Genomic DNA, 72,089 nt, shown 5'->3' with positions numbered 1-72,089 from the left:
AATGTCGTACCTGTTACTTCTTCAGATCGCAGAATGACAGAATATGTCAACATCTTGTGCTTGACCGGACTTGAAATCAGGCGTCTTGGGGTTGATCGGTGAATGTAGTTGGGAGCCGGTAGTGTTTTAGGGTTGAAGGGAATGAAGTGTAGCTTATAAAGTAAGATAGAGGATTGGTATGGTTGATATTGGGGTTAATTTAGGTGAAATTACCAGTTTGCCCATGTCAACGTTTACTATTTAGACGGTCAACTAACGGTCAGTTATAATAAGGACTTGATTGATTCCAATTGACAGCCACACGGACTGGAATGGCCTTTTTTCAAATAGGGGTTGTATATGAGAACGGGTGTAAACCACTTGGACAAAAATTATACTTTACTCTAAATTTTATTTGCTACTTCGTGGGCCATTTTATCCCTTCCTTCTAGAGATGGGCATAAAACCCGGTTCCAACCCGATTCCAGTGGACCCGGCCCGGACCCGGTTCCGGTTCCTACCCGATGCTCAGTGGAACCGGTCCCAGGTTTAAAAAACCCGACGGGTACTACCCGGTTCCCATTTTTTCTAAAAAAAGTCAACCATACCCGGTTCCTATCCGTACCCGGTTTATACCCGTACCCGGTTCCTCCCCGTACCCGGTTCCTATGTATACCCGGTATGTTACCGTTGTAACCGATTCGTATATGGATATGACCGTTGTACCTGGTTCCTAGATATATGCTAACTCATTAAATGCAAATATGACCGTTGGAACCGGTTCCGTTATGACCGTTGGAACCGGTTATGCTATAAATATCACACTTTTTTTAATTTTTTTCACAACTCATCTTCTTCTTGTATCTATTTCTTCACCTTCTTTACTACATATTTCTAATGGCTTCCAAGAACTCTAAAAGCACAAACTCCCCATCCGTCAATAATGTTCCAAAAGGTTCAAATGCTCCATTTGTGGTGGGAACATTATCGCATAACCGCAATATGGATGTTTGGTGCAATTGGGATTTAGTCGAGATGAGCGATGGTTCGCAAAAGGCTCAATGCAAGCATTGTGGCTCCTTGTTAGGCAAGGATTCTAATTCTACTTTAACGAAGCATGCGAAAAAGTATTGCAAAGCTCTCAAAGATTTGACACCCGGTCAAGTCCAACTTTCAAAAGATGGGAACATTTTCCGCTACGAACAAAAGATAACTCGGGATAGGATGGCGAAGTTGGTCATCAAAAAAGCGTTGCCTTTTGGACACTTTGACGACCCCGATCTCACTAAGCTAATTAGGGAGACTCTTCAACCTAGCTACAAACATGTAAGTCGTCGAACTTTAAAACGTCATTGTTTAACTTTATGGGAAAATGCAAGAAAAGATTTAATTGCATTTTTTCAAAATTTAAAGACTTGTGTAAATTTAACTAGTGATGTGTGGTCGGCTCCACACGGTTTACCCGAATCATACATTTGTGTCACCGCTCATTGGGTTGATCCCAATACATGGCAAATGATGAAAAGCACCATCGCATTTGAAGAGTTTCCTTCTCCTCATTCGGGAGAAAATATTTATAAAATTATGAATGCCACAATTATAAAATATTGTTTAGAGGATAAAATATTTTCAATATCTTTCGATAACGCCTCAAACAACTCAAGTGCGATCCAAAAACTAAAGTTGAAGTACAAACCAATTTGTGATGGTGCTTTTTTTCACACAAGATGTGTTGCTCATATTATTAATTTAGTTGTGCAAGACGGTTTAAAAAATAAATTTGTAGCGGATTTTATTATAGCTTTTAGAACTATGCTTCAAGATGTTTTTAAAAGTGGTAAAGAAAGATTATCAAGATTATAAAAAACTTTGTAAAGAAGTTAACCAAAAATTAATTGGTCCTAATTGGGATATCCCAACTCGTTGGAATTCAACTTGTCATATGTTTGAAATGGCTTTAAAACAAATGGGCACTTTAAAAGCATTTCATACAACTTTAAGTGATGACTACCAAGTCGACCCTTTTCCCGACACGGCTTGGAATAACATTCAAACACTAAGTGAATTTTTAAAAGTTTTCAAAAAATCAACAACTTTAATTTCCGGTGTTTATTATCCAACTAGTTCTCGAGTTATTTCCGAATTATATTTGATAACAACTAATTTTAAAAAGTTTGAAAACTCAAGTGATATGTTGAGGAACATGTTGTCACCAATGATCAATAAATTTAAAAAATATTTTTTGGACTTACCACCCGTATTTTTATGTGCCGCCGCTTTAAACCCAATTTTAAACGTAGCGGGTGTTAATGCGTTAGTTGATGAAATTTACGACAAGTTGGATATGCACGAGGAGGATCCAACATTGAAAGCTAAAACTAAAAAACTTTTCGAAGAATCTTTGAATAAACTTTATGATCATTATTTAAAAAAATATGGGGAAAAAATCAAACCATTTTTAATGGAGCTTCATCATCGGCCTCTAAAGATCAAACAATTGCCGACCCCATCATAACCATGTTGAACGTCGTTAGAGACGAAACGGCGAAACAACAAAGGGGTAACGAACCATCTAGTGAACTCGGCCGATATAAACTAAGGGATGATGCACTTACTATGACGGCCGAGGAGTATAATAATTTTGACATTTTGGCATGGTGGAAGTCTAAAGAATCGGAATTCCCGATTTTAGCCACCATGGCTCGTGATTTACTAACGGTCCAAGCTTCCACGGTAGCTTCGGAAAGTGTTTTTTCTCTTAGTGGTAGGGTATTGTCGATTAGAAGAACAAGATTAACCCCGGAGTCGCTAGAGATGGCAATTTGCCTAAAAGACCATTTGGACGGCGTTGATCGTGTTCAACATAAGTCGAGTCTCGAAGACGAGGTGGAGTTGGAGCACAAGATTATTGAAGAAGAGGAGGAAGAGGAAGACGAGGTAGAGACCAATGATTCCGAAGACGATTGTAACGAAGTACCCGCACCAAAGCGTAGCGGAAGTGAAAGTGTCGCACCGTCCTCAAGCAAACGACCAAAAAAATAAATTATTGTAACCGATTCTGATCAGTCCCGAAGGAACCGATTCTGATCAGACCCACGGAACCGGTTCTGTTAAACGATTTTGATTACCGAAAGAACCGACTTTTTGTACTACTTAAACGATTATATATGCGATTTTTTTTCCCACAAACGGGATATTATTTCACAAACATATTGTTACATAACACTTAAAACATAACACTTAAAACAAACATAACACTTAAAACATAACACATCAAACACTTCAAACATCACACATAAAACATAAGACATCAAACATAGCTAAAAAAAAAAAAGAAATCCACCAAACTACATATTAGAAGAACCCGATCCTTCGCCCTTTTCTTCCTTTTTTGCCTTTGTGACCGGGCAATGTTTGTCGGTATGCTTCTTGAGGGTGGAGTTTGCCGCCGCCTTCATGAACTTACCACAATTCTTGCAACGAGCCATCTCATGGTTATCCGACATCAAACACAAATCAAAATTTTTCCAAATAGCCGGGTTACGCTTGGTTTCTAATATCAAAACCACTCCTTCTTCCGATGCCATAGTGTTCTTCCGGGTTTGATTGTTTGAATGTAAATGGGAAAGAAGAGTGATTGAAGATGAAAATTGGAAATGTGTTGAGAGTTTGATGAAATAATCGATTTTTATAATTCAAAACCGGTTATAACGGTCAAAATTTAAAAAAAAAACAGCTTTTTCAGACGGAACCGGTTACAACAGTATCCGTCAGCCACTTTTTCTGAATTACGCAGAGGAACCGGTTCTGGTCAAATGTTGGTAGTTTTTATATTTTTTAATTTTTTAATTTTTTTTTTGTTATGGAGGGCTTGCCATAGTCATAGTGGGCTTTTGTAATAGGACGGTTTGGTTAATGTAGTCAGCCGCGTATTTTTTGAGCTTTGTCTCGGTTTTGACTAGATCTAGTATCTTTTTTTTTTCGAAAGTTAAATTTCATTCACAAACACCACCTAGCCAACAGGACTAGATCTATATCTAGGGCCTTTGGTTGTTTTGTAGGCTCCCAAAGCTTGTTTTCGGAAGTCGAGTTTTGTAATTCCATACATAGGATATGCCTCCCGAAATGTTGTACTTGTTTGTTTTATTTAACAATCATTAACATGTTAAACAACCCCTTATAACTTGTAGTATATGTTTAACAAACTACAAAAGAAAATCACAAATCTTTAAGGAAAATGAAGTACACGCGTGACGGGTTAGCGCATGTTTCTAAAAACTTGAACTTAAACAAAATACTAAAATCAATCTAACAAAAACTCCTTACATTATTCTACCTCATCAAATCTTCAATCTTGAATCAGCCATGTCTTTTGTACAAGTTCTTATGCACAAAATACAACGCTAACAATTTCTTTTTCCTAGTCCCCCTTCTTCAAACAAAAGGAATCTTGAAATTCTCCAACCAAAAGTAGTTAAAAATCATGGATACCTTATTTCACTTTTGTACATTCATCCCATTGTCAAACCTCAAGAATGGAGTAGTTAGTTAGTAGGTCCACTCTTGAGGTAGAAGCACAGCCGGGTTGTTCACCGACGACTCCATAACCACGTCGTGGACGTTACCTCGCCGCGGCTGCTGGGCAGCTAAAATCACGCCTTTGCTTCGATGGCGATCCATGAACAATTCTACAAATTAATGATTCATTTAATGAAACACAAAAAAGGACAAACCTAATACATAAGGGTCCAGGTCACCCGTTATTTACCCTGTCTTTCTGATTCCATGACTAGAACTAGAAATGCAAGGTGACGAAAGAAGTAAAGTGAGATCGAAGTAGAAGTACCATAATGTGAGATGAACCCGCCATTGATGTAAGTTTGATTTTGAGGTGGTGCGACGGGGATAAATGATTTAGCGGATGATTGAATTATTCCAGCTAGATTAGAAGGCGAACCTGCTGTCATAAAAACTTATTAATTAGGCCTTTGGGTACACTTTAACTTATCTTAACTCCACCTAAGTAGCACATCAACCTTTCTTCCCCATTTCAATTTACATCACTCCTAGGAAATGGTTTAATCTTTTTAACTTCATGTAACCATATTTTTAGTGGTTTTTGGCTTAAAAAATAAAAGAATAATTAATTCAGTCTCTTTAAATACGGTTAACATGTTAGCATACAACCCAGTTAATGTCCCTTAACAAAAGGACGGGGCCGTTTGCAATCTCGGTTAACATGACATGTCACCGTTAACACCCCAAATGTTATAGTACACCCCATGGCCTGAAAGGAACACGAGTAAGACAATTATACCTTGTCGAATTCGAGATTCAGCTGGGTTGTCACAGTATCTGCGGGGCAAAAACACACCAGTACCCGCACATTCCCTCTTCACATACATATCACCATCATCACAACGGCCACTAGATCGATCCAGAACAACTGATTTACATTGAATTGGGCCATGTTGGTGACGTTGATTTTGAACTTGTGGACAGAAATGCTGCTGCCAAGAAGAACGATGAGGACGATTAAAAGCGTGTGGTACTCCGGTCACATCTTTGTTGCTCATCTTCATCTTCATTCTTGCAACTTGGCTCGCCGCAGCGTAGATCATATTCCAAGCATCTTCGTCACCTTTTGCAAACACTGGTGGCATAAGTGGTTGAATATGACTACAACCCGACGGGCCAAGAGTAGGTTCCTAAAATGCAACAAAAATAACATGAAACACCTAAGTATCAGATGATCTAATGCATTGTTTCACTAAATGTCGAGTTAAGAAAAAGAAAAAAAAACCTTGAAGGTTTTCGGTTTATCGTCGGTGGAGGTGAACTCGTATGGGAAATCATCAGGGAAATTGAAAAGGTTTTCTTTATCCATTTGGAAGGAGAGAAAAGGATGCAGGGGAAGAAGAAGAAGAATGTAGATATAATAAAGAGTGAAAGTGAGTCGAATCTTGAGTACATAAGCTTTTTAAATACTAATAAATATTTCAAAGAAAGAAAACACGAGTAACAAAGTTTCTAACACCACGCGTAGTCACTGGCGGAGCTTAGAGTAAAGTGGGGGCTGCAAACCCCACCCCCCCCCCCCTCCCTCCGAATGTTTCGGTTAGAAGTGTAAAATTTCGGGTAGAGTAAAGAGACATTTTTCTAAAATGAGTGTAGTGGGGATGTGAGCATTATGTTAAAAAGGAGAATGCATGTAACAGGGCAAGAAAACAAGAATGCATGTGATTGGCCAAAGAATTGGAAGTTGGGTGCAGATTAAAGAACGATGGAAACCAAATTTGCCTCAACAACGCCCAGGGGCGGTCATATGGGCGTTTGGGGGCGTGCTTTTATGGAAAAACGCCCAAAATTAGTACCACTATGGGTGGTCTAAACAAATGATACCCGGAACAATTTTATAATTGTACTAAACTAGTAGATGCCCCGCCCGCGTTGCGGGGCGATGGCCGAATAATTCTCAACCAATTAAAAAAATACTATTATAATTTTGCTAGGAATAAAAAAACGATGATAAGACCGTAATTTTGGGCTTAGGGCAAAGCTATAATTTTTCTGGACTAATGAGCCAGTGTTAGGCGGCTCCTTCACACGAAAAAAAATTAAATCGAGTAAACCAATTAAAAAAAACCTTTATAGTTTTGGTAAAAAACTAAAACGATGGGGAAAACGTAATTTTTAACTGAGGGCCAAATCCTAAATTTAATTCGGGGATAAATCGTAAACTAAATGGACCAACGGGGGAGTGCCAGGAAGCTGCCGGCATGACTGTAATTTTACACTTGGGGCAAACTTGTAATGTCACCAGGAAAACAAACAAAAACGATGGGGAAAATGCAAATTTAAGTTGAGGGTAATATCGTAACCTGGCTTTGAGAAAAAAAAAAACTAATTGCAAAATTATAAATTTATACGGGGCAAAATCGTAATTTGGAACTGAGAGTAAAATTGGAATTTTTGGCTGGGAGCAAAAGCGTAAATTTATTTTTAAGTGGGGGTAAAAACATAATTTTCAACTGATGGGAAAATCGTATTTTTAAGGGAAAAAACAATTGCAAAACTGTAAATTGAAACGGGGTAAAATCATAATTTTTAACCGGGGGCAAAATTGAAATATTTAGCTGGGAGTAAAAACGTAAAATTATTTTTAAGCAAGGGCAAAAACATATTTTATAACTGATGTGAAAATCGTAATTTTAAAAAGGGATAAAATCATAAATTTGTTGGGCCAATAGGGAAGTGCCAGGCAGCTGCCTGGCACTATTAAAGTCGCCGCCCATTCTGCCCAATGAAGGGCCGGCACTATTGCTTGTCGGTGCCGACCTTGTGTTTTGTAGTAGTGGAGAATAAAAAAATGGGTCCGTTGGAAACTAAAGTTAAAGAGTTAAAAGGGTGACATTTTTTGACTGGTAATTACGAAAATTATTGTTATATTAAGCTTGTTTAATACGCAAGGTGTGTTTGGATTAATTAGTTTAACCTGTTTGGTTAAATCTATGGACATGCTAACCCGCTGAACCCATTTCTTACAACCCTATCAACCTAATTATCATGTTTAAAGCTTGATTTCTACATGTCAATCTATCAAATTGTTATAGATGGGTCATGTATGACTTACATTTTAAATGTGTGAGTTACAAAAAAAAATTGTTGACACAAATAAAAAATAAAATATGGGGTGTGCCCACTTTAATATTTCAATCAGCGAACCCATCAACCCACAAATCAAAAACTAGTTACACCCCAACTCAAAATAGGAAAGCCCCATAATTACAAACATATTTTATTTGTTTATATTCTTTACAGATATTTGAAAGCGTTATGTATAATAAAAAGAATTAAAGATATATCTATGTTATTAGTTTAAAAACTATTTAGTTAACTGCTAGTTGTTACAAGTTAAGTAATAAAAAATTGTTTGCTTTTGAAGTTTCTCAAAATATTAAATATATATTGATATTTTAGTCCAAGCAACATGACAATGGAGAGTGTCCAACCTTAATTGCCATGTGGCATAGACATGCGTGCTTACACATACACGAGGTACTAAAGTAATCCCATGATTTTTGGCTTCAAACACAAGTGACTGGAACTATAAAATTATTTATGTTAATTAATGTATTCATTGTTTATTGAAAGTGCAACTTAAAGTGTATAGTAACAATGCATTTCATAGGGATATTATATTTTCAAGTTTGTAAACACATTACACTTGTATACGATACACAACAAACACATATAAAACTTAAGGTTGTAACTTATAAGTCAACTTTCTTTCGATACTTAACATACCCTCGTTCGACATTTGGCCATGAGGAATATGCAAACTCAGATCGGACCTAAATTAAAGAAATAAATATGAGGGCACACCGTTGATAACGATATCTAGTGGTTTGAGAAACATGCAACATTAGGACCAAACCAAAAGCAACATGTTTTAAGTGTTGGTGATGTATTGACTTAGACTACACTTAAATCAAGAAGAAGATTTTGAGGCCAAGTTGCTTTAGCAACAACATTGATAACACACGTACGGTGGGCTTCGACGCTAGAACATGACACAACATGGACCGACGTGCCTCATGACACCCTGCCTAGTCGACAACAATGTAGGGAATGAGATGATAAACTAAGGTGATCAAAGATTGAGCCCATGGGTTAGTAAACCTTGTGGGTACGTACTAAGTATATATTTGAGCGTAAGGAAGTGTGTTTTTTATCTCCATTATTAGAGGGCCTTATTTTTGTTGGTTTTTATTGTTTAAAAGGTGATGCACATAGAATAATGAAAAACGACGTGTAGTATGTATTGTTAATTAATTAAACATATAAATACAATAAACCAAATCTTCTAATTATAATTAATATAATTACAATAAAAAATATTAACTGATATACTCTAATACTCTCGTATAAAAAGTTTAAAACCTCATTAGCCATTACTATAGTAATCAACTAATCACCATGGGTGGAAATCCTATTGTAGGCATTAACCCCAATGAGATGGATGATTGTTGCTATTTTTTTAGAATGACAATTCACGCACTCTTTAATTCTACTATTAAGTGATACATTTTTTTCACTGTAGAGATTGAACTCTTACTATTTGAAAATGCAATATCTAGTCCAACACCTTGATACCAATATTAGATTAAAGACCCTTTGGTGGTTATTGCTAGCTACTTAGATGATAGTTATTTTGTAGGTAGTTATTCCTAACATCACCCATAATTAACGGGTGGTTTGGATCATAATACAAAACAGACACAGTCCCAATACTCATTTACTGGCTTGATGTGAATAATGTGATTGTGAAGCACGCATCCTAACGCATCATTTCAACATTGTTGGCCAAATCTTATTTGGTGTTCTTTTGTTAATTTACAACCTTTCTTATAACATATTGAAAATATATTGTTTATAATATTTAAGACAAAAGAAAAATATTTTTTATTTCATTTAATCTTCGGTCAAGTCAAAATAATTTTTTAGTACCAACTCAAACTTTAATAAAGGTACTGGTCTATCAATAGTTTATTTAATCTGATTTATTTACAGCATACTACTTAAATTAACCCCTATAATTTTATTTTCACATCCTTAAAGCTAGTTGTAGTCATAAAACCCCTTTGGGAACGTTATGCGACAAGTGGCGCGCCACGTCATGCAAGAATTTCATGGGACGTTATATCACTAGAGCGCGTAGTCATGAAGTCTCTACCTATCATTACCTAATTATTAATTTTCATTTTTATTAATTAATTAAAAAAACACTTAACTATTTTAGATTGGTCAAAATTTTGAAACTCTCCTCCTTCACGCTGCGATCAACATACCACCCCCAACATTTTGAGACCCCATAGCGCCGCCTGTTTTGGTGTGCCCAGGCGCTATGGATGAGATTGGGGTGATATACCGCCCCATTACGCATGATCTAATGTATACGGGCTGTATTAGGTTATACGACCCGTATAGAATGAATTTGTATAGAAATAAATGCATTGGAATCTTTTTTTGTTTTACATGTATACGGACCGTATAACATTATACGAGCCGTATACAATTGTATACGAGCAGTATAATGTTATACGGTCAAATATGTTTATTTTTGTGAGGTTTGATCAGATTTTTGGGTTTTAAGATAGGGCTAAATCTTTCGTAGGGGGGTAAGGATGGTGCCGAGGTCTTAATAGAAAGCGGTTGATAGTCTCGTCTGCTAGGCTTTTCCGTATACGGGCCGTATAATGCTATACAACCCGTATATAAGTTTTTTTCTGTGTAAAACCGAACAACCATTTAATAAATTTTAGTAATTCTTTAGATAGCGTTTTTAGTGTCCGGTGTTTGTTGGGTTGTTTGTAGCTAGGGTTCAGAATGCTTGAATATGGTGATATTAGAACACTGTACACTGCATGTAAACACAGTGGCTTTGTGATGATATCTTACAAATTAGGAACCACATATTCGTGTGTTGCAGTTTGGAAAGATGACTGAATAGAGATCTGAACCAACCAAAATCCACAAATTCCAGCGTCTTGTGATCTTCTTACATCTCAGCATATGCCATCCACCATAAATTTATTTCTTCTACTCAGCCAGATCCACCACAAATTCCACGGGTTTGTGTCCAATGCAAGGATCTTCGAATGCGGTATATGTACGTTAAATTTCATTAAACTATACTGTTATTTGGCCAAAGTGAGGCGCTTTGGGGGGGGGGGGGGTTAATTTTTTAAATCAAGGATGTTCTGATATCGAGTTATACGTTCATTGTAAAAGTTTTCCTAGCTCGCTACCGATGTATGCCGATGTTCGTCCGTTAACTACCGGATTGAGTACTTTCGTGGTCTAATCATATCAACTATTCACTACATGGAGCAGATAACGGTGAACTTTACGTCGGAATTAGATGTGCTAAAAGAGCGGAAATCGGTGGGAATAAGTTGATTAACAGAGGATTCATCGCGTATAAGTTGGTTTATGTGAACCGTTTCTAGCTAGGGTTTGTTGGGTTGTTTGTTGCTAGGGTTCAGAATGCTTGAAGGTTTATTATAAACACCTTGGTGAAAGTTATCATTTTTTGGGTCAAGTGAAGCAATGAATGGAGGAATATATTTTACTTATTTTATGTTTAATATATGAAGCATATTATATAAGTTTTTAGATGGTGTTTGTAAGGTTTAATTGCCTTTTGTAACTTTGATTGACATCTATCATTGACATCAATCATTAACATCAAAAAAGGAGAACTAGATTCTTCGAGAACTAGAAAATGAGAAAATACGGAACGAGATTCTTCGAGAACTAGAAAAGGAGAAAAAACGGAACGAGATTCTTCGAGAACTAGAAAATGAGAAAATACGGAACAAGATTCTTCGAGAACTAGCAAAAGGAGAAAATACAGAATGAAATTCTTCGAGAACTAGAAGAGTAGAAAATACAGAACGAGATTCTTCGTAAACTAGCAAAAGGGGAAAATACGGAACGATATTCTTCTAGAACTAGAAAAGGAGATAATACGGAACGAGATTCTTCGAGAACTAGCAAAAGGAGAAAATACGGAACGAGATTCTTCGAGAACTAGCAAAAGGAGAAAACACGAAACCAGATTCTTCCAATCCATCCACACACACCATTTCACCCACACTCTTCACCTTCTTCCACTAAACCATTGAATCCCAACGCTTCTCCTTACATTACTCATCATTTCGTGAATCGAGTTCATTAAGAAGTAATGAGTGCTGAATAATTGCAAGACTGTTTGTCGGAGAACCGTTGTGTATTTGCTTACTGATTATCTAGGGCTAAATTTGTGTATTTGCTTACTGATTGTTGAAAAGATTTGTTGAAATCGAAGAAAAGAGTAAAAAGGATGAAATGAGGCGTGTTATGTTGGAAACTGAGGTTGACAATTTGAAGTAAAACATTTATATTTGCAAGTAAAACATTTAACATCTCATTATCGCAAATGCAATACCTACAAAATTTGATAGGCACTAGTTGTGAATACAGAAACTTAACAAGAGAAGCAACTAAAAAAGCGGTGAACGGTGAGGAACAGATTTAAATGTTGAATTGACCAAAACGCAGTAACGTTGAGGATTTAGAACTACGAACTTTGTTTGAGTTAGTTAATATTACAACAATATGGTGATATTAGGACACTGTACCATGGAATGCATCCTTAAACTTGATAGCAGCTTTTGCATTTGTAACTGTGAATCTCTTCCCTCCAAAACCACCACCAATATGGGTGATGATGAAGGTTCATTTGGGGAGAATGTTCTGGAAATTGAAGGAAAAAGGACTTTGTTATGGTTTGGTAGGTTTTATACAAGGGTTAAAAAGCATACACACTCACATCCCTTTGATCACCATAACCAATAACCTTCACCTTTTCACTGTCACTGCACTCCATCCCAGACTCTCCCATAGTTTCTGTACCCATCTTCCTACGACATGGCGTCTAAATCCTTGAATACCAACGTTTCTCCTTACATTACTCGTCATTTCATGTATTCAAGTTCAATAAGAAGTAATGACTGTTGACTAATTTCCTCATTGGTAGTTGTTACCATAACCATTATCCCTTTGATAGTTGTTACCATATCCATTATCCCCTTGGTAGTTGACACCATTATTTCATTACCTTAAGCTTGATCTTATTTCATCTTCGAGAACTAGAAAAAATGAGAGAATACGGAATGAGATTCTTCGAGAACTACATCTATCCATTATCCCCTAGATTTCATTAGGATATAATTATAATTTCCCTATTATAAGGCCCATCGTTTACCGTGGAATGCATCCTTAAACTTGATAGCAGCAATATGGTGATATTAGAACATTATACACTGCATGTAAACACAGGGGCTTTGTGATGATATGTTACAAATTGGGAACCACATATTCGTGTGTTGTAGTTTGGAAAGATGACTGAATAGAGATCTGAATAACCGATACAACCCACTTGTAACCCAACTAAAATCTCCTTGAGTCTAAATTCTTGCTTAAACGATGTTCTAATATCGAGAATGTTTAATTAGAAAAAAAAAAACTAACCACAATCAACGGTCACAAAACAACATTCAAAGCCACCCAAACGTTGGCTTTCGCCAACTAGTTCGCGTAGGCCTCAATGACACCCCATCTTAAAACCACCAGGGCGGAGTGAGGGACGCTATCCTGCTGATATGGGAGGGGCGCGTCCCACACCAATTGATCTTCTATATACAAGAATGATATGAGATTTGAATAAATTACTATTTACTCATTTAACTTCTTATTATGATACATTATTTCGCGTGAAAGAAGGGTCTTAATTCAAAGTATGGTGCTGCATAATTAATCTATGACGTAACCATGGTTGATTTGGTACACCACGTATGGTCGGTTCGGTATGTACCACCTGAGGGAGATGAAGAAACGGAGGACGAGGAAGACGAAGTTGGCGAGGGTGAAGAAAGCGAAGACGAAAACTAGTGTTTTTTTTTTTTAATTTAATCGGATGTTTTTTTTATTTCTAGTATTGTATTTTTTTTTAATTTAATGAAGTATTTAAGTTAAAAAAAATAATTGTGAAATGATTGAATGGGGGTTATTGGCATAATGCCCCACTACGCCACTCCAACGCTGACTAGGATGCCACGTGTCGGATAATGCCCCATGATGGGGGCATTATACCAACTTACCACTACACATGGTCTTAGAGTGATAAACTTTTGAGGGTTAAAAAGAAAAAAAAAAAGGTTGGTACGGGTTTACCTTAGGCTACAGGGTGCCCTAGGGGCTTTATCACGCCATGTCACATAGGGGGCTTTAAAGCTTCTTCCTTTAACTTGCATGCAATGGTTTAAAGCCCTCTATTAGACCACCCGTAGTGGTTAAGAAAAATAATGCCCCCACCATGGGGCATTATCCGACACGTGTTATCCTAGTCAACATGGGGCGTTATTGCAAAAGTGGTGTAGTGGGAATAATGCATCTTCCAATCATTAAACAAAACCCAAAAAAAAAAAAAACAAAGAAATTGCTCATTGGCTAGTCAAACACTTGATCACTCCCCATTGGCCACCATTTGATCACTTCAGCGTTATATTTAAAACGCTAGCATGCAAATTTTCAAAAAACGCCTTATAACGCCTAGTGTAGTGGGGGAGGGGGGGGGTTGGGGCGTTTTTTTTCAATTTTTTTTAAACAAAACACAAAAAAAAAGATTTGATTGGTTGAAGTTAATGGGCACCACCTTCTTTTCCCTTTATCAGGCGTTAGCATGCTGGGGAGGACTGTATAGCGCCCCCATTTAATTCCCTGTGTGTGGTCCATAATTGATGGCTAACAATAGTCATTACGACCATGAAGAGTAAGTTTAGCCAATTTCCCGCCATTTAAGCTAATTACCATGATTCATGTTTCCACTAACTCAAGTAGAAAATCATGATTAAAATGATATTATTTTGTGTAACGAAATCTATATTTTAAAATAGTTAAATATATATGATTAAATTATGGGTTGGTGATAATAATAATAACGGATTGGTATAGCAATAATTAATGGAAGAAACTTTATTCGAGAAAGAATAAATACGACAACAAGAAACCTTGATGGAATATTTGATCTCCGGCTAGATTTATTTCAATCGCCGGTAATGGGGCCCGGCTACCGGATATTAAATTACATTTACAGGCTTTAAATTTTCCGACGAAATGTATTAAAGTTTTCTGCCGGTCAACGTATTTTGGTCAAAGCTCACAAAGCATCTGCTCAGAGTATCCTATCCATCTTGAAGAGTATGGACAAATAACAAGAATGTCCAAACAGAAAATTGTTATTATTTTTTTAGAACGGCAAACTTAGTTATTTATTAAATCTACTCTTAAATATTACACAAATGTCTATTACAACTTACGAGACTAGAATTCGTATCACCTGGGGTTTAAGTTTTTGGGTGGTGGTAGGATGGGGTGGGGGTGTGGGTGGGTGTTTAGGTTTTGGGTGGTAGTGTAGTGGATTTAGGTTTTTAGATTGTTGGACACTTGTCACTCTATAAAGCCCTCTTACACTTCTTACAATTAGGAGTATTTGTAGAATAACTTAGGGTGAGCGGGGCACTCCCCTAAGAGGGGAGTCCCCTCTCTTACGCACACCCAATCAGGTTATGCTACGTCAACTCCCCTCTTAAACTCCCCTCACACCTCAATTTGATGGCGGCACTCCCCTCTAGGTGACTTGTTTTTTTATTAAAAAAAAAATCATTGGTTGGTTGAATGGGGGTCCACCTTCTCTCCCCTCCACTCTTCGGTGCCTATCTCCCGAATTTGGTCCCTGATTTTGGTCGCCGATTGAATGGCGGCACCACCCCTCTTCGGTGGATTTGGTCCCCGCATGGGGTCACCGAGGGTGCCCCCTCACCCTTAACACAGATATTGTAAGAGCATTCACATCCTAACCATCAAATTATGTGAGGAGGGGTTTTTATATTATAAAGGGTATAAAAAGTGGTTGTGAGTAGAGGAGAGAGAAAATGTTACTGTTCATCTGTATATTTGGGGGGACACTGTTCACCCGTTATAATTTTTTAATATATTTTGAAAGTGGTTGTGAGTGGAAGTTAGAGAAAAATAAAATGATAATATTATTTAATTGAAAGGAGAGAGAAAAAATATTTATTTTTAGTGGAAATATATTGATATAGGAGTTGTTTTTTAGTGGAATGTATGTATAATTTGATGGATTGGATGTGAATGCTCTAAAATACTCCATACCCTATAAATGTTTTCCCTATAAATGAAAACATTTATATTTATAAGTACAGAATGGATAGAAGCACTAATCTTTCGAGAAATTTAACTTCTCTTTGTTGCGGACTGAAATTCTATATTACATAATAAAATAAAGTACTATGATTAGTTTAATCCAAAGAAACTTAAATGTCTCCCGTATAGATGGACAAAACCGGTTTCACTCCGACTCAAACCACCAATTTGTATATTGGTTCCCCTGTCGTCACCCAAATCGATTTCAACCCGACCAAAGAGAAGTTTTTTTAAACTCTGATTTTGGGTACCAGTTTCAACCCGATCCAAACCGACTTGAATAAGGTTCGAATATTTTTCCCCTTAATAAATTTGAATAGGGTTCGAATATTTTTCTCCCGAACCGGTTTATGATCTAAACTTGTATCTCCTCAATTTTGACGAAACCGATTTGGTTTACAGCCCAAACCGGTTTGTATACCTCTACAGTCTCCCAAAGCCCAACTACGTCACTAAAACACCTTTAAAACTTTAAAATTCTTCTAAACCATAGCCTCGTCAGCTAATGAAAATGGGCCTGAGTTATATTTGAAAAGCTCATTATAGTAGTCCAGTCCATTTTAATAAAGTGATTTGATCGATTAGATTTAGAAATAAAATCTGGTAATACACTAATACCTATATTTGAAAGCCCAAATAATGCGTCATTATATGGTTTTAAGCTATTCTCTTTTTTTCCTGACCTTAAATTCACGGTTAATTGATTCATAACCATACTAAAACTACCATAACGATCGGTTATGATTATGATTGGGTGTAACTATTGGCACACCCAAATGCCTATATACACCCCAAAAAGGGTTTTTTTGTCCTATATGCACACCTTGCAGTGTCGAGTTGTTGCTAAAGCGCGGTGTTTTGGTCCGACAAAAGACTGACCGGTGTCTGACGGGTCTGTTGACCGGATTAAAACGCTGAGCTTTGACTGCGTTTTGGTCCTGTCAACCAGACAAAAGACTGACCGGGTGTCTGGTTGACAGGACCAAAACGCGGCCAAAGCTCGGCGTTTTGGTCCGGTCAACAGACCCGTCAGACACCCGTCAGTCTTTGTCTGGTTGATCGGACCAAAACGGCGCGTTTTGGCCACAGCTCGACACTGCAGGGTGTGCATATAGGAAAAAAAAAAAAAAAAAACCTTTTTGGGCTGACTATCTACACACCAAGTGTGCAAATACTCTCCCCCTTATGATTATTCATTAACAAGTCATTTCAGTTATGATCTTGTATCCAAGGGCGTAGCTTTGTGGGGGCAAGAGGAGGCGGCCGACCCCTCGAACTTTTCGCTCAGTAGTGGAGAATATGTAGTTTTCGTACAGAAAATTTTGGGTATATACGTTTTCAACCCCCCCCCCCCCCCCGGTTTTGTAGAAATTTTTGGTATATACGTTTTCGACCCCTCGGTCGGAAATCTCAAGCTTCGCCACTGCTTATATCAAAACTAACCCATTAACACCCCTATTTAAATGTTCGAATTTGGAAATCAAAAACAAAAACAAAACATATATGATCGTTTCTAGTGTATTATTGAAGCTATAACTCGCCATGTCTCGTGAGTAGTCGTAGAAAAGTTTGAATTTGGAAATCAAAAACAAAACATATATGGTGGTTTCTTGTGTATTATTGACGATATAACTCGCTATGACTCGTGAGTAGTCGTAGAAAAAAATCATAAACTTCTTCAACAAACATGAAATAATGAGTCATGTTTTGTTAATTAATCATCAAACTAAAAACCTAATTTTTACTTTATAATTATAAGTTACCTACATAGTCTGATATTGTTTTATAAGATTTTCTTTTATAAATCAGGTCTGTGTTTTCAAGGGTTTTTAGACTTTTCCACCGCCCCTTAAATTTGGTCTTTTTTTCTTTCTCGCAAACACGTTTTTCAAATGTTAAATACTTTCAGGACAGGATATAAACAAAAAGTCTTAAAAACTAAAATATAGAAAAAGAAAAACACACACACTCCTAACCAGTGGCAGCAGACCCAAGATTTTTTTCCTGTGGATGCGAAAATTTTTTAAAGATTTTAGACCCCTAGCTATATAAAAAAATCGGTTCTTAGCGGATCGGATCGGGTCGGGTCATGTAAAACAAGTAAAAACAAACAAACAAAGTTTCATAGCGGGTCGAATCAGATCGGGTCGAGTCCATTTCAATTCTCAAACAATCAAACCCTAGTTCCTAACTTTCTATCACATTAACAAACAAAAAAACATCAAGAGTAAACTGCCATTTTGGTCCCTGAGGTTTGGTTACTTTTGTCACTTTAGTCCAAAACTCAAACTTTTTGCATCTGGGTCCCTGTGGTTTCAGTTTTATTGCCATTTTGGTCCAAAAATGAAATCAGGTCATACTTGTCTTATAAAATCTTGTAATTTTGTCATTTTCCTCAGGGGCAAATTTCTAATTAAAGACCAAAGTATGTTATAAATAAGTTTTTTTTGTTCTTTTATTGAATGATTAAGAGAAATAAAAGTAGGGATGGTTTGAACTTTGATGTTTGAGTAAACTGCCATTTTGGTCCCTGAGGTTTGGTTACTTTTGCCACTTTAGTCCAAAACTCAAACTTTTTGCATCTGGGCCCCTGTGGTTTCAGTTTTATTGCCATTTTGGTCCAAAAATGAAATCAGGTCATACTTGTCTTATAAAATCCTGCAATTTTGTCATTTTCCTCAGGGGCAAATCAGGTCATATTTGTCTTATAAAATATGATATTTATTTATAAAAAAGAAATGATCATTTTGCCCCTGCGGAAAATGACAAAACAACAGGATTTTATAAGACAAATATGACCTGATTTATTTTTGGACCAAAATGGCAATAAAACTGAAACCACAGGGACCCAGATGCAAAAAGTTTGAATTTTGGATTAAAGTGGCAAAATTGACCAAACCACAGGGACCAAAATGACAGTTTACTCTTGATGTTTTTTTGTTTGTTAATGTGATAGAAAGTTAGGAACTAGGGTTTGATTGTTTGAGAATTGAAATGGACTCGACCCGATCTGATTCGACCCGCTATGAAACTTTGTTTGTTTGTTTTTACTTGTTTTACATGACCCGACCCGATCCGATCCACTAAGAACCGATTTTTTTATATAGCTAGGGGTCTAAAATCTTTAAAAAATTTCCACACCCCCAAGAAAAAAATCCTGGGTTCGCCACTGAAGCCACTATCATTATTTATACGTTACTAATGGTTTTGAATAAGTTATAATTTTACTCTTTGGTATTTTCTTATAGAGAAGATATTAATTCACTTCATTTTTCAACTTAGTTTTGAAACTCTGGCTTTACTGAATCATTTTTATTTAACAATAAACCATGTTATTAAACTACATACCAAATTATTACTCTATTAGTTAATATGGAAAATGTTATAACCAATGAGTCATACAGAATACAGACCGTATGATATAGGCGAAATGTGGTAATTTAAACCATATGATAGAAAAACGAGTTGTATGGCATGGCGCAAAAAGGTCATATAGGTTGTATGTATGAGAACAAAATTATATGGCTCGTATGGTGTTTTGGTGTTCTGATTGATAAAGAAATGTCTGATTTGACCATCGGATGACCTATATAGGTTGTATGACATTTTTTCTCCATTTCATATGATCCGTGTAACTCATACAACCCGTATGATATGACATGTGACTTACTGTACACTTTTAGGATGGGAGGTTTAACATCAAATATTATACTTTGGAAAGAATATAAATAAACACTGGGCATAAAGATGGTAATTAAAAATATAAAATTAGTTATAGCTGGCTATATAAAAGTACATGCAAAACATTAGGATCATGCTGTGTTGAACTGTTCATTAAAAGGCATGATTTTCCACATTCTTGTCCAGCTTGTTTATTAAAAAGACAAAGGAGACGAAATGTTAAAGACTAATTTGTTTTCAGAGAACATCACGAAAAACAATTTCTATGTGTCACGCGGAGTAGCTAATTTACTCGCATAGACTTACAAAATCTGTCTTTTAAATTCGAGTCTTCCAAAAATTGTCTTGTTTTTCTAGCATAGATTATGATATACGGTTGAGGTTATGCTTTTTTTATGTTCGAATAATTCATGGTTTTATGTACTATTATTGGACTATAAAATGATATAAGAGTAAGATTATTACGCGACTATAAAGTTACATTTGCCATGACTATATACGTGAAATTGTTATCGTATGAACATAGAGGTATAAAACACTCGTTAAAACTGATAATGTTGTGATTTTCTCTTTGTTTTATGTCGTATACAATTATACTACAAAGACATGGAATTCGACCTAAACCAGATGGAATTATCAGAGTTTAACTTTTTTATTGTTTATTTGCGATTCTCTCTTTACTATCTAGTGAAGGGAGATAAAACAAATCATATTTGGATACAATTTAAATAATAAAGTTTCACATATTTATTCTTCGCTATGAATTGTAAAGAATCATGTAATTTCATGCCATTAAACACGATGATCTTTCCATGAGAGGCATTGTAGCTTAGAGCAAGATCCTTCCCATATGCTTTTGCACCTTTCATTACTTGATGCTCCATCACAACACCTACACTCCACTCCAAGTGTAGCAAACACCCTTGCATACTCTATGTTATATAACATATATCATTATTTGTCATGATTAAATAGCATTGTCAAAGTCTACATTTTGATATTCAAGTGTTTACCTAGTTCATGTAAAAAATTTTAAATAAATTATTTTTATTAATCCTTACTTAAAGTAATAGTAATGTAACATACTAATTAACTTTTTTTCTATCAAGAGATGGTTGTGTCTCAATAAGAGAGTGATCCATCCAAACTTTTAAAAACTTCCCACAAATTTAATCAATGAGAGAACATTACAAATCTTGATACTTGAAAAAGTTTCTTTTAATCATGTTAGCATTTTTGAATTGTGATTCATGAGTTTTAGCATATAAATATGTAAAATTTTCTTGAAATTGAAAGATGGAAATGAGAATGTCTTACTTTGAGGATAATGATTGTGAGAGTGAAAACCAAAATCTCGTGTGCATTGAGATGAACCAAAGATCATCAAAAGCAATAGCAAGATGGCCAGATTCTTGGACTTATGCATGCCCATGTCTCCAAACATAAAATCTTAAAGAATTGCACTTGTATTGGATCCAATTTTGTATTAAGATTGGCACTAAATTAACTTGAGCTTGTGTCGTCTTATATATATAAAGATCATTGGTGTCTTCAATAGAAATAAACGGCCAATGATGTGCCACGTGTCTAAAAGCTTTTCTATGGTTATTGATTTGTTACCCGGTCAAAGTTTTTAAAATATGGGACCATGAGAGGAACGATGATCATGTACCAAGTTGCAACGGTACAAGTATAATGTCTTATTTGAGAGTTTTGCTATCTCTTTCTAGATTCACATTTACACACGAGGATTTTAATTTGGCCCTATACGTACAAAAAAGTTTAGTATAGGACAACCTACGTAGACTTCACGATTTTGAATACGATTTCCTTTTACATTTAGAGTGAGAAAACTAAAAGGTCAACATTTTACTATAAGCTATATAATATTTGGATACGAGAGATAGAATTTTTGTACAAAGTGTAAAAGACAAACTCAATCATTGATCTCTCAAGATTAATGGCTCAAAACTGGGCGATGACATTTTTGTAAATATAAGGTTCAAACAATTGAAAAACAAATAGCAAAAGGATATTTTGGTCCTTTTTCACTTGAACTCTTTCCTCCCTTGTTTTTTAAACGGTTATAACTTTTTCATACGTAAATATTTAAAAAAAAAAAAAGTACACCGTATTAACGGGCATTTTATTCTCTTTAATTCGAGCAGCATATTACTATAATTTTCTTTAAAAAAAATTACATGATTTTGAATACTCATTACGTGATTTTGAATACCAGCACATGACTACGTGATTTCAAATACCGATTACGTGATTTCATTATAGTATGTGAAACCACACTAAATGATTACGTAGTTACGTAACAATAGTTGACTATATACTATTACGTGACTACGTGATTTTGAATACCTATTCCATGATTACGTAATTTCATTTTTGTATTTTTATGTGAAACACACTGAGTGATTATCTTATATGCATAATTGTAATAACATTAGTTATAACAAATCATACTGAATGTGTAATCAAGTAAAGGATTTATTTTGAAAGGAGTAAATTACAAAAATCGTCCTTTATGTATGTCACTTATTGCAAACTGTGTCATTTATCTTCAATAATTACAGAAAATGTACTCGATGTTTGTAAACCCTTGCAAGTTATGTCCTTTAGCCCTAACTCAGTTAATTTTTTGTGGTTAAATCTGATCAAATGGACCCCACATGAGGGTATTTTGGTCATTTTACTCTCATGTGGGGTCAATTTGGTCAGATTTAACCACAAAAACACCCTCGTGTGGGGTCCATTTGGTCATATTTAACCACAAAAATTAACTGAGTGAGGGCTAAAGGACATAACTTGCAAGAGTTTGCAAACATCGAGTACATTTTCTGTAATTATTAAAAACAAAGGACACGGTTTGCAATAAGTGACATACATAAAGGACGATTTTTGTAATTTACTCTTTTGAAAGTGTAATCACGTAATGGTTTATATTGAATGTGTAATCACGTAATGGGTATTCAAAATCACGTAGTCATGTGTTGGGTATTCAAAATAACGTAATCACGTAATAGACTAATGTGTATTCAAAATCCTGTATTTTTTTTTTAAGAAAACTATAGCCCAAGGTATGTTAGACCTTTTGAAATTATTAAACGAATAGGACCAATAGCTTATCAGCTACAATTACCAGAAGAGATGACAGGAGTACATGATGTATTTCATGTATGTAACCTAAAGAAATGCTTAGCTGATTAATCATTGATAGTGCCTCTTCAAGACATAGAGGTAAATGAAAAGCTTAAGTTTGTAGAGAAGCCAATACAGATTGAAGATAGAAAGATCAAAAATCTCAAGCATAAGAGATTAGTTCTGGTCAAAGTAAAGTGGGATTCAAAAAGAGGGTCAGAATACACATGGGAGCTAGAATCTGAAATGAAAAGGAAATATCCTTACCTATTTCAGTGAATCTCAAGGATGAGATTTAAAACAAGGTAGGGAGGATATAACAACCCTCAAAAATGTTCTAAAACACTCCGTAATCGAAAAACTGAACTCGCATAACGTAATTTAGTTTGAAAAATGAATAAAATACTATTTTTATGTCTGTCGCGGGCCGCGAAAGACGAAGAACAAACCTTTCGTGGGGCGCGAGAGGCTTGTAACATTCCGATCACGTCTTGGGCACGTGTCGTCCACGTGTCACACCTACATTGCTGACTAGTCACACCTAAGCCCTAGCTAGGGGTCTCGCGGGCCGTGAGAAGATTAGCCTGAGGCTGTCGCGGGGCGCGGGAGGACCAGATTTCAGTTATAAATAGAGCCTTTCAGCTGCAGTTTGAATTCGTTCAAAATCTTTTTCTCTCTCAAGTTTTCTAAAAAATATACCCTTATGAAGGGGTGTGGTCCCAAAAAGCCGCACAGACCTTCCTTCAGGTCGCGCGCGGGACCATACTCCTTATTCAGCAAGATGTTCAATCTCAGCCTCGCGCAGGTTACTTCAACAAGGACGGACCTCGCGCGAGGTCCAAGCAAGAAAGAACATCAATCTCAACACTTGACATTCTGAATAAGAGCCTTCAACACCTATAATCCTGCGCTGGCTAGTTACGTGCTCAGCAAGGGTCGCACAGGAGCTATAGCGCAAGGCCACTTCAGAGGGTACAAAAGGCATAAGTGGCAGAAGAAAAGAGCCAATCCGTGTCCTCCAAGTTGTGCTCAATCGTGCTCCACGATCGTCTGACGTGCAGGAGACAGAGAGTACAAAAGGACGCCAACGTGGCACCAATCAGGGGGCGGCGCCACCTGCCCCACGATCTCCACTTACCTGTTGATGGCAGAGGGACAACAAGGCCGACAACAGTGACACATGGCTCCAATCATGGTGCCGGAGAACTTCTAGAAGCCACTAACGGTCGACACCAGTGAGACAAAGAGCATATCCTCTAAGTTGTCGCCTTCCGGCCCAAGGCCCATCAGCCCATCTCCTCTTACACCTCTCCAGCTATAAATAGGGACCTCCAGTCACAAGTTGATTGTATTCTCTCTACTTTCACTCTAAACACACATTTATCTCCTCAAAACAGTTACTTATTCTCACGCCGGAGTCTGGTTAAGAGGGAAACCCCCATATTCCCCTCTTAACGAGCTGACGGTGTTCTGTTTTGCAGGATTATCGGATCATTAAGGAGCTCAGCAAGTTATAAGAAGATTAACCATTATGGTAGAAACATAAACCAAACTAATTAATTCTAAAATTAGTTCCGTGTTTATTCACCTTAATTTCATGAAGGTCTGCCCTGTTGTAATTGTTTTAACCCTTGATCACTAATTCGATACCATGTCCGATCGATCTTAATCCTAGCAACGGATGTCAAGGCGCTGCCTGATAAAAGCTATGCTTTGTAAACTACGTTGGGGTTCTGATCTCGTGATGTATTGATAAAGTTGAATTGGGTTATTATACTAACACGTGTGCATTGTATATTTTTAATAGGAACTCAAGAAAATCACCAGAAAATATTATCAGGAAGCTTTTAGTAAAACCTAAGTTTACAAAGTGAGTCATTCTCTCTTTTTATCAAATTGCTTTGCAAAACCCTAAATGTTTTTCAGTTATACTTACAGTGATTAAGTCTTTGTATTCTACAAATTACTGCCGATATTATGGGGTTTTGTATACATTACTTGATATAACTTCACCATTGGACAAAGGGTTAGCCAATGGGTGATATGACCATAGTCACAGATCCGTCGAGTGACAAGTACTTTGGAGTTTTTGTTAGATAAAACATTGTAATCTACATCTTGATACTGTAAAATATAATAATGTATCTTTTTACAAAATGGAATGTACTCGCTAGTATTTCTTGCTGATAAAATATTTTTAAAACGCGTTTCAGGTAACTTGATGTGAAGTTATTAGAAGTCAGCCATGGAGCACTGAAGGCTTAAATAAAGTGGCTATAAGTTACCTGAATAAAAGAAGAAGTTTATGTTTTTAGCAATTAGGGTTTATAAATACATTATAAATGGAATATGGGTTTTTAGCCCATTTGTTTAATATAAAAAGTTTGGTGTTTTACAAGCTCTAAAATTATTTCCTAACTACGATCCTGATGATCTAATTCCGCTGCAAATTTAATGAATACCGATACCACCAGTCAGGCTCGCGGCACCCGCTCCCTGGGTGGGGTCGGGGGCTGTGACATGGGTTATCTTTATCAGCCATCTCATGAGCTACTTGTTCAAGATCTTGCGAAATGGTTGATGAGTGAGCTTTAGCTTTTACTTCTAAACGTAAGAGAACACGATTATGTCGTGCAGCCTTTTCAATTTTCTGGATCAAACAAAAGTGGCGAAGATTTCTTTAAAAATCTGGTATGCATGCACGTTGGTGTCACCTGCACAAAGACAAACAAGAAACTAAGCGTAATATTGAACTAGACAAAAAGAAAAAAAATAAAGAAAATATTTTTGATTTTTTTATGCTTTTAATTTTTAAGAAAAACAACTAACACTAAGTGCACTAATTCCCTCGAAACGACACCATTTTGATCGATGTCGTAAGTTCAGTCAAAAATATGTTTAAAAAGTGTCCTAATCGCCTTTACTAGTAGAGAGCATGTAGGGTGTGGAATCCACATGGAACTAGTGGAAAGTGGTAAATAGTTCATTGCTTTTTCAATAATTATCTAATTCTAAAACTGTTCGTTTTTTACTAATTGAGCGAGTTATTGTAAAAACGAGTTTGATTAGTGTGGTTGTAAACAATTTTGAGAAAACGACCAATCTTCGGGTTTTCAGGTTGTGTAGAAAATCGGGTAACCTAATTACTACCATTTGGAAATCACATAGACATGATTTGTTAACTTACTTGTTTGATATATAACTAACAGATAATATGTTTGATTGCAATGATCCACGGTTGAAACCGAAAGATTGATGCAACTAAATAGGAACTTAGTTAATTACCAACATGGGGTAGCCCACTTAGTAGAGGCACTTTCCTCTTAAAGGGGGGGTCCCAGGTTCAAACCTGGGCAAGGGGATTATTTGAGGATTATTGGTGAAAAGTAGGGTAGGAGTAACTTTTGTCGTAAAAAAAAGTAACCTAGTCAATTACCAATCCTAAATTTCACAAACATAATCAACTTCAATGGTTAATGGTTAAAGAACAATGACAACTTAGAATCTAATCCCATCACAAAACCAAATAATTGATGATAAGTTCGTATGCGATAATCCAACAACCGGTTAATAAAAACAAGTAAACATAAAGATAAACTAACTGAATGATAAAACAAATCTCAATCCACAAGTATGTAACTACAGGTTGACCTGTTTCCTAGCACAAACCCTAGCCCGAAGATGATCACGAATGAATTAGTCGGCTCATGTTCTTGATTTTATCTTGAATCTTGATGGGGAATTTCATGTTTGATGATTGGAACGTGAATGAATGGTGTGGAATGGTGGATGAATGCCTAAAATTGCCCCAATAATGGTTTTGGATCGCCAATGGTCGACTAGAAGAGAAGATGATTGCCAAAACCTAATTTCTGGCCTATTTATATGTTTTCACGTCTGGTAGTCGGTGTAAGCTACTCTTCCGGCATAGCTTGCGCTGACAAGTTTCTGTTTTGGCACTCTGATAGCCGGTGTAAGCTACCCCGGTGGGCGTAGCTTATTTCGGCTGCTTTATTTTCACTTGATTTTTTCGCGTTTTTCTTCCGTTGCAAGCCTCTTGCACCTTCCCAATAGCTTTCGATCTTTATGTTTAGCTTTCCAAACCTATTATCTTCCATTCCCTTCATATCCAACTCTCAAGTGCTTCCATAAACACTTCCGATCTTCACGTTTAACCTACAAAATATCACGTTCCCATAGTTACTTTATTCCACACATTTCAACACTTAAACCTACATAAGATTTAACATTTAACATATATAATTCACATTGAAAAACTCATCCATCACTTATTTTGTACAAAAGGTCGAACGCAACTCACAGTTACACTACAATTATGATTTTGAAAACTTACTGCTTGTGCATCATTACAATTTGTATGACACGCTCAACAACATGTATATTGATATGGAACTTGTATCCATTTATAAATCACCCTTTATGCAAGAAAACCAAAATGGTGGGTTTGCTAGAGTGACTACTTGTCGCTGATTAGACCTAGTTAGTTTCTTTTATTTATTTCTAGCTCAATCACTCATTAGTCGATTCAAGCGGTGAATTGATCAATCTAGCACGCAAACTCACCCACTTTGTTTTGTAGCATCAAGTAATGGATTTATTTTGAAAGTGTAATCACGTAATGGGTATTCAAAATCATGTAGTCATGCGTTGGGTATTCAAAATAACGTAATCACGTAATAGACTAATGCGTATTCAAAATCCTATAATTTTTTAAGAAAACTATAGCAATAAACTGCTCGAATAAAAGAGAATGATATGCTCGATAATACAGTGTAATTTTTGTAAAAAAATATTAATGTATGAAAAGTTATACTGGTTTGAAAATCAATAGGGAAGTTGTTCACTTGAGAAATTCCTAGAATACCCTTCCTGCCAATGCCACTTGTCTATTCCTCATTCTCACAAATGCTTCGCACGGAATTATTGTCTTGTATAGCATCCTTTTCTCACAATATTTGATAAGATGTTATTCAAACTTTGCTTTTTAACAGCAAATTTGGATAACTGTCGGGTCACTGGAGTATCATCGTGCCACCAGCGGAACCACCCAATCATATCCATCTCCACTAGGCAATAATGCCTATACACCAATTCAGGAGTATCTTGTTGCTTTTACGACCCTATTTCAACTCTGATATGTGTGATGTTAGTACATTCATGTAATCCGTCGATAAAGGTAATTACCAATGGTAATATGCCGGAAAGGGCATGGGTATGTGATGTTCGACAGATTACCAATCGATATTAGTGAGATATCACCACAGAATATTCATCGATGATCACTAACAACCCTTCGAGTTTCTCACTAAGGCAACCAACAAGACTTTTTTTAACATATTACCAGCAAACTTCACCCACGGTTTCTTCACACTGTCAGCGACGTCGACAATCCCTCATTAATATGTCGCTAATGCTTTTTTGATTAATTTTAGTATATATACACACATATATATAAAATTGTCTATAAGTTATAAATTATGGAAATTTAAAACAAATTACAAAGCTAAAATAATTTAAAAAAATAATTTCTCGTGGCGAACCTATGTTAGGCTTGATTTCAACATAGTCCCGTGACGTAACTAGCCAATTTAATTCTACCTTACAATTCTTACTATCCCCATTGGACACATAGGAATTTGATCAGCCAACACCACAGTGGTGTCGACATTTTGTAGTAGGCCAAAAGCGTATTCCTTATACAGACTCCCTAATAAAATACTCACACATGCTTCAAGATCCAACAACATCCTTTCTATTTTAAATTCACCAACTTGTACTGAAATAATGGGTGCTCCTGGATCTTGGAGTTTTATGGGAAGGGTACCCAACAAAAGGACATTCACATTTGCAGTCAAATCAAGTTTTTAGGAAATTTGTGAAGTCATTTTTGGGTAATTAACTATTTTAAACATTCAACATGAGAAGGAACCATTTTAATGGTTTTAAGTAAAGGTAAATTGATTTTTACTTATTTAAAATTTTCTCACATCTCGTCCTTTGGTGGGTCTCGTTTACTTGAAACCAATGTTTTAACATGTTCTACCAAAGCCAAAGGATATGGGATGGTATTATCCTTCACACCCTTATCCTTGACCTTAGTAGACATCTTATGTAAACAATTTTCACAAAATGATTTTCTCAAAGTTTTTATGTCACGATGATGTTGTGAAACTATTTGCTATTCATACTCACTCTCCGACTTATCATCAACATCCTCCACCCCCTCAACTAATTGTGGTGGTGGAGTAACTTTAATATTAGAAATTTCAGAAATTGGAAGAATACTTACTACATTGACATGCACATTTCTTCCATTCTTATAACTGGACGACTGATGTGCTGGATTCACTATGGTAATGCTTGGTAACTTACCCGAATCTCTTGGCATTTGAGCCATATCTTCTGCATTTCTTCTGATGTTTTATCTCGAAGCTCATTATCTTTTTGAATATCCTTCATGAATTGCATAATAGCATCCACTTTTACATTCCTTGTTTCACCACCATTACTTGAGGAGTTACCTTGATCACCTGGATTTCTCCAAACTTCCCTGCTTGTTACCTTGATTTTGTTATTGGTTGGTAACTTGATACCCTTCATTATTATGGCCACGGCTTTGATAGCCTCCTTGAGAGTAATTTCCTGAACGGTTCTGATATTGTTGTAACAACCCTAAAAAATATTACCGGCGACAACCCGTAATCAAAATCAGAAGTGCGCGCGACGAAACTTGTATACTCAATCAGAGAACTTAGCGGTTAAGAAAACTTGACGGTTAAGGAAACTACCAGCACAAAAGTACCCTTATTAGACTCACAATTAAAAACCGAACTATTTAGGATCGAGACCCGAGCATACGCGATAAGAACCGGCATGAAAATCGAGAAAAACGCATGATTGGGCGAAAAAGGCGGCCGAGGACACGTGTCACCACGTCCCGACACGTGTCCAACCTACCTAATTACTACCATTTGGAAATCACATAGACATGATTTGTTAACTTACTTGTTTGATATATAACTAACAGATAATATGTTTGATTGCAATGATCCACGATTGAAACCGAAAGATTGATGCAACTGAATAGGAACTTAGTTAATTGCCAACGTGTGGTAGCCCACTTAGTAGAGGCACTCGCCTCTTAAAAAGGAGGTCCTAGGTTCAAACTTAGGCAAGGGGATTATTTGAAGATTATTGGTGAAAAGTTGGGTAGGAGTAACTTTTTTTCACTTGATTTTTCGCGTTTTTCTTCCATTCCAAGCCTCTTGCACCTTCCCAATAGCTCCCAAACTTTATGTTTAGCTTTCCAAACCTATTATCTTCCATTCCCTTCATATCCAACTCTCAAGTGCTTCCATAAACACTTCTGATCTTCACGTTTAACCTACAAAATATCACGTTCCCATAGTTACTTTATTCCACACATTTTAAACACTTAAACCTACATAATATTTAACATCTAACATATATAATTCACATTCCAAAACTCATCCATCACTTATTTTGTACACAAGGTCGAGTCACAACTCACACTTACACTACAATTATGATTTTGAAAATTTACTGCTTGTGCATCATTACAATTTGTATGACACGCTCAACAACATGTATAATGATATGGAACTTGTATCCATTTATAAATCACCATTTACGCAAGAAAACCAAAATGGTGGGTTTGCTAGAGTGACTAGTTGTCGCTGATTAGACCTAATTAGTTTCTTTTATTTATTTCTAGCTCAATCACTCATTAGTCGACTCAAGCGGTGAATTGATCAATCTAGCCGCAAACTCACCCATTTTGTTTTCTAGCATCAGTGTTATACTGTACATGGATCCAAGTTTCATAGCCAAAATCATATGGTTAGGTAACGCTAAAGTGAATGAACTAGTTTCTTTGATCATTCTTTTGACGGCTATCTTATTTGGGTTTCAAACATTGACCGTGTATGTGGTGCTTTCTCGTGTTTTTAATATATTGTGTAATTCTGTTTTTTACTGATAGTTGTGTAATATTATACATAGAGTAAAATCCCCGGATAGTCCCTCTGGTTTGCCGAAATTTCACGTTTAGTCCCCATCTTTCTAAAATTACACTCATGTTCCATGTGATTTGACCAGTTGTTACTCGGACAGTCATTGAAGTGGGTGGAGGTTAATTTTCTCAGTTAAATGGATGTGAAATCACCATAACGACCGCCGTCACCACCAAACCCTACTGTGTTCACCGTCATCCACCACCTAACACCACCCACCACCACCCACCTTTCACCTTCAAATACGATAACCTACCAGCAACACACCATCCATCACGACCCGTCCACCTCTCGTCGATAACCACTACAACCACTACCATTCAAAATGAACAACAATCCTCTCCACCATAACCATTGTTACCTATACCATCGCCGACCCCAACCTGTAACTTTGCCTCCTTCTTCAGTCTACACTTTACCACCTACAACAGCAATCATCATCATAGATGTAATTCCAATCGTTTGTTTGCTTGAGAAACACGAAGAAACAAAATAAATTAATGTCAAGTTTCTGGTTGTATAATGAAACAGAAAGAGAGAGTGAGAGAGAGAAGAGAAGGTGTCGGCTGAATTTAATTATTAGGGTTTGGTTTGTTGTTAGGAGAAGAAGACAAAGTAGTTGTGGAACCATTTTTTAAATGATGTTAATATCTTTTTAAAGATAAGGGTGTTTTAGTAATTTCACATCCATTTAACTGAGAAAATTAACCTCCATTCACTTTAGGGACTATGCGAGTAACAACTAGTCAAATCACATTGAGCAAGAGTGTAATTTTAAAAAGTTGGGGACTATAGGTGAAATTTCGACAAAGCACAGGAACTATCCAGACTTTTTACTCTTATACATACTTACATTTTCAAGTTTGATTAACAAGGATTTACAATATTTACTAACATATAGTACAACCTATTTCCTTTTAGAGTTTAATGCTTGGTTGGTCCCTGTGGTTTGCAACAATTTAATACTTGGTCCTAGTGGTTTACTAATTATACGCGTGGTCCCAAAAGTTGTCAAAAATGAACTCGGTTGGTCCCCTGACCTAACCTCTGTTAAATTTCTCAGTTAACTATGTGTGAAATTACTATATTACCCCTGAACAATTAAAAGACTTTTTTCACCCACCCTTATCATCGTCTTCAACAAACCCCTTCTCTCTCTCTCTCTCTGTCAAACACCAGTAACCACCACCTCCGAACACCAATACCCGACCACCACCACCAGATCCGTCAACCATGGCTACCTCCATCCATTTCCCTTCCTAAAAAATAAAGATAGCACACCCTCATCATCTTCCTCTTCTCTCTCCCTCTCTCTCTCTAAAACCCACCACCGTAGTCCCACCTTCATCTTCTCCGATCACCACCGTCATCTCCACTCCCCAGCCCCCGATCATACACATACATACAACCAAACCATTCATAATCACCACTGTAAGACAACAACCACCTCCGCTGCAACAACATCCATCTCTGCAAACACCAATCTGATTCAGAATCATATTGACGATTTTAAACAAACAAACAAACACTGTTTTCCGCTGATAACTCGTTGCCGGAAAAAAAACCTTCGTGTACGATTTACAAATCTCTTAATAGAACTAAGCGTCACTAAACTAAACATCCAACAGGTAAAGTCTTGATGATTTCTTGTGTTTCTCTCAATTGAACTTGTAGCAATTAAATATGTAATCTTGTTATGTACTGAACATCGATTTTGAATGAATTTGTATAACAAAACACCGATTTTGACTTTTTACACCAAAATAAAAAGACCTCTTCCTTTCTTTAAATTTGTGCAACAAATTTTAGTTGAAATCACCAAATCTATGAATTAAACCATCAAATCAAATCAGCCAACTTGAATTTTAAATGAAATATATCCAATTATGTAATTTCTACCACAAATTGAGATGAATCACTGGTTGCAGGTGTTGATTGAAGGGTGGTGTAGGGGTGGTAGTGATCGTGGTGGTTTGGTTGTTTGTATGTGGATGATTGGGGGTTGGGGTGTGGGGTGTGGAGATGACGGTAGTGATTGTTGAAGATGAAGGTGGGTGGTGGGTTTTTTAGAGAGAGAGAAAGGGGGGGGGAGGGGGGAGGAAGAAGATCAGTCTTCTTTATATATTTTTTTATTTCTTTTAATTTTTCAGGGTAATATAGTAATTTCACACATAGTTAACTGAGAAATTTAACAGAGGTTAAGTCAGGGGACCAACCGAGTTCATTTTTGACAACTTTTGGGACCACGCGTGTAATTAGTAAACCACTAGAACCAAGTATAAAATTTTTGTAAACCACAGAAACCAACAAGCATTTAACTCTTCCTTTTATGACATTAGAGTATAAAATAGGCCTGGTCTATTCGCACATGCCATTTGTCTTTTTGCACATCCAAAGCGCCCCGCTTTGGCCATAGCGCGGCGCTTTGGATGTTTTTTTTTTGGAAACAGGTGGGATGTGGGTTAGTTTGGTAGGGATTTTTGGTTGGATTAGTTTGGTAGGGATTTTTGGAGGAAAAATTTTTATTTGAGTTTTATTACATATAATTCATAGTTGTTTTATAATTACGTCATTACATACAAATAGAAGATGAACTGCAATATATATATATATATATATCAGTTTGTACATACAAAACAAAAAGGTACAACTGAGTAATTACATCATTACATACAAATAGAAGATTAACTGCAATATATATATATATATATATATATCAGTTTGTACATACAAAACAAAAAGGTACAACTGAGTACATAATACATAACAAAACACTAAACAAACAAACTAAGGTACTAATCCTCGTGCGGTGGGGACGGTGGGAGGGGAAGTGGAGGCAACCCAGCGAGCTCTCGTAGAGCAACGAGCGTCTCGACGATCCAATCAATGCGTGCGCCCTGACGTCTGAGGCGCCGGTCGAAGTCCCGAGCCACCTCACGCGCTGCCGGAGGCAGGTCAACGTAAACGTGCTGCGGGTACTGTGGCGGCTCAGGAGCTGGCTGAACTGGTGGTACTGGGATCTCCTCGACATGCTCCTCCTGAGCCGGATACTCGAATACAGGCTGAGCCTGAGCCTGAGGCTCGTCCTGAGGCTGATCGAGGCCCAGAGCCTGTAGCTGAGCCTGCCGAGCGGCCTCCTGAACATGAGGAGGGGCTAACACTCCAGGCCTCACCTCAATAACAACCGGGATGACCTCCGGCAACACCTCCGGCTGCCAAATTAGCCCGTCACGACCCTTAAACCTCAGACCAACATCAAAGGTACGGGTGATCTGCATGCTAGATACTGACGCGCGGCCCAACGTAGTCGACGGGATCGGCGCGGACAGCTCCGGATCACTCTCGGGCACGATCCCTAGTGAGCGTGCAATGGCGGTGATGTATGAGCTACCGTGCAGCTTCCCGCGGAGCTGCCGGTGGTATGCTGTGGCAAAGTAATCTGCCAGGCAGCCTGCTAGATCACAGGTCTGGCCGCAAAGTAGGCAGTATAGAAAGAAAAGGTCACTGAGGTTGACCTTCTCCCTGCTGGTACCCCGCGGCACGATAGATGACCCGAAAATATGGTGCAGGTATTGGTACAAGTGGTCTCTAATAGTGGTGGCCTTTTGCCAGGATTTCCCAAAGGGAACCCTGGAAATGGCCCTCCAGAAACTAATAAGCGTCTGCCTGTCCATCTGCCTAACCTCCTGCGTATATAAATCAGTATCAAGCTCGGGCTCTGTGTACAAACCTGTATGGACAGCAAACTCCCGCACACTCATCACAAACTGCTGCCCGGCAAGACGGAATGTAACCTCGTGGACTGGAAAATCCGGGTCCTCCACGTAATCTGCCGGATGAGGCGCGTATGTAAACGTAGAAAGAAACTCGATCATAAGCTCACGGTACGAGTCCTCCATCGCTATCTGAAAGAGGCGCGACCAAGGAGTATCTAGTCCTACTATATCACGCGTCCGCGCGGCCTCTCCCACGGTGTCCAGCAGCTCCCAGTCTATCCCTACATGCCCCCCAATCTCCATGGTGCGCAACCTAGCGCATCTCCTCCTCGCCCGTGACCCCTGCGGAAACTGCAGGTACGGACATACCTCCTCTCCCTCCTCTCCCACCTCTCCCTCAGCCTCCATATGCTCAATCTCGTCCTCGTCATCGGAATCCATCCCTGCACGTTTAAAAGATAATAAATAAATAATATTATTTAAACAATTTAAATAAAAGATAATAAACAAATAATATTATTAAACAATTTAAATAATCAAATAATATTAAATAAACAAATAATATTATTAAACAATTTAAATAAAAGATAATAAACAAATAATATTATTAAACAATTTAAATAAAAGATAATAAACAAATAATATTATTAAACAATTTAAATAAAAGATAATAAACAAATAATATTGTTAAACAATTTAAATAAAAGATAATAAACAAATAATATTAAATATAAAATAATAAACAAATAATATTATTAAACAATTTAAATAATAAACAAATAATATTAAACAAATAATAAATAAATAAAAAAAATTAAACATGAACCAAAGCGCCCCGCTTTGGCCTCGGCGCGGCGCTTTGGTTCTTCATTTTGAAGAACATAACCCAGCCGGATCATCAAAACCCGCCCAATCAAAACAAATTTCAACATGTACATTTAACCAAAACGATTAAGGGTGTTCGATCTTACCTTTTAGCGGTTGAAATCTTGAAAACGAAGATCTCCGGCTCAAGTATGTGTAATCGCACCTTTGTGTGTGTGTTTGTGTTTGTGGTTGAAATGGGGGAGAAGTTGCCCCGATTCAGCTTAAACGATGGACCGAAGCGCCCCGCTATGGCCATAGCGCGGCGCTTTGAGGTCCAAAGCGCGGCGCTTTGAGGTCCAAAGCGCCTCGCTTAGGTCAAAGCGCGGCGCTTAGGGCCTTTTTTTATTTTTTTTAAAATTGTTTTTAACTCACAAACGCGTCGATAATAGTCTAAATTTTACGCTTTTTCCATTATACATCATTTTTTAATATATATGGACTATACTGCAAGTTCCGGATCAAATCGGTTACGTGTGATGTCATATTCCATTATGTCGTATCATTTTGGTTTGAAAGCACAAGTACCCCTATGAGTAGTGTTATGTGTATCAGCCGCCTACCGTACATGAACAAACACAAACGTACTTTTGGATTGTAAAAGAATTAACATGATTATTATTAAACACATTTAACATACATCTTGAACATATGGGGTTACATTAAGGTCAGGGGGACGATACGTAAGCATTTCGTACGCGTTGATCTGATCCATGTATAATGTATGCCAAGCTGCTGCGCGCTCTGTTCTGTTCGCAGTCCAGAGTAGGTTTGGGGGAGGCATTGGATAACAACCTCCAAGCTCTACATGTATGAAATGCCCATCGTCGACGAACACAACCGCAACCACCAGGTGAGGTTGCTCAGCTTCGTTTGGCCCGCCCAGCAGAGGGAAAATTGTATCGCTCCCACGAATGTCGAAGGTGTGAACAATCATACCGTATCGTTGGGCAATAAGAAACCCCGTCTCAGGCATCGTCATGTAATTTTCGATACCTGCTCGTCTCACCCCCTTGAAATCGATCCGTCTAACCAGCGCATCATAATGTCCTATGTTTTCCGGATCGAAAACCTGCCTCCAAAGCGATTCGTTCATACGTAACTCCATTATAAGTTGTTTCCGGATCATCAAATATGAATTTTGTTTCACTCCTAACCCAACAGCCACCGATCGAAACCCACAATGACCATCTGGTTTCACGTCATTTATTCTAACGATGTATGGATGGATCACCTTGGGAATCTGAGATGCGTAGTTGCGGATCGCTATATCCGTCTTAGGACCGAGCTTGATCATCGGGAAATCAGGGTGTAGGTTGAGCGGTTTGGTATTCTTTGTCTTCTAGAATCTTCGGGTGATATGTACGAGCTGTGACGGGGAAGATCGTCTGAGGCCTCGACCCAAGTTTCTTCCGACGGAATGTACGAGCTTTTTCTAGCGGCTTCAACCTTTCTTTGTTCCTGCGTTTTCAATGTTGGGCGACCACGAGTTTTCTTCAGAACAGCAGAAGGTTTTTTGTTATTGTTCCCTGGATTGAGGATTTGCTGAAACTTTTCAAAGAAGCTCCTTTTCACTTGAGGGGGTGTTGGATCGATCTGTTGTTTCAATTTTTCAAATTCCGCGTCTACATCGATATCCTCTATGGTATTCCTTGCAGGCTTGAAGTCAAGGTTCTTCCAGAACACATCTATGTGTGTGATCCGGAGTTGCTGACCTGTGGATGAAAACAAATTAGGTGGCAAAATCATAACGAGAAAGGTCAAAAATATTAATTACCGTTATTTTCCAACTCTTCCAAACGATAGGCACATGGCAAACCACAGCTCGTAAAAAGTTGGCAACCACAGCTTGCACCGTAGGCTCTCAACCCCTCTTCCTTACGTTTTAGTTCCATACTCAAAAGCTCAATCGCATATATTGAAACCTTTCTGAGAATATATGCAAGCATGGGCTGATTCTTGTGGTGCGTCATCACTTTTCGGAGGCTTGTTTCAAAGCTACTTTTAATCTCGGTGTATTGTCTATCAACAACATGATCAACATACAGTACAAGTTTATCCAGTGTGTTGCGATGACTTGGAAAGTGACTTTTTAGTGTTGCATGCATGCCCTCAACCCTGTTAGTCGTAGTTTGGTGAAAGTTGATAGTTTTGTTAATCCAGCAAGATACAAACTTTTCACGGTACGGATCCAACCAGGATTTCATCAAATAATCAAAAACCTCTAAAATTAAAAAACGTAAATAGTCAGTTTTTGTTATTATATAAAATTTGAACATAATTATGTAAGAAATACCCACGTTCACGGTCATCTTCTTTCAGTTGTGCTTCAAGGTTTTCCAAGTTATACCTGTATATTTCCTCGGTCGTAGACTCGCACAATGTCCAAAATGTACGTACGAATTCTTTCCACTCCTTGTCAGAGAATTTCCTCTTGCTGTTCTTATTAATATTTTGTTGAATATGGAACCGACAAAGATACTTATGCGCTTTTGGAAAAACTTGTTCACACGCGTTCATTAGCGCAAAATCCCTGTCTGTTAAAATCACGCGCGGTTCCATACATCCTACCAGCATAGACTTGATCCTCTGCAACACCCATAGGTAGTTCTCTGACTTCTCAGCGGAAATTACCGCACAAGCAGCCGTAAACGATTTGTTTGTCGACGTCATGCCTACGACCTGAACAAATGGCAGGTTGTACATGTTCGTTTTGTAGGTGGCGTCAATCATTAGCACATGCGGGAAGGCACACCACATAGTGAATGATTTTTTTGTGAACAAAGAAGACATCTTCAACTTTGTTCGATATCTCATTCGTGCGCATGTAATAAGTGTAATCTTTTTCGAGAAGAATGTTTTCAAGTTTTTGCATCGGAGACTTACTGACATTTTTTTCGGCGTTGATCTTCTGAACAGCGTTGTGTATATCTTTCGGAATAAGCTTTCTAGCCGGATTGTTTTTTGTCAGCGTTCACCAGATACTTTGGTTGGGAATATCTTGCTCTGCCAGCTCCTTAACCAGTTTTTTATCCTCCGAGGAAAGCCTTCTCGCATACGCGTGACCCTCTAAGTTTTCAATAGGAGTGTGGTTATGCTTCGCCTTCGTCACCTCGATCCTCCAAACACTTCCGGATGATTCCGAAAACCCGATCATCTCGAACGGGCAGCCTATTTTCTTGCTACCCGTTTTCCTCTGTGTAGCTATACTCTTATGCTCCCCACCAAAAGTACATTGAAACCAAATCTTGTAATTCTCTCCTCTTTTATTCGACCTCTTAATCACAATGAGGTAACCATTGTCTTTTCCCGTGTCTTGTACCCAACGCACCAACTCTTTACGTGACGAAAAGGTCTGCGTTGTATCAAACGAAAATGTAACCGGGTAACAGCCTTCCTCGTCAACAGACACATCCTCCGGCTCACCATCGTCACCGAGGTCCGAATATACTTGATGTTCAAAGCTCGGTTGACAACCGTAACTGTGGTTTGGATAACACTCTTGCTGTACAAAGCTGTGCTCGCCACCGTAACCGAAATTCGAATAACCTTGTAAGCTCTGTTGACAACCGTAACTGTCATTTGGATAACACTCATGCTGTACAAAGCTGTACTCGCCACCGTAACCGAAATTCGAATAACCTTGTTGTGCGTAAGGGTCCTCCACAGGGGTATTCAAATCCAGCTTCACCGTGTTATCACGATAACGAATGCCAGATACAACCTCTGCCTCCCTCAAGTTGGACGAGACCGGTTTCTCATACGAGTCAGAAATAGCGGTCCCATCGTAAGAATCAGGAACAACTGACTCGTTATAATATTGACCGAAAAGATAGTTGCTTAACCACGACATCGTTTTTTCAAGACACGTAACTAATACAGCAAAGAAATCAACAAACAACAAAACACTCGGATACCCTCGAATGCTAAATGTTCTGTCTATGCAGGTTTAAATAATGAAAATTTAGGGTCGAAGCGCCGCGCTTTGGCCATAGCGTGGCGCTTAGGGTTCACGGGATACTGCAACCTCGTATCACCTTTATGTCTCTGCAACTTATGTTTCAAACGTTAGTCAAATCAACTTTTGTCAAACAAAGTGCCCAGCTATGGTCATAGCGCGGCGCTTTGAGATGTGAAAATAATTTTCACCGTGTGAAAATAGCATGACCCATAAAATATCTTCTTGGTCTTATCTATTTGCTCATATTGTACAACCCTTCTTCTGTAGTATTAGGAGGGTAGAAAATTGATGGTGGAAACTAAGCCAGGTGTCCCATATTGAAAAGATAAATGTGAAAAATATTTTGGGTTTTATCTTCTTGGTTTGATCACATCAGTTTAAAAACATACCACATAACCATTTAACCCATGTTTTTTTCCACGACATAACACCACTTCAATTGGAATTAGCAAGCTGGGATATTCAAGTAATGAAATCCTAACCCTAACATGTTTTTATCGACTAGGATCCTTAGCCCTTTTTAAATCTTAAACCCCATTTGGGTTTGATGTTTATATTTCAAACCCCATCTAGGTTTGTGTTGTTTTGATCAACAACGATGATGAGTTTTTACTCTTGTATATACAATTGCAAGTTACATAAATAATAGCTTGCTTTTGCGTTTTTGTTTTTTTTTTATATTTTTACCCTTCAACTTTCAAGGTTGACACTTACAACCTCTTAACTTTCTAAAAACTTTGTAATCGAGTCTTATGTGCTTATTTTTATGTACATGTTGGTAAAAATTCAAATTAATTTACGTTTAGACGTGTTCTTTCCCGTAAATGAGTTGGATCAAATATAACATGTTCTTATGCTTATTATTATGTACGTTTTCAGTTGGTCTACGTTTTGACGTACATTTTTTTCCTTCCAAAAATGAGCCAGGCCAAATATAATACGCTTCCGTGCTTATTTTTATGTACATTTTCAATTGGTTTATGTTTTGATGTAAATTTTGTTCGGAAATAAGTCGAGTAAAATATATACGTTTTCATTAGACGGTATAAATTCGAGTTACTTTACGTTTCGACACCGCCGCAACGCGCCATAACTGTTTTCTAACGTGCTTATTTTTATGCACGTGTTAGTATAAATTCAAGTTTTTTGGGTAAAAGGTTACCCCGGTGATTCTATATATTCACAACCAAACAAAACAAGTAGTGAGGAGAAATCCACACCAGTTCAAACATGAGACTTACCCCATGAATGTAAACCAAAAGAAACCAACAACACGTTCCGACGTAATTTTCTTCAGAAATATGTTGAGTCAAATATAAAAAGTTTTCGTGTTTAGTTTTATGTACTTATTAGTTTCTTTCTTTTTTTGGACTTTATTATTTTTATTTTTTTTTACTTTTCTTTATGTTTAGTGTTTTAGTTTTATGTTTCTTTTTTATTGAAGTTATATTTAAGATAATGCTTATGTTTTCAGTTACTATTAATTTAAAGTCAGTCTGTCCCGTTGTCCAATTTAAATATATTTATTGGTTTTCAATCAACGTAAAACATTTGTCGATATTCTTTTGAGCTTATTTCTTTCGGTTGCTATACTAGACCGAAATAGATATCGATTGAAACTCCGTAGCGTAGCACGGATAATGTTACTGGTGTTATTACATTTTAAGTAACATATTAAATCTTATGTGTATGGAAACTAGAAAGAAGTAAATCATACGATAATTTCCTTGCATCATAAAATTTCAATATGTAAGTATTGTTTTAACAAAACAATTTACAACATGCTTCTGGAAGAGTTGACTGAAGTGTCAATCCCCTATCATCTTTTTCAATTATTTTCACGTTCTTTTATACAACAAGTGGCACATGCAATGAAGAAAATCCAAACGTAAAACTTGGGATTGAAAGGACACCAATATATATATATAATATATATGGACTTCAAAGATATTCAAAGAATTTGAAGAAAAAAAGCGACCAAATCAACTTTTAAAATAATACAAATGATGGAACATTTGAGTGTAATTAGTTCTAAACCCGTCTTCTACGAATGACTATCACATCATTAGAAGCTGCCAAAATGTGAATATGTTCTTTCACAATTCAAAGGATTGACCCACAGTTCAAATCTGGAAACAAGACGGCGCAAGTAAAAAAAAATTACTCAAAATAAGCATGGTTTGGAACTTTGGATAATAGCTACGAGTAGAATCTGTGGGTAGCAAGAATCGACCTTCACAAAGTTAGCAATCCTCTATCCTCACGAGCCGCGCTTAATGACTCCATGGGAGGCTCTAAAGAGGGGCAACATGGGCGTCCGGTCGGGGCACACAAATTTTAAAATATCCCAGTTATATAGAGATGTGAATGATCGTTTGGTAAAACTTAGATGATTTTATTTTGTATATAACATGTTCAAAGTGAAAAAAAAAATATAAAAATACGATAGTTTGATTCTTGATTTACTATGGCATATAAATGAAAAAACAAGTAATAAAAATGGCGTCATGTTATCAATTGCATTTGAGTTGTAATATATAAATACGATGGTAAGGGACATGTATTTCTGGCTCGGACGGAGCACCCGAATCCTCAGGACCGTCTCTGAATGACTCCATCATAATCATCCATTTTCCTTCGTAAACATGCGGTCTAAGCTTACTTTTAAATAAATAAAAAGTAAGAACTTTAACAATTAAACGTCGGCTAAATTGCATTTTTCGTCCTTTATGTTTCAGGGTTTTTGCAAGCGCTGTCCTTTAAGTTTAAAAATTACACTCTATGTCCTTTATGTTTGCAACCTATAACAGGAGGTGTCCTTTCTCATAAACCCAGTTAACTTTTTTATGTTAAAACCCCTCATGTGTAACTTTGTAAAACTCCTTAACAGCAGGGACCATATGTGTAACTTTGTAAAACCCCACATCTTCTCCGGCCATCTTCTCCGGCCATTAATTCTAGATTGTGAGGATTACCAATTACAAAACAAAAAGGGGCGACGATTATGGTTTCTTGGCCGGAAATTGAAGGGGACAGAAGGTGAAGAATCATTCAGAACAAAGTTACTTCTGTTGCCGGCAAATCAACGCATCATCGTTCACCATCATCACCAACCTGCATCATCATCTCTGGTCGCCGGCAAATCAACGCCGGCTCTCATTGTCACCTCAATTAAATATCAATAACAAACAAAGAACAATCAACAAGTACCAGCCATCTTCACCGGCCATTAATTTAGATCTGATTTACATCTCCACCATCGTTCACCATCATCACCAACCTGCATCATCTCCGGTCGCCGGCAAATCAACGCCGGCTCTCTCTCTATCACCCATGTTCCTCTCCTGTCTCTTTCTCTCCCGTTTTAACTCTCTCTTGATTCAGATTGTGTGCAAGTGTGCGATGATATCAGAGAATTGGGGGCTGAGTGGCGGTTGTAAGACGAAGTGGAAGTCGGGGGTGCTTGTCGGAGAAGAAACAGACGCCGGAGCGCCGGCCGTACCCGGCTCCGGTCGTCGGATCTGATGGAGAGGGAGAAGAGACTGAGTTGTGCGGCTGTGGATATTTCTAGTAGGCTAGGGTTTGCTTCGAAAGAAAAATGGGAGAGACAAGGGGTTTTAACATTAAAGGTCCCTCATGTTTACAAAGTTACACATATGGTCCCTGCTGTTAAGGTGAGGGGTTTTAACATAAAAAAGTTAACTGAGTTTATGAGAAAGGACACCGCCTGTTATAGGTTGCAAACATAAAGGACATAGAGTGTAATTTTTAAACTTAAAGGACAGCGTCTGCAAAAACCCTGAAACATAAAGGACGAAAAGTGCAATTTAGCCTTAGACGTCTAAAGTCCTTACCTGGCAGAGCTCATTGGGCAGAGCCTTGAACATGGATCTAAGAGCGTCCAACTTTGATCAAATGAGAATCAAGCTATGGACGCTCGGTTCCCCGGTATCTTTATGCATAAATTTTAACTTCATAATCTCATTTTAAGTTTATGTTATGGAGGCATCATAGTATGTTAAGAGGACTTAATATTCACACATCCCTCATCTCTATCTCTCTTTACACATATTCTATCTTTTATTTATTTAAAGTTTATAATTCAACTTTTAATGAGTGAAACTTATGTAATGTTAGAATAACTATAAACCAATATGAAGATATAAAAAAATCAACTCATAAAAATATGATGTAAATGTGACCGCGTGTTAAACTTTGAAAACATATTGTACGTGAAAATATATAAAATAGTAAGATGTTGATGGTAGAGTACTAGAGTTTGTCATTATCTTAACCAAACGCTCGACGTGCTACTTGTGATAAACATATAATGCATTGGATGTGGTAAAGAGCTTAAAATTTGAATACGATCTAGTTTATCTAACTTATAATAAAAGACTCCAAATAATGGCACATCGCATTCCCTCCTTCAACCTCATAAATTTTATTTATATTTGTTTAATAAATTTCTTTTAATATTAATATTAATTAATAACCGATATACACTTATTTTTATCCTTATCTTTATCTATATTAATAAATAACTTCAATTTTGCAATTTAGACCCTTTGTTTTTTTTACTTTTAACCCAAAGTTTTTCATCTTTTACAATTTAATCCCAACTCTTTTTTATTTTCAATTTTGGTCCACCATACTTTTGATCTTTCCCAAGTTTTTCGTTTCGTTCTAAATTTTGTGAGTTTACGCACCGCAACGTGTGTGTGGGGTTCTACATTTTTTTGTATATTTTTTTCCCGTTTGACTGGCCCGTCGTGTCACATCTATTTTTCTGCGTTTGACAAATTCGTCCAACACGCGGGTCCTGGATGGACTTAGTTATTTTTTTCTATGTTTTACGTTTCGGTTTAATTTCTCAGCAACGAGCGTGCGTGATTCAAAGATTTTACGTCTGCTTTTCGCTCGGCATTATTTTTTTCCCGTTTTTTTTTATTTTGTTTTTACGAGCTTTTCAAGTGTTGGTGGTCGCTGACAATGGTATAGTATTGCTACTACTTAACACAGTTTAATGACAACCACCGCAACGCAGGGGCTTAATACTAGTTTAATATATAGTCTTTCTTTATTTAAAATCTCTCGATGAAGTTTTTATGGGTGATATATAGTGAATACTTTTTCCATGCCGGATTTTCTAGGACCATTATTAACGGATTAGTTTCTTTTTTAACGGCCAACGAAATAAAAGCCAGGTTATTCGGGTTAATTCAATGGCAAAAGACGACCTTATACGCATGCGAACGTAGACAGTGTTGGGTAGCCCAAGCCCACCATCACCAGTTCCAGGTAAAACCCGCCGCCCGAAGACCCACTACGGTAAAACCCAATTAGGATCGGATTCGAATTTGAAACCTCTAACCTCAAGCCCAAATCTTCACTTCCCCTCCAATGCCAATTATCATTGGCTAATTAACGAATTAGTGACGGACACTACGTTCACCTTAAGGGGGGGGGGGGGGCACATAGCTAGCAATCTTTAAATACCCATACTACCATCCAATATGATTGTGTCACCTTATTTAACCAAAAACCTGATTCAACCCAAATAAGAAGGGACACTCACCTAGCTCAACTCCACTACCATTACATGTTTTTTATTAAATATTTTAAAAAGAAAATCACCTAGCCCTTCTCCTTTCACACAAGTTGTAGCGGAGTTGTAGAACTCGGGATTCTTACTCCATAAGGTTACTCGGGTAGGTTGCGGCGGTATCTCCGCCCAATCCGCCTCTACACGTGCTACTCAAAGGACTTCCGAGTACACCCCTTCCACCCTTAGGATAATAAATGAAGTTCTCCTCTAATTTGTAGTGGCAAATGAACGTTTTGATTCTATAGTAAAAGAATGGAATAAAGTTTTTCTTAAAAGTTAAAACATGAGACCATAACATAAGATTTACTTTAAGAATTTTACGTGTAAGAAAAGTTCTATATAAAATGTTTAATCCGCATATTGCAATAAAATTTCGAACTTTTTTCAAAGCTTTCTGTGCAATTATTATTATTAATTTATACAAAAACAAACATTAAGTCAATAAAAGTGAAACAACGATATAAATATTCTAAGTAGTGACATTTTTTAATATTATACTTTTAATAAATAATTGCTAGGAACATAGGGGCGATGCAAAAGCAAATAAACACACAATTATATTTTCATTAAATAATTGTTAAGAACAGAGTGACGATGTAGAAGCAAACAAATGCACACACAAAAGCAGAAAAACAAACATGAGATTTACTTTGTTCGGTCAATGTCACCTCCGTCTATAGGTTGTAACTAGGATTTCTTCTATTAGGTACTCAAACAATACAATTACAACATGCGTATATATATAAGGGGAGTGGGGGTGGTCCGTGATGGCCACCCCATCACTCGTTATTTTTTAACGAACACCGCCGCCACCACCTTGGTAACGAGTGATAGGATTAACGCGTTGTTTATATCACGCGTTGAAGAATTATTGAGGTATGTGTATGACTTGTACATTGTGTATTAATACTTGTACATTGGAATCCCATCACTAGTGATGACCACCACCACTAAAGAATGCTTGTGAGTGATAGAATGGTGGTTGCTGACATGGCGGAACATGATTGGATGTTTGTGAGTGATGGAATTTCATCACTAGTGACCACCCCACCCCTAAGACTAGATTGGGGTTTGTAACTTGTTCAAAAAAACTAAACAGGAACCATAAAACATTAAGTTAGGCTGGCCCAAATCCCATTAGCCTTCTGTGTCGCCATCCATGAGCCTAAATACTTAAGCCCAAAAGATTCACACATTAACCCAACAACAATGTTTCGCTAAAACAACTTTTAATTGTAATTCAAGGACACAAGATGTTGCTAGGTTTCCATTAGGGATGAGCAAGTGGTACCGGGTATCGATAACGAACCGGCACCGGTACCAAATTTACTGAACTTGGTACATTTTTGGTACCGATACCAACTTTTGAGGATTTTCGGTACCGGTTGATATCGAGCCCATCCCTAGTTTCCCCATGGTTGAGTCGAGCCAATACGATCTAGAGCTCAGGGCTCAAGTTCAGTTCTATATGAACCAGTTTGTCTTGACTCAAAATCATCTAAGCGAAATGAAAATTGAGCTCAAAATCAACTTCATACAACCATAGAAGTCGAGTAACTGAAAACATACATAAAAAATTTATGTTGAAATGTAAACCAACTAGAATTTATACCGACACGTGCATAAAAATAAGCACGCAAGAAAATAGTGTTTTTTAAGTTAAAGAATAGTACGTCGCTTTATGGTGGTGTCGAAATGTAAAGTGACTAGAATTTATACAGTGTAATGAAACATATTATATTTGACAAGACCCGCTTCCGAACAAAATTTACGTCAAAATGTAGACTAACTGAAAACGTACATAAAATTAAAATGTATTATATTTGAGCCGACTCATTTCCCAGAAAAAAAATAAAATTTACGTCAAAACGTAAACCAACTGAAAACGTACGTAATAATAAGCATACAAACATAGTATATTTAACCTAACTCATTTCCAGGAAAAAAGTACGTTAGAACATAAATTAACATGAATTTTTATCGGCACACGTACATAAAAATAAATACATAAAACTTGATTATAAGGTATTTAGAAAAATATAAAAACACATAAAAGGAAAAAAATAAAAAGGAAAAGTGTGTTATGTGACATGCAAATGTTATATATTAAACTAGGAAAAAGCCAAATGGGATGGGCTTTCCTTTGTACGGCTTTAATTGGGTTTTTTTTTTGTTATATGGGCTTTCCTTTGTAGAGAGCTATGTAAGGCTATTTTATACGGGTTGTTTGTTCGAGCGAGTCAATGCGTGAGCTCATACAGGCTTAAGAATTATACAAACTGATTTTGAGTAAGCTTTTTCATGTTATTAATTATAGGACGAGATTATTGGCAAGGAGATGAGGAGAGATATTAAGAGGGGTGATATCTACACATTAAGGGGATTTGTAAAGGTGATCGTTACCTTAGTGAGAAGATAAGTAGTTGGGAGTGACTGTCCAGAAGTTATTGGTAATCACTAGCTAAATTGGTCAGAAGAGAAGAGATAAACACAGCCTTGATTATTGAAAAGAGAAGAGGTGATCACTACCTTATTAGTAGTTTTCAAGGTGATCTATATCTTATTAAAAAGTTCTTTGTGAAACACACATGAATCCCCATATGGGGATTTAGTAATCTTAGCCATGACCGAGCCCAGTGGCAGAGCTTGACCAAAAGTTTCGAGGGGGCGTAAAGTAATGGGACCCAAAAAACTTTTTTCCTATCGTTATGTTTCGGTTCGGGTTGGGTTGGCTATTCGATTCAAATCAGGTCAAATAATAATAGTTCCAAATAAAACAAAATGTATATTTATCAAACTACCCATCATTTATGTACAAAGTTTATAAATATTTAGAATATACAATTTAAGAAAAATAATCTAGGGGGCGATCCTATATAATTTTAAAATTTTCGGACGAAAAATCGAAACTTGTACACTTCTAACCGAAATATTGGGGTGGGCGGGTGCACCCCCGAGCACCCACTATCCTCCGCCTCTGACCGAGCCCATGGCCGTTCCAACGTTTTTGATGGCCCTAAGCAAACTACAAATGTGGGGGCCTTTGAATGGGTATAAAGAAAATATCGGTTTTGTTTTCTTCTTTCTAAATCTGAGTCGCAAGCATAATATCAAAATTCAAAGATTCAAAGTATCACTTAGGAATTTAGAGAAAACAATGATTAAGGAATCGCAATATACAAAGAGTACTGTAAAAAATAGCCGTTAGCCAATCCTTGTGACACCATTAATTTCCCCTAATTTCACATCTAGTTCTTCCCCAATCGGCGACACCGTTGAGCAAAACGGGCATGTGTAACGTTACAGTTAGCGAGAATAACGATGGCGACCTAAATTAAATACGAATTGCATATTACTTAGAGTTGGAATTAGGCTCTTTTATTTAAAAACTGGTTCCTAATACATAAAATATATGTTGTATAAAGATTTTTAAAATATTCAGAGTCCCTAGGCCGTTGCCTAAATTTAGAAGCCCCTTGGTACGGCCTTTACCGAGCCTATTTGTTAGATTTCATGGGGCCATTATGATAGGCAGCAAGCCAAAGTATAGGGTTGTTTAGAGTAATTAGAACATAAATCAAGGGCTGGTTATGAAACTTGTCGGTTTGAAATAACTCCACCATTTTCTGATTGTTTCCTTGTAAATGACCGTTAAATTTCCCATTTGTTCGGTATTTCTGTTTCTTCCGGTTGGTCCTCACTCTATGTCTCCCCCCTTCTTTCAATCTTCAATCCCTTTTCCATTACATTGCTTTTAGATTCCTTTAATTGTTTTAAATCTTGGAAAGCTATCCCACGATCACAAAAGGTTGATACTTTTTTTTAATTTATCTGACTCATTTGTCCGTTGGTGAAAGTAGGACCCATTGGTGAAGTTACGCCTTCACAAACGAATCACCATCGCCAACGGGCATGCTTTTTCACCGACCGATTATCTGAAAGTCATTTTTCTAGTAGTGTACGGATTGGAATATGTGATACATATAAGTTGATGGTTTTTACTAATTCTTCTTTTGTTGTAATCTTTGTTCTATATATGTTTATATAGGTTTGTGGGGAGTGTAGAAAGAAGGAATGGCATATAAGGTGGATCATGGGTATGATTACTTGTTTAAGATAGTACTAATCGGGGATTCTGGAGTCGGAAAATCAAACATTCTTTCTAGGTTTACCCGAAATGAATTTTGTCTGGAATCTAAATCCACCATTGGTGTCGAATTCGCTACAAGGACTCTTCAGGTTGGTTGGCCTCCTAGTTAGGAAAGCAAATGAACGAAACATTTAGTGAACCATTAGACACGAAGTTTGTTCATCTTTGCAATAAACAAACATGAACAAAGATTTTGTTCATATAAATAGACGAACGAATATAAAAAAAATCGCTAGCTAATATATTTAAACAAATGAACACGAAAAAAAATTTCGTTAATATAACTAAACAAAGGACATGAATGCGTCTCACTTGTTCATTTATGTTAGTTCATTAATGTCATTTCTTTTACATATTTTTCAAATAGTTGAGTCCAACCCATATTCTTGTTTCCTTTATAAATGTTAAATATTATAATTAGACTTTAATTATAATATTGTTGTTCACTTTTAATTGGTGTTTGTTTGTGTTCGTTTAGAATATTCACAAACGAACATAAACAAACACGAATATTCACAAACGAACATAAACAAACACGAACATGTTATTTTGAAAAGGGCCTAAAGAGCATTACAATGCAGGTCGAGGGTAAAATAGTAAAAGCCCAAATATGGGACACTGCGGGTCAAGAGAGGTACCGAGCGATCACAAGCGCGTATTACCGAGGAGCAGTGGGCGCGCTCTTGATATACGACATAACAAAGGCGCAGTCATTCGAAAACGTGAAAAGGTGGCTAAGGGAACTTAGGGACCATGCAGACTCCAACATTGTGATCATGTTAGCCGGAAACAAGGCCGATTTAAGCCATCATCGAGCCGTCCAAGAAACTGATGGTCAAAAGTTAGCCGAACAAGAAGGGCTAGTGTTCCTAGAGACGTCTGCATTCGAAGCGTATAACGTTGAAAAGGCGTTTCAGATGATATTGTTGGACATATACAAGATAGTAAGTAAGAAAGCCTTGGCTGCTCAAGAAGCTGCATCTGCTTCTGTTCCTGTTCCTAGCAATACAACTGCCATAAAAGTTGGTGATTATGATAACAACTCTCAAAGGAAATGTTGTTCTAGTTAGACAAGAAAAAAAAAAGAAACAAATTATTACGTGTATGTTTGTTCAAGATTTACAAGAAAACCAAGGACTATAGATGTATAGATGTAATGTTTTTTTTTTTTTTTTTTTTGTGTGTAACTGCGTAAAGTGTCGAACCCTGTCACGTGAGAACCTCAACGATCTAAGCCAAATCAACTCAGGCCCATCACATGAGAGGTAAATCAAGCTCACGAGCAGCCAATTTAGATGATGGTCCAATCAAACGGATCGTATATTAGACTATATTATTACTAAGGTGGACCCATTAGACTATATTATTATTATTGTAAGTGTGAGCCCACGGGCCCACCTTAGTATTAATAATAATATAATATAGTCTAATAGATCCCATAACACAATAGGATAAATCTGATTCCTCCTTAATGGTGCGGGATTGAACTATCGTCACTTCTCAAATCCTTCGCCCTCAAAACCAACTCGACTATAAAAAAAAAGTAAGTTATTTGTGTGTTTTTTTTTTTTTGACCTTTTATGGTTTTGGACCTTTGGTAAGTATATAGGCTATAGAGATTATGAAAAAGAGATTTGGATTTATTTCATTTTCAGCATTGTTATAATTTAAGACTTATAAATGAAGTGAAAGTTATATTAGCATTATGTGGTTTCTTGTATAGTTATTGAAATATATTTATGGATATGGTGATATATTTTTCATGTCAGTTTTATTCCTTTGGTGCTGGTGAAATCGAGAAAGTGTGACTGTGGTGTTGAAAAGCCGAGGAGGCATGCTTTTAAGCCTTTGAGCTGGCATGATGCTCAATCTTGCTGTGAAGAATGAGTTCCACTTCTGAGCTTGCATGAACCCTTTAATTATAAAAGTTAAAAGACGACTTGTTTATCTAAAGAGAGCTTGAGCTTGTCTCGTTACTCGTTACATATTAAATTTGAGCTTGGATTATGAAAATAATTCTACAGGCTCGATTTTAGCTCTTTTCGTTTAGTATTATTTTGTGTATAGAATTATTTTCTATATACATGTAATGATAAATTGATAATTCCTTACTAGAATAATTATTAGTTAAATATTTTTATTTATCATTAATACTTTTACAATAATAATTACTAGTTAATGATGGTATTTATTATGTATTGATAGCAACTATTATGTTTTTTTAACGGTCAACGAATACTATACAAGTTCGGCCATCCGGGCAAACCCATTGGCGAAGGTCACCCACACCCTACATATGCAGACAGCGCTGGTGACTAGTCCGGCCCACCAATCCAAGGGAACCCACCGCCAGAAGGCCTACTGTGGTAAAACCCCTAGCCCACCTGAAACAAATTGAAAGCAAATTATACCAAAAGGGACTCCAACCCATGACCTCCACATTGGAAGGTCAATGACGTTACCTTCTCCCGGACCAATTGATCTAGGACTCATTGACATAAACAACTATCATGTAATGTATGAAGCACGAGCTGAAGTTTGTTCTTTAAATGAGCTCATGAGGCTCAAGCTCGGTTTAAATTCTTGTAGGATAACTCAAGTCAAGTTTTAAACGAGTCAAGTTCGAGTAGCTCCTAAATATATGATAGTATTGATTATAAATTATTTTCCTCTTTTTGCTTTGTGGTTTTGAAATTAAATTATTATGTCTTGGTAAACAATTTTTTGCTTTGGTAAAAGAACTCAAAAAAAAAAAAAAAAAAGCAAATACAATCAAAGAGTTTAAAGAACAAACATCATAAAAAGTGGAATCTAATCAAGAGCTTAAAAACTTTTTCATAAATCTCTTCAAGTTTACACCATAGCTAATTAATACTTTGAGGTTACAATCTCAGAAGTTCATAAATAATATCAAAACACAAAAGCACCCATAACAATTACAGAAATAAATCCCTTTTGGAGACTTATTGCAAACAAATTAAGAACAAACTCTCAGCCATTTTCTTGCACAGTATCTCCAAAACAACTCCATAAAAACTTGGAATCATACGATCATATCGATCCTCAAGAGCAAATTGCACAAAACAGCTTTAAAAAATATATATATAATGTATAAAAAAGGCCCGAAATCACACAGGGAAGCTTCCCGTGAGACGAATGTGATCCAGCGTTCTTCGTAAACCATATTTATTAACAGCTGTGTTAGCAGCTCTAAAACCTCCTCCATATGCTGGTGATGCATCGTTATGTATCTGATGCATGAAAAATTCACCTAATTTATTGTCAGCCCTTGATTTCCCACCTTTTTTTGAGCCGGATGATGATGTTGATGGCATGTTTTTTAATCCGGGCATGATCTCAGATTCTAGCCACATATATGCAAGCACTTGACAGATACCTTCTTCTACCTCAGGATTCAGGTTCCTGTAACCTAAAATTTAAAGAAAAAAGAATTAGAAAAATTAAAAAAAAATAAGTAAAATGCTATTTTCATCCCTGAGGTTTGGCTAGTTTTGCGACTTTCGTCCAAAGGTTTGTTTTTCCGCATCTAGATCTAAAAGGTTTGAAATCTAGCCATTTTCATCCGGCTTGGTAACTCCGTCCATTTTTCTGCGTTAAGTCGGGGGTATATCAGTCTCTTTTTCTAAACTTAAAGAGCGATTCGGTCTTTTTCATTTTATGTAAAAAGACCGAATACCCCTGGAAAAAGACCGAATTGCCCTTTAAGTTAACAAAAAAGACGGAAGTACCCCTGACTTAACGGAGAAAATTGGATGGAGTTAACGAGTTGGATGAAAATGACAAGAGCTTAATATTTTTTGGATCCGATGCGGAAAAACAAGCCTTTGGACGAAAGTCGCAAAACTAGCCAAAACTCAGGGACGAAAATGGCATTTTACTCAAAAAAATATAAGAAGAGTTAATATTGGAAATGTGAAAATTCAAAATTCAAATCTCTTTTTTCGATTCTTGAAATAAAAATAGGAACTTTTTTAGTTACCGTTAAGACGTAACCAGCCATGCATTAGCTCATGAGCGAGAATGGATCCGGTTAGCAACCTGCAGCGTTTAATCACCAAAAGGCTTAAGATTAATTTCCCACGTGGCATTTATGCAAACAAATGAATTTAACTCAAAAAAGAGCCATAAAGACATCACCTTGGAAGACCATATAAAACAAGAATGGCGGTAACTTCACATCTACGCGTAAGTTTCTGATGCCGAGTTCTCATTCCAACAAACCGATTGCCACCGATTCTTGGCCTTTTCAGTACCTACAAACAAAAAAAAATATAGAAATATATTTTAATAAACGTGGAATACGCAAAGTAATAACTAACAAGTTGTTAAAAGGCGTACACTTGCAATGGTCAGCTCTTCAGAAAGGCATAAGCCCCTTGTCTCAGGCAAATGATGGAACCCCTGAAAGATAATTGTAAAATCAGAATAATTCTAAAAAGTAGCAATATTAATAACATTTTGATTTGGAAAAGAACACAAACTAGTTGAAAGCTTGAAATTACGTTTTTGTCCTTAACAATCGCATCGTTAAGGGCGTGTCTTTCAACAAGAAGCATGGGAATTTGTTGATCGAGTCTCATGTTCATTCCCTCGTAGAAATCTCTAATGGAGTGGTAAAGCGGTTGGCAGTCGCCTGTATCCATTATTGAAGATTCCATGCATTCCAAGCATAAACTCCTTCCATCTCCTAACGAGATGTACCGAACATTCACAGACTACACCATGTTGAAAACACCATAATCATAAATAATATTTATCGAACATATGAAAACACCATAATCCTAAAAAGAAACAATTTTCGGCCCATTTGACATGTTCCCCCTTTAGGTAACTTTTGTACTTAACCAATATAGACTCATTCATAAGCAAATTTGTCACGATTGTCACCTCATTAAATTTCGATATTTAAGTCTTGACATAACATACATGTCTTTTCGTTTTCATAGTTCGAAAATTTTATTTCGAAAATTTGCCAAAAAAAAAGTAAAAGATCTCAAACTTGACGGTGTTGGATATCAATACTTTCTCTCTCATCAAAAGGAGGGATAACTTTAGGAGTAGATGCTTAAATTTCGACGAATATAGGCGTGAAAGTTTATTTTTTGACGAAATCAGGGACGTGTATATAGTTCAGTTTTGTCAACTTTCTTTTAAGATAAAAAGTACTCATACCCCACATTGTCAAACTTGGATTACCTTTTTATTCTATAGGCCAAATTCTCATATGAAATGAAAAAGAAATGAATACATAAGTCCGGGACCCATTTACTTATCATAAAACATGAATATACATACGAATTACCACACATTGGAGAGTTGATAAACAGAAGATAATGGTATAAATTATTCAAATTTGAAACTTAACAATAGAATTCATACCTCCAATCGTTCACAACTACAACATCGAGCGGTATTATCATGCTCGTGAGCAGGACAATACCTCTGCGACCAAAACGGGTGGCATCGGTACTCAATCAACCCGTCTACGTTTGTGGGAATCTGTAAAACCAAACATAATATTACACAATTAATCTGGATATTTTTTAATTTTATTCTTGTTTTAAAAAAAAGATATCAAAAAGTTAAGCACGGTTTCCCTTACGTATTGAAAGCAGACTTCACATTTGGGATGAGTCAAGTCTTTGAAGCAGGACTTATGGTAGGACTCATTCCCTGATAACGAGAACTTGAATCAACAAAGAAATATATAAGAGAGACGTTCAACATCGTCATTTGACCTTACTGAAGTCAAATGAGAAATACGTTCAAACAAAGAGAAATGTGTTTGGATAAAAAATTTTACCTCAAGTTCAGTGATCGGGTGACCACAAGCATGACAACGAAAGCACTCTGGATGATAATAGGTACCCATGCATCCCAAATAACTGTCATAACCGATTTCACGGTGGCAGCCGCCACATACTCTGGAAATTATAAATGCATTAAACGAATAATCAACGTCAAGTTATTAATTGTTGATTGACATCTTTTTTCTAGAAAATGAAGGCTAGAGAACGATACAAGTACCTATACCCCATGGGATTATATTCATTAGGTGCGTATGAAGGGTATGGTGGATCAAAGTCATCTGGATGAGATTTTGGAAGATCTTCGTTATTCCTTGGTTGCCACCCGTATCCTGAAAATAAATATAAACTTGAAATGTGCGTGGAGAGACAAAGATTAAAATGAGTTTTAAAAGGATTTACAAGTTAATGACGGCTTACCATTTGGTTTCTTCAACCCTTCGGCCAAAGAAAGTGCAATTGCGCGATCTAATTCTTCCTTCTCTTTATCACTCCTTGAGCGATTATCCTAAATGAATTTCTTACATTAATGATTAATGATGAAAGAAAAATGCAAAACCAAAATATCATACAAGACTATACATAGAGTTTGTTTGTTTATTGATATATTAACAAAGTTCACATAAATAGAGTATACGCACACAATAGAAAAGGGAAGATGGTGGTTACCAAAGATCTAACAGGAGCACGCGATACCATACTTCCGTCTCCAATAAACTGAGGGGAAGGATTACCACCATTAACCGACCCACGATTCGACTGCGACCCACCTTTGAAAAAACTACGCATCCATTTCATAAACCGGGATTTCCTCTCTGCGTGTGAAGAAAAAACGTCTCCTGCTTTGAAGAAACACATCAACTCTAAACCAAACATGTTCATCCAAAAATAAACTTTACATGTATAAAAAGAAACCGACCCAAATCATCGAAAGCAAATTAATCTCCATACAAATATCCCAAGACTATTTTGATAACATCAAAAGTAGGAAAACAAGTGTCTTCTTTAAGCAAAATCAAGACTTAAAGTTCATTCAAGCATTTCATCAAACAGTTGGCGGACGCGATAACAAAACCCAAAAACCAAACAAATCATAAAAACCCAAATGCTCTAACTTTCCATACCATTAACACAAGGCTGAGAGAGATGTCTAACATTCCCAGAAGACGACATGATCGGTATGTTTCAAGACGTATGTATACAAGGGTTTCAAAAAACCAAAAAAAAAAAAAAAAGATTATCCCAAAACCCGAAAAACCGAAGCAAGATAGCGATAGGGACCAAAAGGGTGGTCTGAAAAGAGGAAAAAAAGAAGGGTAGAAGAAGGAACAATGGCATGATGGGGATAAAAAGGTAAGAGTTTTGAGGAAAAAAGAAAAAGAAAAGGCAAGGGAATCTCTGAGATAAGGAAACGAAAGGTAGCGTTTTGAGATGGATGAAGAGATAGATTCTTCTTGGCTTGTGAAAAGCAATCAAGAAAGATAATCACCAGAGAATAATATTGTTGAAGATTTATGTGTGTGTTTGTGTGTGATTGGGTGAAAGAGAAGAGGAAACCAGTTTTGAAGATTAGTGAGAACATATTTTGTTGCAGATGGATAATAACTTTTGAAATTGTAAGTTTGCCGGCAAAAAGCAACGGTATACATCGGTTCTTGGTTTCACATATGGTTTTATTGTGTGATTGATTTGATTTTTGATGGTTTTGGAACGAACGGTTGTTAGTTGGTTTTTGTAATCCGTATAATTTTTTTTATGAAAAGTAATTCGGTGTTATGGCTAAGAGATACGCTAGTTGTTGTGGGTATCAGTATAATACTAATTTTACACGAATTCAAGTTGTATGTGAATGAATGTATGTTGTGTATTCTAATTTTCTTTTTGTATAAGACTCTAATAGTGATAAGATAGTACGATATTGGCAAAAAGGAACGGCGTACGTCGGTCCTTGGTTCATTCGATTCCTCCTAGGTTTAACGTGCGATTGATTTGATGATTTTAGAGCTAATGGTTTTTAGTTGGTTTTTGTAATTCGTATGATTTTTACGAAAAAGAAATTTGGTTTATAGTAATGAGATACGCAACTTCTCGCTCACACCAATATAAATTATGTGATTCCTATAATATTATTATTACACAAATCCAAGTTATATGTGAATGTATGTCGTGTATTCGAATTTTTTTTATGCATCAGGATTGATAGGAAAATACGACATCGGCAAGAAGGAATGGCATATATCATCCCCCCATAGGTTTAACGTGTGATTGATCTGATTGCTTTATAACGAACGGTTGTTAGTTAGTTTTTGCGATCCATGTGATTTTCATGAAAGAAATTTTGTTTATAGTAATGAGATACGTAACTTCTCGCTCAACCGGTATACATTTTGTGATTCATGTAATACTAATCTTACACAAATCCAAGTTATATGTGAATGTATATCGTGTATTTGAATTTTCTTTATGCATAAGGATTGATAGGACAATACGAATATACGATATCGTCAAAAAGGAATGGCATACATCAACCCTCGGTTTATTCAATCCTCATAGGTTTTATGTGTGATTGATTTGATGGTTTTAGAACGAACGGTTGTTAGTTAGTTTTTGTAATATTTATTATGAAAAGAAATTTGGGTTTATAGTAATGAGATAGGCGACTTCTTGCCTGTGTTAACATAAATTTAGCAATCCATATAATACTTATCTTACAGAGATCCAAGTTATATATATATCGGGTATCCTAATTTTCTCTGTGTGTCTGACTAGCATGGCAATACGATATTTATAAAGAATCTGAACATGTTTATATAACCGTTAAAAGATTCATAAGCAATGTGTGCTTATTTTTTATTTTTCTTCGCTATATGCCTATATTACGTATAAACTATTAAAAGACATGAAATTGTGTGCACGGATATACGAAACAAACTACTTTAAGCTTTTGTATTAGGGTTATAAGCTTAGAGCAACCGCAGTGCATCAGAGATCAGACACAGATCAGACAACGATGTTTGTCATCACGGATTTTTCCAACAAAAATCGATGAGCTCACGGACCTGCCTCTCTTATCTCTCCTCCGCTCACAAAATGTCCCCGTCCTCTACGACAGGGGCGTACCCACCCTAAGGCAAGGGTGGGCGGGCGCACCCCATGAAAAAATATTTTTTAGTGTTATTTTTCGTCGGAAAGCCTGACCGCACCCCTTGGAATTTTTCACCCGCACCCCTTGAAAATTTTCAACCGCCCTACTTAGAAAAAAAATAATTATTAACCACTTATTCACTTAATTATTTAATCCAATCAAAGCCCAATCTACAATCAATTTTTATTAACACAAGCCCAAACCCAACCTAAAGAAATTTGAACTAAATAAAATAACTCAAACCCATCCACCCATTCCATTTCCAAATCCCGCCCCCAAAAAAACTCCCAGCGACTCGACGCCACTGCTCACGACCTGGTGGCTTTACCGGAAAAACCAAAATTCCGGTTGGACCGACCCATATTACGTCAGAATTCCAATATAGAACTAGTATGGTTTATTTATTTATTATTTTGTTTTATGTGATGATTAGGAGAAAATATAGATGTGTAAGGGTTTAATCTTTTTATATTTTTTAGATTTTTTTGTTGTTCTAGACTTGTAGTTAAATGATTTTGTTGTTTTATTTATAGCTTTTTTGTTTAAATGATTAGTTACAAGTAATCAACATTTAATATTAGGGCTTGAATGTTTAAAAATATAATTGAAAGTTATGGGCTATGGTTGAACATGATTGTTTATTTTGTTTAAGTGTTTAGTGTTGTTTTATGAACTTATGGAGCAAATTATATGTGTTAGGAACGATGAGTAAGAATGTAATGAACTTATGACGTGTTTAGTATCTTTAGATGATATTTTGGATATATTTAAAAAAAAAACCTGTAGGGCACAATTTTAAATATGTTTGTAATTTATAATGACGTTTGACGTGTTTTTGATGATTTATAAATTTTAGTTTGATGTTCTTTTGTCTTACATGATCTGACCCGACCTGCTATGAACCGATATTTTTATACAGCTAGGGGCCTAAAATCTTTAAAAATATTTTGCACCCCCAGGAAAAAATTCCTGGATCCGTCACTGCTCTACGAACCGATCTGTGGCCACGGACTTCGCGCTCTCCTCTCTTCTACGTCCTATCTCAGTATTCCCTCTTCCATATCGTAGTTTGTGGGTCAGTAAATCCCATTACATGTCCTCTATTAAAGAAAATATACTTTTTATAGTATATCTAGTTTCATTGCATATCTATTAATTTTATTATTTTCTCGGTTATCATCATATTAGTTTAATTTTATTTTTTGGAAGCCATTTTAAACAAAGGAATCAACAATTATTTTATTAAATCGCATGTGAAGTTAAAAACATATATTCTTTTAGATGTAAAGAAAGTGTATTTTGTTTATCCCCCCCCCCCCTCTATTAATCTATTAAATAAAAAATGAAAATAAAACTACATTAATACAGGATCATCGTATCATTGAGTATAAAGATTAAATAAAAACACCTCTATATTATTTTGAAATATACTATCGCATATAAATATTAAAGGTGAAAAGTTTCAAGATATTAGTCATGAACAAATTTTAACGGGTCTCAAAATATTAAAATAAATATACCGTAAGAATTTTCAACAACAACGAAACCAAGTGTCGGCTGCCGACACGGTAATAGTTGCGGGCTTTCATTGGGCTAAATGGGCAGCAGGGATAATAGTGTCAGGCAGCTGCCTGGCACTCCCCTATTGGCCCAACAAATTTACGATTTTGTTCCTCTTTAAAATTACGATTTTGCCATCAGTTAGAAATTATGTTTTCGCCCTCGCTTAAAAATAAATTTACGCTTATGCTCCCAGCTAAATATTTCAATTTTGCCCCCGATTAAAAATTACGATTTTGTCCCGTTTCAATTTACAATTTTGTCATTAATTTTTTTCCCTTAAAAATACGATTTTCCCATCAGTTCAAAGTTATGTTTTTAATCCCACTTAAAAATAAATTTACGCTTTCGCTCCTAGCTAAAAATTCCAATTTTGCCCTCGGTTCAAAATTACGATTTTGCCCCGTATAAATTTATAGTTTTGCCATTAGTTTTTTTTCTCACAGCCAAGTTACAATTTTACCCTCAACTTAAATTTACATTTTCCCCATCGTTTTTGTTTGTTTTCCTGGTGACATTACAAGTTTGCCCCCAGTGTAAAATTACAGTCGTGCCGCAACTTCCTGGCACTCCCCCGTTGGTCCATTTAGTTTACAGTTTATCCCCGAATTAAAGTTATGATTTGGTTCTCAGTTAAAAATTACGTTTTTCCCATCGTTTTAGTTTTTTTTTACCAAAACTATGAAGGTTTTTTTTGTTTTAATTGGTTTACTCGATTTAATTTTTTTTCGTGTCAAGGAGTTGCCTAACACTAGCTCATTACTCCTGAAAAATTATAGTTTTGCCTTGAGCCCAAAATTACGGTCTTATCATCGTTTTTTTTTCCTAGCAAAATTATAATAATCTTTTTTTAATTGGTTGAGAATTATTCGGCCATCGCCCCGCAACACGGGCGGGGCATCTACTAGTTTGTCTACAAAATTAAAAAATTGACCGTAATAATGTTGATAAAGATTTGTCGACTACATTAAGCATCTTTTAGTTACTTGTATTTTATCAACTGAGGAGAGGTGTAATACATACTCACGGGACAAACATATAGATTTAAAGTACTATTTATCCTGATTATTAACTTTTATAGATAATTTAAAACAATAAATAATATTTGTGCCTCAGCTTTTGCTTTGAAAAGTATCTCCAGCAGCTATATGCGGAAAAAAAGAAAAAGAAAGCACAGCTAGCTAGCGTGTCTATTTGCTGTCATTCATGTTCGTTTTAATCTATTCCTAAATTTGTCTACAGTAGTTGCTTTTAATTTTTTTTTTTTTTTTTTTTTTGAAAAGTAGTTGCTTTTAATCTTTAACATGGATAATTTGTATATTTATGAGAAAATAAGGAAGTTTTTTATTTTTTTCTGAGACTTTTATATATTTGTAATCATATTAGATAATTAGGGTAAAGTTCTTATACAAATAATCTTAACATACGAAACATACAAATTGAAGGAAAACTCAAAAAGACAAGGTGACATTTTTGTAATTATCAATAAGTATCAAAGTTACTCTACAAATATACCTAAGAAAAAAACTTAACCCCTCTCCCCCCCCCCCCAAAAAAAAAAAAAAAAAAAAAAACCTAAACCCCCCACCCCCAAAAACCTAAAAAAAACCCCTAACCCCCCCCCCCACCCAAGCTAAAATGCTAAAAACTAAACCCCAAAAAACCTAAAAAAATTAAAAAAAAAACACAAATTATTTTATTTTATTTTTTTAACATTTTTTATTAAAAAATCGCTACTTTTAGTAGCAGCAAAAAAAAAATTGCTAACGAAATGTAGCGATTTTTTAATAAAAAATGTTAAAAAAAGTTTTTTGTGTTTTTTAGGTATTTTTGGTTGAGTTCACATTTGTATAGTAACTTTGATAGTTTGTTGTAATTACAAAAATGTCACCTTGTCTTTTTGAGTTTTCCTTCAATTTGTATGTTTAGTATGTTAAGATTATTTGTATTTGATCTTTTGCCTAGATAACTAATAAGAGACATGAAAATCATTTTTGTGACTCCATTTTCGATGTATCCGACTTAATCTCAATAAATTCTATCTAAAAACATGTTGTAAATGTGATTATTTTGGGTATGCCCGACAATCATGATCCATTAATAAGTAAGCGAGTTGATTTGGGTAAATTTTGTCAGCTAAATCGGTTGATTTGGGCGATTACAACGGGCTCAAAATGAAATCACTCTTATGAAACTAGCCAACTTAGAACACAAGATTTTTGGGTAAACTAAAAAAGTGTAAGCATTGATGTGGGTGAGTGGTTAAGTAACGATCTCACTCACTGGAGGACCAAATTAGTTTGGAAATGAAAATAAGGTGTTCGTTATTGCAATTTGCCATCTTTTGTCGATTATATTGCAGGATGTCATTTCTTAATGTGTTTTGGTGTTTTACTTTTGCTTAGGTTGTTGGAAAACGTTATAATGATCGAGAATTAGAAACATGGCATGATTTGGCAATGGTGAATATAAGTTTATCTCAATGGCGTGATGTCAAGTCTGAATGTAGTTTACAAGGAAATTTATATTTATGAATATTTGTATTTCTAAGTTTATTCGGAGATGTTATATTTATGTATTATGTTACTATGTTTGTGGATTTTATAGACTTATGTTACTTCTTTTATATATATATATATATATATATATATATATATGTAGGTAAAGAGTATGGTACAAATAGGGTTATCGTACATTATATACGCTATATTTTGAGCCATACACGTGTCCTGATTCATTTCGGTTTAATAAGGTTAAATCAGACAATTAACCTAATCATCAGAGGGCAAATTCGTCTCTTCATTCATTCAGTGAGAAGTTCGTTACACTGATATCCCGGTAATTATTATTCAAATCAGTTTCAAATTTTCCATAATTCACAATTTGCAGTTTTCGTTCTTCTGTGTTAGGGTTTCATTCAATTTGTTTATTTCGATGGATCCACAGAGTAGCACTGGACGAACAGAAGTTGATTTTGAAGAAAATCGACCGATCGGTGATCATGCTCAATTATCTGCTTATCAGAGAGTTTCGATTGAGGATGTTTTAAATCCGCGACCTGCAAATCCAATTCTAATTCCAATTTCAAGTTCAAGTGCTGCAAACGAGTTTTCTATTGGTAATTATGTTAATTCAGATATCTAAATTGTTCGTATAATTGCTTTTTGTTTAATCGTCGCATTGTTGTAGCTGTTTTTGTAGTTTGAATGTTTGATTACACTTTTGTTTTTTGAAAAGCAACATGTATAAATTCGCATGTTATTACTCTTATAATTCGCATTTGATTTTTTTTTTTTTTTGCAATTTCGCATGTTATTATGTAATAAATCGCATATGCAACTCAGATTAATGAATAGCATCATTTCGCATGTTTTGATCAGACAATTCGCATGTGTTTTATATGACGTTTTATGTTTTTTTATTTTGATTCATGTAGATGAAAGGGTTTACACTCCGGAGGTTCAGGCATCAGCTACACCTGTTGTTGGAATGCAATTTATCTCTATTGAACAAGCATATGCGTTTTATCAATCATATGCTAAGTTAGCTGGTTTTTCTATTCGGAAAGGTGGTGAAGTATGCAGTTGATGTGTGTAAAATGCAACATATAAAACACATCAATTAAGGCATAAAACTAACCCTTTTTAAGTACTAATGTTGGAAAAAGAGTGTTTTTGTCTTCCTTTTGTATTTTCAGGATGAAATGAGCTCAAAATCACAAAAGAAGCAAAAAGACCACTAATTCTACCATAAATACAAGAAAAGGAACAAAAGTGGACTGCCCGGACCCTCAACGGCACCTCCCAAAACAAAGAGAAGAAAACAGAGTCTGAACACGCCCCGTGTCCAGCGAACACGGGGGCGTGCCCAGGAAGCAGCAGAAAAGACAAACCAGTAGAAGCTTCCATTGCTCACCACGGGGCCGTGCCCAGCGGGCACGGGGGCGTGTTGAAAGTACAGCAGGCGCATTAATTGTAATTCGCAATTACAATTAATGAAGAGAGAGAGTGTCAGACGGGCACGGGGCCGTGTCCAGCGGACACGGGGCCGTGTCCAGCGTTCTGTCCAGCCTATAAATAGAGGAGCTTGGTTTCATTCTCCCTCATCCCTTGGCACACCACCTCTCTCACACCTCATCCACCACCCACCACCACCATAACACCATCATCCACCACCATCATCCATTGTCCATCGTAGAGTGTGTGAGTCGTCTCGGGATCCAAGATTGATCGTAAGAGTTCTTGACAATCAAGGCCATGTTTGCCTAAGTCTCTTACATCACTTGGTGAAGACAAGTGTTTAGTATAATACTTTTTATTTTTAATCTTTTGCACTTTTTATTTGGTTTTGTATTAATGACTTTAATAACTAGTTACTTATGTTGAAGGTGATCTTTCCTTATCGTTTGTCCGTGGTGTCTTGGCATTATTTTACTGTCTATATAAAATAAAAGATTTTCACCATTCATATCTCCACGGTCTATATGGAGGTATGTTGGCTACCTGGTCGGGGGTTAAGGGAACGGTTTGGTAAAGGTCTTGCCCTTGTTCAGCGTTTAGAGGTCCTGCTTGGGACCTGGGTCAAATTTAGTAGGATTTCCTTCAATGCCCATAGGTATTGGATGGCGGGGATCCAAACTCTTTGACCCCCTCATAAGTTAACTACTATTAATACTATAACCCGGCTATTTAGGACTGTATCCCTGCTGACTCAGACTACTTAGCCGAGGGTAACGTCACCGCCAAAAGCGGGGCCTACCATAATTTGCATTAATAACTTAATTCATTATCTTTCAATAATCCGACCCTTTAGGATTGTATCCTTGCTGACTCAAACTACTGGGTTGAGGGTAACGTCGCCTTCAAAAGAGGGGCCTACTACAATAACTAAGATAATCTCTTAAACAAGTGCAAAAGTGCGAAAATAATCAAAGGTCATACTAATACACGTGTCGGATCCAAGTGATTCATCTTGTCTATCTGTTTTTATTTTATTTTATTTTTCAGCATTTAGTTAGTTTTTATTTTTCTTAGTTTAAAACATTTTTCTAACTTTTTGATTTGATTAGACGTTGAGGATAAACCGGTATTAAAAGCTCTTGTGTCCTTGGACGACCTCGGTATCTTACCAACACTATACTACGTCCACGATGGGTGCACTTGCCCATATGTGTGTTTAGTGTTAGTAAATATCGTGTTTTATAAATTTAAAACTTGGCTAAAAGTGTAAAAAGGGCTTAAATATATATCTAAAAATATAACACACTTCACGCACATCAAGTTTTTGGCGCCGTTGCCGGGGACACAAGGATTTTAAGAAAGTTAGGAATCAACGGCCTAATCATCTTTTTATTTTTCTTTAATTTTTAGGATTTTTTTTTAGATTTTTCAGCTTCTGCAGAGCTCAGCACGGGGCCGTGCCCGCTGAACACGCCCCGTGCCCAATCATTGGAACTGGCAATCCTGTTTTATATCAGACAGTAGGCTGAACACGGGGCCGTGTCCACTCAACACGCCCCCGTGCCCAAGATTCAGTTGCTGAAAACAGAACCGTTTGATCCCGGCGGTTGGTAATTTCTGATACAAACATGAGTGATAATGATTCTTTTTACTTTCGGCACTCTTATGGTTTGTGGTGTCGAATATGTGGAGGCGAACATGAGGAATTAAAATGTTTCTTCCTCACTTATAGGCCACACTATATAGACCCACCAATTCCTTGTAACCTTAAGAGGGGCGAAAGTAAAAATAAACATTATTTCTCCCTTGAATGCGCCCAGCCAGACATTCTAGGAGAAATGCTCCTTGACGAGCTATTTCAACTAGAAGAACTACTTCTAAATTGGTCAAAAGAACTTAGGAAGGATTTTTTAGATCCATCCCAAGAAGATGACCATGAGGAAATGTTGGAACCGCATTCTGACAACCTCGTTGCTCCCGAAAATACCTTTCTTCCTAAACAAGACGTGGACGATAGTCGTCCCTGTGCCGATTGTGCCGTGAAGGACTCCCCATCGACCTCGTTCGGTGCATACATAGACCTGAGCGATTCGGCATACACCTTCTTTAACGAGAGCCCGGGAAAGGGTTGGACTTGTCCACCTAGAATGAAAATAGGAATTACCCTCACCGACAACCTCTTGCGTTCTCGCCTTAGTATAGGACAACTAAGGTATCTTAGGCACTTTGGGGTTGTTCCAACAAGTCAGGAGCCACCCGATACAAGTTAGCTCCTTAGAAAAGACGAAACTCCATAAAACAGCCCTCCGACACGGGGCCGTGTCTGGCCACCACGCCCCCATGTTCGCTCAGAAGATTTTCTGCTGATTCTATCAGAATACGGACAAAATGTGTCAGGATTTTCTCTGCACACGGGGCCGTGTCCAGCGGACACGGGGCCGTGTTCAGTGTGCTGTCGTTTTCTTTAAATGCAGCCTGAATCCTGCTCATTTTTGACCACTCCACCAAGCAGAGATCCTTGGAATCTTCACATATACCATCCTAGGTAAGTACCAAAAGAAGGTTCCTAAGGACCATCTTGTCTTTTCCACTTTTGTTCATTTCCTCTTCTTCCAAAAATTTTTCAAACCCTACCTCCATGGAAGCTTGGAAACCCATGATTCCAACCTTCTATGCGAGGTTTGTAGGAATTTTCGCTATGGATTCTTGTCTAAAGTTAGTTCTATAACTTTGTTTTTAAATTATCTGAGCTCATAACACGACGAAAGTATATAGAAATAATTTAAAAACCTAGAACCATTAGACAAAAATTCCTGCAGACAGTTGAACACGGGGCCGTGCTCACTGAGCACGGGGCCGTGTTCGAGGTACTGTTTTGCAAAAATTTAGTTATCCTCGGCTTATTTCGCAGAAAATGGCCAGCCGAAACAGCGGAACATCTTCAAGGAATAACCGAAATGGAAGGAGATCGTCCACCGCAGAGGATTCCCTAGTAAACTACGTTTACGCTTTAAGGGAAGCCGTGGACGAATTGACAAGTGTAGAAGAAGCTTTAGTGGACCGCGTTAATCATCTGACGATAAGTTTGGAGGGCTGCCTGCAAGAAGTGAACCTTCTGCACCAAAGGTTAAACCTTCTTGCTTCCCCGCCTTTGGTTCCGGTGATAACACACAGGGCGTGGAATGTAGTACCCGAGGTTATCATCCCAGCAGAATGGCACGCCTTGCACCAAGTACCGCAACCAAGGGTAGTGCAAGGAGTCCCGGTAAGCGCTCCTCCTCAAGATACCGACGAGAATGAGGCTACCTTCTACCTCCCAAGGGAGATAGAAGAATGGCTTTGAGTGAAAACCGAGGAGCCATGGGCTGGAGAATGTTTCTACATCGGGAAGCTATTCCCGAAATTTTCCTAAATAAGTAGAACCTTTATGATAACCTTATGTACCCCTTAGTTAATTAACTATCTTTATGTAATCTCTCTATTAGCAATGTTATGATGGTTTTTATGATTTATGGACTCGTGGTGGTAATGGATGAAAAAGGGAACGAGAAAAATGGAACCATGCAGAAGAACAGAACAAACCGACAAAAATCTCCATAACAGAAGGCTCCACACGGGCCGTGCCCAACCAACACGGCCCCGTGCTGAGCCCCCTGCAGGAAATCACCCAGTTCAGGTAACTGGACACGGGCCGTGTTCAGCGGACACGCCCCCGTGTCCAGGCTTCTGTTTCACTTCTATAATTTTTGTTACTGGCACTTGACCACGGGGCCGTGCCCGGTCAACACGGGGCCGTGTCCAGAGTGCCAGTAACACAAATCTTTGTTTTTAAACACACTTTTACATATTCTAATCAACCAAAAACTTTATTTTTGGACACATTGAGGACAATGGGTAATTTAAGTGTGGGGGGGATGCTAAAACCTTGAAATTTTGCAAAATTCTAAAACAAGCCTTACACAAAACTCTATTGGAACCGCTAAACACCCCAAATTTTTTCAAAAACTTTTTCATTTTTTTATTTTTATTTACTTGTCTTAGTTTAAGTTGGGAATAACAAGTTCTAAAAAGGTTATATTTTTACAAATTTACAACCGATAGCGTCGTGATAAAAAGAGCTAACATAAGAAAATTATGAAACGGTATAACAAGTCTAACTAAAATTCGATTATATATGCTTGGTCACATTAAAAACCCATTCCCACAAAAGTGAGTTTTGAGCCTTTATTGAGCATAAAAATATACATATTTAGATTAAATGCTCATTTTTCGTTTCTTGTGTGAATAGCCGCTCGGTCTTTACAAATCTAGAACTTGCCACGACGATACATTCCCGGTCCTTACCAGCTTAAACCCAAGTAAGTAAATGATGGAGGCATTAGGACTAACTATTTTTCTTTCAAAACCATTATTTTTCATTTTTTTTACCTACCCAAAATCCCCCTAGAAAAACCCCTTTGAGCCTAAACCTTTCATTTCATTACCCCCAAAACAATTTTTTTTACCCACCAAAAACCTTTTTCATTTTTTTCACCCTTATTTCAGTAACAAGCTCGGATTTTCATAAACATACCCTCTACGTGACGGAAAAAAAAAATATGAATAATGAAGTCAAAAACAAACAAAAGCTACAAAAGCTTGTTTGGAGAAATACTTCAAAAATAAATGTCACTAAAAATAAGGTATTTTATGAAAACCGACACTTGTTACGATTTTCGCCCTTTTTACTAACCACTAACCAACCACCCACCTTTAAACCCGAGCCTTCACCCCAAAAGTCCTCTTGATATTTACAAAGGTAAAAAGTTAAAAAGGAGGAGGATTGATCGCTTGGCAAGCCTATGGAAAACGTAAATCCGTGCCGCTCTTGAGCGATTCACTTAAATATACACCTTCGGCCGAGTGTTGAGTGATCTCCCGTGAGGTATGTGAACTTGTATATAAATGGAATTTTGATAAGGCATGTTATGCCAAAATAAGTAGTTTATCTTATGAAAAGTTCAAAATAAATCATAACGAATAGGATTGTAAATAAAATAAAAATAAAACCTATAAAAACCTTGGATTCTCGACACTCTAGGACAAGCTAAAAAACTTCTCTTCTACCTATTCCATTTGGGAGTGTAAGCCACATTAAAAGAGTTTTGCTTGAGGACAAGCAAAAGTTCAAGTGTGGGGGTATTTGATGTGTGTAAAATGCAACATATAAAACACATCAATTAAGGCATAAAACTAACCCTTTTTAAGTACTAATGTTGGAAAAAGAGTGTTTTTGTCTTCCTTTTGTATTTTCAGGATGAAATGAGCTCAAAATCACAAAAGAAGCAAAAAGACCACTAATTCTACCATAAATACAAGAAAAGGAACAAAAGTGGACTGCCTGGACCCTCAACGGCACCTCCCAAAACAAAGAGAAGAAAACAGAGTCTGAACACGCCCCGTGTCCAGCGAACACGGGGGCGTGCCCAGGAAGCAGCAGAAAAGACAAACCAGTAGAAGCTTCCATTGCTCACCACGGGGCCGTGCCCAGCGGGCACGGGGGCGTGTTGAAAGTACAGCAGGCGCATTAATTGTAATTCGCAATTACAATTAATGAAGAGAGAGAGTGTCAGACGGGCACGGGGCCGTGTCCAGCGGACACGGGGCCGTGTCCAGCGTTCTGTCCAGCCTATAAATAGAGGAGCTTGGTTTCATTCTCCCTCATCCCTTGGCACACCACCTCTCTCACACCTCATCCACCACCCACCACCACCATAACACCATCATCCACCACCATCATCCATTGTCCATCGTAGAGTGCGTGAGTCGTCTCGGGATCCAAGATTGATCGTAAGAGTTCTTGACAATCAAGGCCATGTTTGCCTAAGTCTCTTACATCACTTGGTGAAGACAAGTGTTTAGTATAATACTTTTTATTTTTAATCTTTTGCACTTTTTATTTGGTTTTGTATTAATGACTTTAATAACTAGTTACTTATGTTGAAGGTGATCTTTCCTTATCGTTTGTCCGTGGTGTCTTGGCATTATTTTACTGTCTATATAAAATAAAAGATTTTCACCATTCATATCTCCACGGTCTATATGGAGGTATGTTGGCTACCTGGTCGGGGGTTAAGGGAACGGTTTGGTAAAGGTCTTGCCCTTGTTCAGCGTTTAGAGGTCCTGCTTGGGACCTGGGTCAAATTTAGTAGGATTTCCTTCAATGCCCATAGGTATTGGATGGCGGGGATCCAAACTCTTTGACCCCCTCATAAGTTAACTACTATTAATACTATAACCCGGCTATTTAGGACTGTATCCCTGCTGACTCAGACTACTTAGCCGAGGGTAACGTCACCGCCAAAAGCGGGGCCTACCATAATTTGCATTAATAACTTAATTCATTATCTTTCAATAATCCGACCCTTTAGGATTGTATCCTTGCTGACTCAAACTACTGGGTTGAGGGTAACGTCGCCTTCAAAAGAGGGGCCTACTACAATAACTAAGATAATCTCTTAAACAAGTGCAAAAGTGCGAAAATAATCAAAGGTCATACTAATACACGTGTCGGATCCAAGTGATTCATCTTGTCTATCTGTTTTTATTTTATTTTATTTTTCAGCATTTAGTTAGTTTTTATTTTTCTTAGTTTAAAACATTTTTCTAACTTTTTGATTTGATTAGACGTTGAGGATAAACCGGTATTAAAAGCTCTTGTGTCCTTGGACGACCTCGGTATCTTACCAACACTATACTACGTCCACGATGGGTGCACTTGCCCATATGTGTGTTTAGTGTTAGTAAATATCGTGTTTTATAAATTTAAAACTTGGCTAAAAGTGTAAAAAGGGCTTAAATATATATCTAAAAATATAACACACTTCACGCACATCAAGTTTTTGGCGCCGTTGCCGGGGACACAAGGATTTTAAGAAAGTTAGGAATCAACGGCCTAATCATCTTTTTATTTTTCTTTAATTTTTAGGATTTTTTTTTAGATTTTTCAGCTTCTGCAGAGCTCAGCACGGGGCCGTGCCCGCTGAACACGCCCCGTGCCCAATCATTGGAACTGGCAATCCTGTTTTATATCAGACAGTAGGCTGAACACGGGGCCGTGTCCACTCAACACGCCCCCGTGCCCAAGATTCAGTTGCTGAAAACAGAACCGTTTGATCCCGGCGGTTGGTAATTTCTGATACAAACATGAGTGATAATGATTCTTTTTACTTTCGGCACTCTTATGGTTTGTGGTGTCGAATATGTGGAGGCGAACATGAGGAATTAAAATGTTTCTTCCTCACTTATAGGCCACACTATATAGACCCACCAATTCCTTGTAACCTTAAGAGGGGCGAAAGTAAAAATAAACATTATTTCTCCCTTGAATGCGCCCAGCCAGACATTCTAGGAGAAATGCTCCTTGACGAGCTATTTCAACTAGAAGAACTACTTCTAAATTGGTCAAAAGAACTTAGGAAGGATTTTTTAGATCCATCCCAAGAAGATGACCATGAGGAAATGTTGGAACCGCATTCTGACAACCTCGTTGCTCCCGAAAATACCTTTCTTCCTAAACAAGACGTGGACGATAGTCGTCCCTGTGCCGATTGTGCCGTGAAGGACTCCCCATCGACCTCGTTCGGTGCATACATAGACCTGAGCGATTCGGCATACACCTTCTTTAACGAGAGCCCGGGAAAGGGTTGGACTTGTCCACCTAGAATGAAAATAGGAATTACCCTCACCGACAACCTCTTGCGTTCTCGCCTTAGTATAGGACAACTAAGGTATCTTAGGCACTTTGGGGTTGTTCCAACAAGTCAGGAGCCACCCGATACAAGTTAGCTCCTTAGAAAAGACGAAACTCCATAAAACAGCCCTCCGACACGGGGCCGTGTCTGGCCACCACGCCCCCATGTTCGCTCAGAAGATTTTCTGCTGATTCTATCAGAATACGGACAAAATGTGTCAGGATTTTCTCTGCACACGGGGCCGTGTCCAGCGGACACGGGGCCGTGTTCAGTGTGCTGTCGTTTTCTTTAAATGCAGCCTGAATCCTGCTCATTTTTGACCACTCCACCAAGCAGAGATCCTTGGAATCTTCACATATACCATCCTAGGTAAGTACCAAAAGAAGGTTCCTAAGGACCATCTTGTCTTTTCCACTTTTGTTCATTTCCTCTTCTTCCAAAAATTTTTCAAACCCTACCTCCATGGAAGCTTGGAAACCCATGATTCCAACCTTCTATGCGAGGTTTGTAGGAATTTTCGCTATGGATTCTTGTCTAAAGTTAGTTCTATAACTTTGTTTTTAAATTATCTGAGCTCATAACACGACGAAAGTATATAGAAATAATTTAAAAACCTAGAACCATTAGACAAAAATTCCTGCAGACAGTTGAACACGGGGCCGTGCTCACTGAGCACGGGGCCGTGTTCGAGGTACTGTTTTGCAAAAATTTAGTTATCCTCGGCTTATTTCGCAGAAAATGGCCAGCCGAAACAGCGGAACATCTTCAAGGAATAACCGAAATGGAAGGAGATCGTCCACCGCAGAGGATTCCCTAGTAAACTACGTTTACGCTTTAAGGGAAGCCGTGGACGAATTGACAAGTGTAGAA

At 37.0% G+C, this 72,089-nt stretch overlaps 3 protein-coding genes and 1 long non-coding RNA gene across 5 annotated transcripts; 1 reads left to right on the top strand and 3 right to left on the bottom strand.

Moving 5' to 3' along the window:
* Positions 1–4,191: 4,191 nt before the first annotated feature.
* Positions 4,192–5,913, bottom strand: LOC110872637. Of its 2 annotated transcripts, none has more exons than XM_022121479.2 (4): positions 5,783–5,913; positions 5,297–5,687; positions 4,826–4,939; positions 4,192–4,667 (listed from the first exon to the last, which is right to left on the bottom strand). In XM_022121479.2, exons 1-4 carry the CDS (start codon positions 5,864–5,866, stop codon positions 4,528–4,530), a joined length of 729 nt encoding a protein of 242 aa, XP_021977171.1. In that variant the 5' UTR covers positions 5,867–5,913; the 3' UTR covers positions 4,192–4,527. The 2 variants fall into 2 exon arrangements, with proteins under 2 accessions (XP_021977171.1, XP_021977172.1); XM_022121480.2 differs by having other exon boundaries at positions 4,826–4,936.
* Positions 5,914–20,191: 14,278 nt separating this feature from the next.
* On the bottom strand, positions 20,192–20,985 carry LOC110871028. Its single transcript, XR_002553435.2, has 2 exons — positions 20,809–20,985; positions 20,192–20,423 (listed from the first exon to the last, which is right to left on the bottom strand). It is a non-coding gene; the product is annotated as an uncharacterized LOC110871028 (long non-coding RNA).
* Positions 20,986–48,695: 27,710 nt separating this feature from the next.
* Positions 48,696–50,124, top strand: LOC110872636 (ras-related protein Rab2BV). Its single transcript, XM_022121478.2, has 2 exons — positions 48,696–49,083; positions 49,576–50,124. The coding sequence occupies exons 1-2, from the start codon at positions 48,919–48,921 to the stop codon at positions 50,062–50,064; spliced, it is 654 nt and encodes a 217-aa protein (XP_021977170.1). The 5' UTR covers positions 48,696–48,918; the 3' UTR covers positions 50,065–50,124.
* Positions 50,125–51,930: 1,806 nt separating this feature from the next.
* On the bottom strand, positions 51,931–56,469 carry LOC110872635 (protein DA1-related 2). Its single transcript, XM_022121477.2, has 12 exons — positions 55,947–56,469; positions 55,492–55,661; positions 55,243–55,330; positions 55,043–55,154; positions 54,819–54,939; positions 54,618–54,701; positions 54,395–54,514; positions 53,518–53,730; positions 53,354–53,416; positions 53,153–53,268; positions 52,995–53,053; positions 51,931–52,424 (listed from the first exon to the last, which is right to left on the bottom strand). Exons 1-12 carry the CDS (start codon positions 55,993–55,995, stop codon positions 52,123–52,125), a joined length of 1,497 nt encoding a protein of 498 aa, XP_021977169.1. The 5' UTR covers positions 55,996–56,469; the 3' UTR covers positions 51,931–52,122.
* Positions 56,470–72,089: the final 15,620 nt, after the last annotated feature.

The sequence above is a fragment of the Helianthus annuus genome, chromosome 8 (assembly GCF_002127325.2).
Source record: "Helianthus annuus cultivar XRQ/B chromosome 8, HanXRQr2.0-SUNRISE, whole genome shotgun sequence".
NCBI lineage: Eukaryota > Viridiplantae > Streptophyta > Magnoliopsida > Asterales > Asteraceae > Helianthus > Helianthus annuus.
This window is presented reverse-complemented; position numbering and strand designations above follow the sequence as displayed.

Bases quoted from the DNA above. Each gene is read 5' to 3' on its own strand.
- LOC110872637 (XM_022121479.2), bottom strand. From the start codon at position 5,866: ATGGATAAAGAAAACCTTTTCAATTTCCCTGATGATTTCCCATACGAG. The intron at 5,688-5,782 runs GTTTTTTTTTCT...GTTGCATTTTAG, and splicing joins ATAAACCGAAAACCTTCAAG to GAACCTACTCTTGGCCCGTC. The intron at 4,668-4,825 runs GTACTTCTACTT...ATTAATTTGTAG, and splicing joins CGGGTTCATCTCACATTATG to AATTGTTCATGGATCGCCAT.
- LOC110872635 (XM_022121477.2), bottom strand. From the start codon at position 55,995: ATGTCGTCTTCTGGGAATGTTAGACATCTCTCTCAGCCTTGTGTTAAT. The intron at 55,331-55,491 runs GTAACCACCATC...AAATTCATTTAG, and splicing joins GTGCTCCTGTTAGATCTTTG to GATAATCGCTCAAGGAGTGA. The intron at 53,417-53,517 runs GTAATTTCAAGC...ATTATCTTTCAG, and splicing joins CGATTGTTAAGGACAAAAAC to GGGTTCCATCATTTGCCTGA.
- LOC110872636 (XM_022121478.2), top strand. From the start codon at position 48,919: ATGGCATATAAGGTGGATCATGGGTATGATTACTTGTTTAAGATAGTA. The intron at 49,084-49,575 runs GTTGGTTGGCCT...ATTACAATGCAG, and splicing joins TCGCTACAAGGACTCTTCAG to GTCGAGGGTAAAATAGTAAA.